At 32.5% G+C, this 55440-nt stretch overlaps 4 protein-coding genes across 6 annotated transcripts; 2 read left to right on the plus strand and 2 right to left on the minus strand.

Annotated features, from left to right (window-relative positions):
- Window positions 1-14259: 14259 nt before the first annotated feature.
- On the plus strand, window positions 14260-17212 carry LOC121228197 (inactive leucine-rich repeat receptor-like protein kinase CORYNE). 2 transcript variants are annotated; one of them, XM_041111471.1, is made up of 2 exons: window positions 14260-16222; window positions 16732-17212. In XM_041111471.1, exons 1-2 carry the CDS (start codon window positions 15354-15356, stop codon window positions 16976-16978), a joined length of 1116 nt encoding a protein of 371 aa, XP_040967405.1. In that variant the 5' UTR covers window positions 14260-15353; the 3' UTR covers window positions 16979-17212. The 2 variants fall into 2 exon arrangements, with proteins under 2 accessions (XP_040967405.1, XP_040967404.1); XM_041111470.1 differs by having other exon boundaries at window positions 14268-16222; window positions 16669-17212.
- Window positions 17213-22634: 5422 nt separating this feature from the next.
- Window positions 22635-24371, plus strand: LOC121228198 (light-regulated protein, chloroplastic). The gene is made up of 4 exons (XM_041111472.1): window positions 22635-22742; window positions 23029-23804; window positions 23904-24065; window positions 24157-24371. The coding sequence occupies exons 2-4, from the start codon at window positions 23503-23505 to the stop codon at window positions 24230-24232; spliced, it is 540 nt and encodes a 179-aa protein (XP_040967406.1). The 5' UTR covers window positions 22635-22742; window positions 23029-23502; the 3' UTR covers window positions 24233-24371.
- A 3565-nt stretch (window positions 24372-27936) lies between these two features.
- On the minus strand, window positions 27937-29181 carry LOC107898367 (protein NETWORKED 3A). Its single transcript, XM_016823871.2, has 2 exons — window positions 29050-29181; window positions 27937-28971 (listed from the first exon to the last, which is right to left on the minus strand). The coding sequence occupies exons 1-2, from the start codon at window positions 29078-29080 to the stop codon at window positions 28352-28354; spliced, it is 651 nt and encodes a 216-aa protein (XP_016679360.2). The 5' UTR covers window positions 29081-29181; the 3' UTR covers window positions 27937-28351.
- Window positions 29182-37011: 7830 nt separating this feature from the next.
- Window positions 37012-43295, minus strand: LOC121228199 (RNA polymerase II C-terminal domain phosphatase-like 3). 2 transcript variants are annotated; one of them, XR_005925734.1, is made up of 13 exons: window positions 42264-43295; window positions 42048-42171; window positions 41874-41929; window positions 41724-41784; window positions 40268-41629; window positions 39379-39996; window positions 39145-39291; window positions 38792-39060; window positions 38596-38707; window positions 38265-38522; window positions 37920-37966; window positions 37206-37822; window positions 37012-37168 (listed from the first exon to the last, which is right to left on the minus strand). XR_005925734.1 is itself a non-coding variant. In XM_041111473.1 (12 exons), the coding sequence occupies exons 1-12, from the start codon at window positions 42899-42901 to the stop codon at window positions 37759-37761; spliced, it is 3756 nt and encodes a 1251-aa protein (XP_040967407.1). In that variant the 5' UTR covers window positions 42902-43295; the 3' UTR covers window positions 37012-37758. The 2 variants fall into 2 exon arrangements, 1 of the variants encoding a protein (XP_040967407.1); XM_041111473.1 differs by having other exon boundaries at window positions 37012-37822.
- Between the last annotated feature and the right edge of the window lie 12145 nt (window positions 43296-55440).

The raw sequence follows: 55440 nt of genomic DNA on the forward strand, positions 1-55440 counted from the left end.
ACCTTTAGAAACTACTTCCAACACTCCTCACCTTAACCTATGCTCTTATTTCAAACAACTGCTCACTGACATTATCTAGGGCAGATACATATATATATATGGCGGATGCTTACGTAGAGTTTCATACCATTGGTTCACTATCCCTATTTATAATTCACAATATATAACATCCAGATGAGCTTCATATCATGCTATTACAGAATCTCATAATTCAAATAGCATTGTCTCAGATTTAAAATAAACTTAGAAGAAGATATGATACTCTTTATTTTTTATACTTATAGATCATCATAATAGATACCCTTCTTGACATACAAATACACATCTCTTTTTCATGGAAAACCCTTAAGACTTTATTCAACTCTTATTCTAGAGCTTATCAATACCTTATCTTGGTTACATTATTATAGAACTACTAGAACTTACTCATATCTTCCCATAGAGACAAATATTTAGATTCATAGCTTACTAGATGTTCTTGATAGTTCACGCCACATAAAATTATCAGAATACACTATACAGGCAATCAGATAGAACACACCACTAAGACGATCCATTCAAAATTTTCCACAAAGGTTATTCTTAACTGTCATGTGTACAATATGAATTTCCCTAAACTCACATTATGTGAGGTTTACCGACATCGTCCTGGGATATGCAGATAAACTCATTGGATAATCACCATTCCTTAGTTCTTATTCAAAGGATGCCACGGCCATGGACTTTTCCTTTAGTGTTATCATAATTTGTGTTTTTAGTCTCGATAGACTCCATTAATGTAATCCCCCAAAATTTTAAGAATTTAATTGTGAGAATATACAGTAATTAAATTTCTGTATCTGTAGTCCTGTACTCTGCTTTTGTGTTTAAAGTCTGGAGTTCAAGCTGTATCGTTAAAAGTTTTATCCTTTTAGAACAACCCTTATCCATGCGGTATATGGTTAAGTGTAATTCTATATGAATCTATGTCAAGAATGAGCTTACTGGTTCACTGGTTAAGCATCTGTCTGTATCTTGTTTGGCCTCGAGTTCGAATCCCACCGTATGGGTTAAGAGAATTTTTGCTTGTTTTCATAAGTACGTTGGTAGTTAAGACTAAAACATCATTAAAATTTTATCAACGTTCTGTACTCTTTCTTCTTCTTTTCCTTTTCTTTCTTTTTATTTTTCCTTTCTTTCTTCTTTTTACTTCTTTGATTTCTCCTTTTTGACTATGTTCAACAAGTGAATATTGGAAATTAGTGAGACCCTTAAGTTATTAGAAGACTTCTGTGTAAGTTCTGTCAGAATCTTTCAACTTTTGCGAAGTTTTGTTAGATTTCTGTTGCGTTGTTAAATTGGGAATTCTCTGATTGTTTTACTTAAACACTCTGATTACTAGTCGTTTTGTTCCATTAGGCGTGAGTATAGAGGGAAGTGATCCTTCGAGTGTTGTGCCGATTTAGCATGGCTGAATCATCAGTAAACGTTCATTGTTAAAAGTTTCATCGTGTCGATTTATTCGACATAATTGATTGAGTATTAATGTTGCATTATTTAGTTGTTTTAGTCAAATGATTGATTGTCGAATGGTTAATTAGGTTTCAAGTAGTCTCTGCATTGTTTTTTCCGTCAAAGCGAGACTAAGTGCGTACCAGAAACCTTAATTTTTGTAAGTTTCAGTCACCAAAAATGGTGGCTGTCGATGCCACATGACCGTGTGGGTGGCCGCGTAACTCACTATTCATCAATTTAGAGCTACACAGGCAAGGCACACGGGCGTGTGTCCAGGCCCTGTGTGACAATATTAGTGCAGGGTTCACACGGGCAAGGGACACGGGCGTGTGTCTAGGCAGTGTAACTCACTATTTGTTTCTTAGGACAACACGAGCTAGCACATGGGCGTGTGCCCAGGCCATGTGAGCCATATGGGTAAGGACACGGCCTTCTATCCAGGCCATGTGACTCTCTGATTTATGCTTTAAAACCACACGAGCAAGGACATGGGTGTGTACCCAAGTCGTGTGAGCCATACGGGCAAGGCCATGGGCCTGTGTGCCTAGGCCATGTGAGCCATACGGGTAAGGACACGGCCTTCTATCCAGGCCATGTGACTCTCTGATTTATGCTTTAAAACCACACGAGCAAGGACATGGGTGTGTACCCAAGTCGTGTGAGCCACACGGGCAAGGACATGGCCTGTGTCCAGGCCATGTGGCGTATATAAAAGGGCCCGAAAACTGTTTTTGAGGCCGTAAATATTACTTAAGATCGAGATTGACATCCTTATGGTATGAATGATCTAAATTTAACTAAATGAGAACTCTTTGATACCCTGTGACACATGCATAAATTCTATACTTGTATGTGCACTGTGATACTTAGTCTGATATTAAATTGTGCTATCTACTTGTGGAACAATTTAGAACAACTGAATACATATTATGGATATTGGTTCTCTACATATGCATGAGTTAGGATATTATGAAGAAGGAAGTGATATGTTCTAAATTAGTGGCTAAGCCACCATGTGTATTACTCTAATCCCGACGTTTCGTTGCATTACAATCTAGCAGCTAAGTTGCGTTTCTGTAAACGTGTCAGGTAGACATTCTATGGTGTGTAGGGTTGGTTGGGCATTGAATGCCCTTAACGGTGTGTTGGTGTAACACCCCTAACCCGTATCAGTCACCGGAATAGGTTACGAGGCATTACTGAACAATACACATCATTCACATACATAATACATACATTCATACATTCATAATCAAAGTCCATTGTACTCATTCACATTATCCCTTATAAGGCTCTATGAGACCTTAAAACATGCTTAAAAGGGGTTTGGGACTAAATTGATAACATATAAAAACTTAAGGGAACTTAGAAAATTTTCATGCATTCAAGGGTCACACGCCCGTATGAACAGGCAGTGTGCCTCACACGGCCACCAGACACGCCCGTGTCACAGGCCGTGTGAAAACAGGGTATACATACTGACTTGCACCATACGGCCGAAGACACGCTCGTATGCCATGGCCTTGGGAAAACTGGAAGGTATACTGACTTGGGTCGCACAGCCGGCCATATGTCCATGTGCCAGCCCGTGTGTCTCACACAGCCAGTAGACACGCCCGTGTGTCTAGCGTGCCAAACCTATAGGGTATACTGTCTTAATTCGAAGGGCTACCCAAGGGACACACGGCCGCATACTAAGGCCATGTGTCATACACGGTCAAGCCACACACCTGTGTGCTTGGCCGTGTGGACTGAAAATAGGCTTAGTTGAAGTCACATTTCTCACCCTTTCTCAAGCATACCTAAACCACAACATTTGTACCAATCCAATACATTAATAGGCAACCAAAACATGCTATTGCATACACATTTCATGCCATTTATAAATCATACTCTTAACTACTCAAATCCATAGCCAAAACATACTAAATCCAAATGTTACTTTACTAATATTCACATTTAGACATAACCCAAATCATCAAGCATTTACTAAACCAAAATGACATTCAAACATCATCTTAAATTATACCAAAGCTTACCATTTCTCAAACCATAACACATCATTAACAATTTACTAAATACTTATCCATCAACCCATCAAAATGACCATATCAAGCTTACCAAAACATAAGGCATCATAAATACATCACATATCAAATATTAACTCAGAACATAGGCCAAATTCAACTTCATTAACAACACCATTTACAAGCCAACTTACGTAGCTAAATTTAAAGTTCAAAATATGCTAAGATGACACTAGCCTATACATGCCATATACCATAAATATACATAGCTTTAAAAGTACCAACAAGATGCTCGATAGTGTGTTGGCGTTTCCTGACGATCTCCAAGTTTGATCTAGCTTCGATAATTTATAAAATCGGGAAATAACATACAAAGTAAGCTTTAAAAGCTTAGTAAGCTATATACAAATAAAGTCATTATATGAATATTTGCATATCAATTCAAATATGCTAAGCATAGCTAAATACATACAAGTTCACAAACCTTTCTCATTGTACACATATTCATTATCATAATTGAATTCATCAAATACTTCCCTTTTCAATACTCATATGAATCTCGTACGTACCTAAATCACTTAACTCATTCACACATTCTTTCTCAACTTGACTGTGCCCGTTAAACCATTCGAAATCGTTAAGGATACTCGAAAATCACAATAGCTCATACAATGCCATATCCTAGATATGGTCTTACATGTTATCACATATCGATTCCACTATCCTAGACAGGGTCTTATACGAAATCATATAATGATGCCAATGTCCCAATAACAGCCCGATTTTAGCTAAATTAGAACAGTGATTTCGGAACCATAAATATGAAGTCGTAAAATTATTTTAATATTATTTTTGGTGTTTACAGTGTGTTAATTGATATGTGTGAAAGTTTCTTGTGAAAATTTTATTGTTTGAGTGGTTAATTTGATTAAAGGACTTAATTGAATGGACCATTATGGACTTTTATTAGTTAATATTCATGTTTTATAATAAAGGTTAAATTTGGAAATTTATTATTAATGTTAATAAAAATAAAACAAAGTAAAAAATTAGCTTGAATATCATCATCTTTTCTGAAATTTAAGAGCAAAGAAAAGCATTCATGGCTATTTAGGGTTCGACTACTATCAAGCTCAATTGTAAGTTCATTTTTGATCGGTTTTTGATGATTTCTATGTTTTTGTGATCGTTGCTTCGTGTACTAGCTATCCTGTACCCTAATTTGTGAAATTGTTGATGATTTTTGGAAGTGCCATTGATGAGTGCTTGAGATTTTGAATGTTTGATGATGGAAAATGAGTAATTGTTGATAGTTTCACATGTTTTGTAAAGTGATTTTGAGTAAAAATGTCAATTAGGAATTAAATTGAGAAAAATGTAAATTGAGGGGTCAAAATGTAAAATAAATGAAATATATAGGCTTAAATGAACTAAGGGAATATTTTTGTGTTTTGTGAAATAAGGACTAAAATGTCAAAGTGTGAAATTATAAAGGCCAAAGTGTAAAAAGGCCTAATTGTGTATTTGTGGATTGAATTGATTAAATGTGTGATTAAATTAGTGAAATTTGTATTAATTTAGATTAAGAAAAGAGGAAATCGGATTAGGATCGGGGGAAATCAAAAGTTGTCGAATAGTTGTTCCATCCGTTTATTTCGACTACGAGGTAAGTTCATATGCAAATGCATGCTTTTAAATTGAATTAGATATGTATTATTTGTCACTGAATTGCAATAAGTATGAACGAGCAACTACGAACAAGAATCGACGAAGTTACGACATCTGAAAGTCCCGTACGAACCTTAGGAATAGTATAGGATACGAATGTCATGACATTAGGTTATCGAGATGTGATTACATGTAAGACAATGTCTGGGACATTGGAATTGTATTGAGATTACGTGTAAGACCATGTGTAGGACATTGGCATCATTAATTGATTTCATGTAAGACCTTATCTGGGACAGCGGCATCGATATGTGTTAACATGTAAAGACCATATCTGGGATATGGCATTGTACGAGTTATATGTAAATGCCAAGTATCCTTAACGATTCCGAACGGGTCAATGGGAAAGATAAGTTGATAAAGCATATGTGAATGAGCTAAACAACTCAGGTATGTACGAAATTTATACGAGTATCTAAAAGTGAAGTAAGTGATGAGTTACATGATAGAATGAATATGTATTCAAAGAGAAAGGTTTGTGTATGTATATGTATGATTACTTGTACTTGGCCTGGTGATGGAAATGTGGTGATTTATAAGATAGCTTTATTTGTATATGGCTTACTAAGCTTTTAAAGCTTACATTGTGTGTTCTTTCCATGTTTTATAGATTATCGAAGCTAGCTCAGACTCGGGAATCGTCGAGAAACATCATCGCACTATTCGTTGGTATTTTTGGAAGCTTTGTATATATGGTATATGGCATGTATAGACTAGTGTCATTTTGATATGTTTTGAGTTTTGATTATAGCCATGTGATTTGGCTTGTAATTGTTGTTGTGAATTTGGCATTTAAGTTGTCTTAAGTTATGTGTTTGATAAGATAATCATATGATGTATATAATACCTTATATGTTGGCTTATTTGTTATGATTATGTGTTGGTTATTTTGACTAGTTGTTAATTGATGTGCTTATGCTTGGAGGCTAGTGTATTGTGGTTTGATTTGGGTTGACCATATGGTATATGTTGAAGTATGAAATAGGTATTAAGTTGATGGGTAAATGTATTTAGTAGTTATATATGTTTGATGTTTTTGGCATAGTGAAATGGTATGTTTTGGTTGTGGAATTGAGTAGTAGAAATGGTTGTAAATAAATGGCATAATATGTGCATGACTTGGTAGGTTTTTGGTTGTTCAAAGATGTATTGAAATGGTGTTACATTGGTTGCTATATGTGCTTGTGATTAGGTGGCAAATTGGCTTTGCAAATAGCCTATTTTTGTCCACATGGGCAGAGACACGGGCGTGTGTCTCAATCGTGTGCGACACACGGTCATGTTACACGGCCGTGTGTCCCCTGGGGTACCCTACATTTAAAGTCAGTATACCTTACAATTTTTACACGATCTAGACACACGGGCGTGTCTACTAGCCTTGTGTGGCATACGGGCTAGCACATGGGCGTGTGGTCGGTCGTCTGACCGAAATCAGTAACCCCCTTAGATTTCACATGGCCTGGCAGATGGGCGTGTCCTTAGTCGTGTGGTACAAGTCAGTATGTATGCCCTGTTTTTACACTGCCTGTGACACAGGCATGTCTGGTAGCCGTGTGACGCACACGATCTGTTCACACAGGCATGTGACTTATGATTTTATGAAAATTTTCTAAGTATTTAGAAATTTTTATATGTGATGATTTAGTCCCGAACCACTTCTAAGCATGATTTAAGGTCTCGTAGATCTTTTTAAAGGACAATGTGAATGTTTGTGAACGGTTTATAATAATGAATGTATAAAAGTATGAGAATGTGATATATTGTCTGGTAATGCCCTGTAACCCAATTCCGGTGTCGGATACGGGTTAGGGGTGTTATAGTCCCAGACATGGTCTTACATGTAATCACATCTCAGTAACCTAATGTCATGACATTTGTATCCTATACTATTCTTAAGGTTCGTACAGGACTTTCGGATATCAAAACTTCGTCGATTCTTGCTCGTATTTTCTCGTTCAACATTCATAGCAATTCAATGACAATTAAACATTTATAAATCAATTCAAAGGTATTTATTTACATATGAACTTACCTCATATTAGGGATTGACGTATCGGGTCAACTATTTAATAACCTTTGATTTCCCCCGATCTAAATTCAATTTCTTCCTTTCAGGATCTAAATGAAATCAAATTTAGCTCATTTATTCAACAAATCATTTAATTCAATCCACAAACACATATTTGGGAATTTTTACACTTTAGCCCCTAAAGTTCCACATTTTTACAATCAATTCATAAAAACACAAATTACACAATTTCTTTTTAATTTCATGCTAGCCAAATTCTTCATAGACTCCTAGTAGCCTATTATTTTCATTTATTTCACATTTCAACCCCTAAATTTACACATTTCTCAGTTGAATCCCTAATATGCATTTTTACCAAAAATAACTTTACAAAACATGTTAATCTATCATTTATCTTCCATTTTTCATCATCAACCATCACAAAACTCATGGTTTCATCAATGGCATTTTACAAAATCATTAACAATTTCACAAATTAGGGCATGGGCTAGTTAGAACACAAAGCAACGATCACAAAAGCATAGAAATCATTAAAAATTGAGCTCAATACATACCTTAATCAAGCTATATGATAGCCGAACCCTAATTGTAACATCCTAAATTAGGGCCTATTTAGAACAATGGTTTCGAGACCACAAATTTGACACAGTAAAATTTGTTTTTATTACATTTTTATGGTCTGAAATTTCACGGGATGATTTTATGAAAATTTCGTTCGAAAATTTTGACGTTTGGGCACTCAATTTGGTCAAAAGGACTAAATTGTAAAAAGCACAAAACTTGAGTTCTAGAAGCTAGAGGTGTCTAATTGCTATGAAATTTTAAATTGGAAGTCCTCAAATGATAATTATACCATTGGTTAATTTTTTTGACAAAAATGGACATGAAATAGGTGAAATAGAATATTTTTAAGTTAAGGGCATTTTGGTCATTTAGTAATTAAAATGAATTAAAAACAAAATTAAAAGTCAATTTTTGTCCATCTTCTACCCCATGGCCGAAACTTGCATAGAGAAGACATAGTTAGGGTTTTTCAAGCTTTCAAGCTTGATTGTAAGTCTGTTCTAGCCCCGTTTTTAATGATTTTTACGTTTTTGAAATCCTCGTAACAAGATCTATCTATTTCTACCATTTATTTGAGCTAGGGTTGATATTTAAAAATTTACCCATGTATTACATGCATGTATTTTGATATCTAATGGTAGAAAATGAATGTTGGGTGTTAAATAAACAACTTTTGCTAAGTGATTTTAGGTGAAAATGCTTAAAAGGACTAAATCATAAAAGGTATAAAATTTTTCATAAAAGTGTGTTTTAGTGGAAATTGGGGACTTCTATAGTTATGAAAATGATTCGAATAGGCTTAAAGTATAAAGAAATTGAATGAAAATCATTTTACGAGTATTGGGGCAAAAGTGCAAATATGTGAAAGTTAGTGGTCAAAATTTAAAAGTATGATTTTTGGACCCATATGAATAATGTGACTAATTAGTAAGCTAAATGTGATATTATAGATTAAGAAAAATGAGATTCGGGCATAGATTGGAAATAAATGAGATTATGGACTAAATCGAAATAAATAGCCGTGCTCGCTTTTAAGGTAAGTTTGTATGTCAATAATAATGAAATAATATCCTTTTTTATGCTTGAACTTAAATTGATGTGTCAACATTATGGGGTGAATATTTCTATAGTTGGTATGATGATTGTATTATGTGACAAATGTCTAAATGTTATTATGAACAATGTTATGATTGTTTCATGAATATGAGAATGGTGAATTTGTAAGCATGAATGATATTACGGTCGTTATCCATGACGATACGAAAAAGTACGATGAAGATGCTATGTGCAATGAGGAAAATCCTGTTTGAACCTTAAGAATAGTTTTGGATACAAGTGACATGTCACTAAGAATTAAGAAATCCGAGCTCGTTGAGTGGTCCGAGTTCGTGATATATGTGAGAATCTGAACTTGTTGAGTGGCCCAATTTCGTGATATATGTAGCACCTGAGCACATTGAGTGGTCCGAGTTCATTATGGATACAAGCATCCGAGCTCGTTGAGTGGTCCGAGTTCATAATGGATGTGATACACGTAACATCCGAGCTCGTTGAGAGGTCCGAATTCATTATGGATGTGTTACATGTTATAAGGTAGCTTTGGCTATGTATGTTTATGTGGCACTTATGTGCAATTTTCTATGTATCCAATAGTATTGTAAGTGTTCAACAGGTATTATAATGAATGATGCAATGAAAGTCCTGAGATGGGCATGGTAATGAAGGTAAAGTTATTCGATATGCTACGGATATGTGCAGGTACGTATGCTATACTCATGAGTAATGCTTTGTTACAGGATGATATATGACGAAAAGGTATATTTACGTATATGTATATGAATATTTGATTAATGAGCTAGAATGCTTGAATGATGAATAATCTTGGTGATTATGTTATTATGCCATCATATGATAGTTATCATGCCATCATATGATAGTTATCATGATATTGCACTAAAATAGTTTTGGACATCAGTAGTTGTTTGATTTCGAAAATCCACTAAAAATTTTGGAAATTTAATTATAGACTAAATAAGATATGAGATTAAAGCTTATTGAATCTAGTTTCACATAGAAGAAATGATGTAAGTAAAAGAGTTTCATATCATGAGATATTTGAACTTTTGTGAGACAGAGTCAGAGTGCTTTTGGGCTCCCCTGTCTCAACTTTGGAAAATCACTAAAAATTGTACAAAAATGGTTATGGGTTAGAATTTATATTACTAAATCCTTAATGAGTCTATTTTCAAGAGAAACATACAAGAACATTAATCAAATCCTATACTAAAAGATAATCAATTTTTAGTAAAGAAGAGTTGAAGCTATCAAACAGTAGAACAGGGGTAAATTTAAAGAATAAATTGTACTTATTGGCTATACCAAAAATTTTGAAAATTTTATGGTAAGAATATATATGAGTATAGTTTTAGATAAAATTAACGGATCTTAATTTGGAGTTTTGTAGCTCAAGATATTAATAATTTAGTGACTATGAATCGAGTTGACAACTTGATTGGAATTTGAGCAAATAGTGGAATTGTGTGCAATTTCAATTGTGTTACCATGAGAACATGTTGATAAAATTTCTTATTATTTTCATATAGACTTACTAAGCTATAAAGCTTACTCTCTTTCCATTTATTTAGTGTTGACAGGTTAGCTCGGGGTTGGAGATCGTCGGAGGCAGTATCACACTATCAAGCTATCACTTTCGGGGTATTGGTGAATCTTAAGCGTCTTTAAGTGAGTGGCATGTATAGGGACTTAGTTATTGATATGTGTTCATATGATTTGGCCAAGATGTTAGCTTATATTAGTATATTGTATATAGCCATGAGATGTGACTTATGATGGTCATGGCTTGTAAGCCTATTTATCCAAGTTATGTATTGATGCCTTATGATGTGGTCATATGATTATATTTGTTTGATATGCATGGTTAGTATTACGGTATGTATGATAGATAAATGTCTTATGACCAAACGAAGTGGTCATAATCAGAGAATAAAAGTGTGATATGGCAATAAGTCAATAATGCTTGAACATGAAATTGATGTGGAATGACTTAGGCAAACATGGTATAAGTCTATAAGTGATGATTAAAATAACATGTTCAATTGATAAACCGTAATTTATACATGTTTTTATCCCATGCTTAGCACATTTATGGATGGTTTCTCCTTATATTTGGTGAATTCGATGCTCCTAATTCTTTAATTTCTTGTTTTATACTTAGGTGAGCATAGGAGAGTAAAAAGAGCGAGAAACGGGCCGAAAACGGAGAAAATAGACCCACATAGGAAATCAACATGGCCTGGACTTCCTCACACGGGCGTGTCACACGGCCGTGTCCCTTTGGCAGGATCAAAGCACGACTTACATCGGTAGACTACACGCCCGTGCCTATTCAACAGCCTTGACCACGGGCTGGAGTAATCGCACACGGGCGTGTTACACTGGCGTGTCCCTGCCGAGCCCAAGTATAAACCTATTTGGAAAAGGCCTATTTAAACACTTGAGGAGGCACTTAGGAAGGGGGACGCAGAGGAGGAGGCAAGGAATTACTCAAGGGAAGCCGATTGGTCCATCTCAGAAGCCAGATTCATCATTAAGACTGAAGATCTCCCTTCACTTTCCATTCAGGGTTTTTGGGTTTTCTTTATGTTTTGTATTCATTATTCTTCTGAGATGTTTTCTTTTATAATTATGAACTAAACCCCCTAAATACCTAAGGGGAATGAAACCTAAGATGGATCTTGTTATTATTATCTGAATTGTATGATAAATATTTGACTTGTTCTTAATTATGTGTTCTTAATTATCGTTTTAATATTCCAGGATATTGATTCGAGTTAATGCTCTTATTCAGAGGAGGAATAGACTTTGTCTAAGAGTAAATTTTTCATAATTAAGCGGAGTTGATTGCATGCCTAGAGATAGGGTGATAAGATTTTGTCGGATTAGGGTGAAACTTAATAAGGGGATCCATAGATCGAGTTAATGCAACACTAGGTGTTAATTAGAAAGAGATTTCAATTAATCAACCTAGGGTTAGACGTTATTAGTATCAAGAGAGATAATAATATAACTTAGGGATTTCTACGGATCAAGTCAAATGAATAAATCGTCTGATTCAGAGTCAAATAACAAGTGAAGTCTAGGTAGATTTTTCCTTGGGTATTGTCTTAATCAATCGAATTTTCCCAAAAGCTGTTCCCCAATTTCTCTCTGTGCACTCTTAGTTTAGTTAATTAATTTAGATAAACAAATCCCTTAATTTTTAGGCTAGATAATAAAAAGAAAGTAATTACTAGTACTCTTGGTTCCTTTGGGTTCGACAATCCAGTCTTGCTAAATCTATACTACTGTTCATAGGCATACTTACCTTTATCGTGATAATAGTTAGTTTCAAGAATGCTTAATTATAAATTTTTAAAACCTATCGCGAATATCACGTACCAGTCATCGAGTTCCTAAGATGGTGGCAGAATATGTTACGTACACCCAAACTATTGTATCACTCGGTTTGATCCGTGCATCTCAATCATTGCAAAAAAAATCAATAGCACTTTGGCATGCCAAATGTTGCGATTGGCAAAAAATTAGGTTGAGACGCATTTTTGAATTCTAAAATCTACATATGGCATCCATACAAACTGTAGTACGAATTTATAAATTTTAGTATATGTCTAATATTTAATTTCAAATGTTGGAATAAATATGATATAACTTTAAATTTCATAAACCAACCTCCTATTCGGATTGTTGACCTAAAGCTAGCCGGATATCCTCGAGCTTGGTTGGTATACTTGTGTGTCTTACACGATTGTTCCACCTATTCAAATAATATGTTATTTCAAAATTAAAATAATGAAAAAAATCTTATGATAATGATATTATCAAACGAATTTTATCATATTACGGGTGGGAATTCATAAGAGAGTCCACTCGAGGTCGTAAAAATGGTAGTCGATACCATGCCCACTTTTGTAGAAGGAACATGCAATCCCTGATTTTAACTTTTTTTGGTTTTGTCACTCGTCACATTTCTTGGTATAATGTTACCAGCACCGTTGATCCCCAACTAAGTCATCTTGCTTCTTTCAAGTCGACTATTAGTAGTAGCCACATTAAATGTACTAGATTTTGATATTTATCTGGCAAAAGCAGATCCCCGATCAACCTCAAGATAAATGCGTGTGCGAATTGTTCTTTTTCAACGTTAGTCACAAAAGCCTCGATATATTTGAAGTTGTCCTCCAACCACCCCATCTCGATCCAACTACCTCTAAACTTGTTCGGCACTTTCCTTAGTAGTTGCTCACATGTTGCATTTTAATCTGCACTCACCACTGGCCCCGTAACGACTTCCTCATTGACCGGTAGACTGAGTTGTAAACCAACGTCATTGAGTATAATTATACACTCATAATAAGTAAGATGAAATGTGTGCGTCCCTGGTCTCTATCTTTCTACCAAAGCACTAATAAGTAAGGGATCCAATTTAGTCCCCCCTCCCCCGAGCATGCGAGCCACATATAAGAATCATGTATCTCGCAAGTGTCCATGAATGGCAACCGATGCACTCATACTTAAATTGTGTATGTATGTCTCCAAAATCCGATCTTCGAATTGAGTATATAAACATAAAAAATTAATAATTTTAACAACATAATAATTAACTAATTAAAATTAAATAATTTAACAATATTTTCTTACCATTTGTAATTGAACGTAAGAGATATGCTTGTCATCCAAACGAATAAGTTGATTTGTCATTTTACAAATATGGTTGGTGAGGTATAGCCATTGGAATTGTGACCGTTGGGGAAATGCTATTGTTGCCTTAAAAATGCGTCTTACAGGGCGCATTTTCATTTCTCTCTCCTAAAACAACGTACCTCGGTAAATATAAAAAAACATTATTTACTTAACTATTAAAAAATTCAGCATATTTCATTAATTTTCCCGCATAATAATATTATTAATATATTATAGTTCTTTAATTTGAAATTTTATAAAAAATAAAAAATAATCTAAATCTCAAATGTTGTTATAGGTAAATAATAACCACATCTCTATTACATCAAAGATTTTAGCAGACAAATGTAAATGTTATTGAAAGGATTGATTGTATATTTTTAAGAGAGTTAAAATAAAATTTTATCATTTTGATAACTTGTCTTTTTAAAATTTTAAAGGACTAAATTAAAATTTTATAATAATCGGAGTTTAAAGTGTAATTTACTATATACTCATTTAAAATAATATAAAATTTAACATTTTAGGGGTGGAGCCCCACGACCCGCGGTGACCATAATTACCAATTTTAAAGGAGGTGACAAGTTCAGGGGCCAAATGTGAAATTAAGCTAAAACAATATTACATTCCATAAGAAAAAAAAAACTGTAAAAAGAAAAAGGAAAAAGCAAACCATAATGCACAAATTCCCAGCCACTGCTAAAGCCACTGATCCATTGCCTGCCAGCTAATCTCCCAACCCAACCAACGCTCACGATCCTCCCTTGTACTTTGTCCCTCACTCACTCACACACTTCGATGTCTTGCTTTTGTTTTAGCCTCGTGATACCGATGCTTCCGCCTGCGTGGCACCCGTCCCCACCCCCACGCTTTGCCTTTGCTCTTTCTTTCTCTAAGGCGGGAAGGCAATGCCAAACCTTGCCCCCTAATTTAGTATTACAGTGAAAACAAACAAAACCAAAAGGTGTTTTTTTTCTTACACAGATTTTGTTTACAATTATACTATTCATGAATGGAAACAGTTAGTGCTTGATTTGTTTTCTTATGATGTTTTGAAACCTAACAATTATTGATCAACAAAATCGAAAAAAAAAAAAGAAAAAGAAAACGAAAGCTTGCTTACGCTGTCACTGGGAATTAGAAAAAGAAAAGCTTTGTAGTTATGTTTTCAGAGGGAAAATAAAATCTGGGTTTTCATTTTTTTTCCTGTAAAATTCAATATCTGAAAGTTTTACTTTTCTCTGTCAAATGTGTGAGACATCTCTTGTTATCTTATCTGTTGCTTAAGTTGGGAGCATATTTTTTTTGAAAAGAAAATTTTTGTTTGAAATTTGAAGATTCGATTCGTTTGAAGTTTCAGGTGAAGGAACAAAAATAAAAACGCAGTGACGAATTTATTCTTTGCGTCTTTCTTTATAAGATTTGCTCGCCAAATTTGAAGTCCTCTGGAGGGTTTTCTTGTCATTTTCGTCCAAAAAAGTTGGACACTAAAGAGAGTCCTCCAGTTTTTGAATTAGAAAAATTGAAGCTTTTTTCTTTGGTATTAGTGCAGGGTAAGTAAATTTAAGTTCCTTTGAGTTCCGTCCTGTTTTTGTAAGATGCTGAAGAAACGTGGAGCATCATTATGGGGTTTTGGATATTGGGTTATGGTGGTGGCTCTGAAGCTTTAAGATAAGCAGCAAGAACGATCCTTGTATGTGCATTTGTCTCATATTCTCTGCTTTTCTTTCTTTTTTTTTTTTTTTGCTTCCATGGCGAAAATGAGGGGTTGCATAGTCACTGTGGCTTTACTCTTGCTGCTACTTCTTTGCTTACACCAAACACCTGTAGAGTGCAAAGAAAGACTCATTAGACAACTGTCTTCTCGGCCTTCTTCAGCTACAAAGCCTCAAGAATTCAAGATTGGGTTCAAAAGGGTAATTCTCAGCATTGTGCTGGGAATTTTAACTGGATTGATTGGAGCTATTCTTTTTGCTTTATTGATCAAAATTGCTGTTCAGTACATCAATCAAACCCCATTCCTTAAAGGTCCTGTTATATTTTCTCCCAAAATATCTTCCAAGACTCTCCAATCAGCCCTTGCAAATGAAAACCAGTTGCTAGGTTCAAGCTCCAACGGGAAGTACTATAAGACGGTTCTTGATAACGGGCTCACTGTTGCAGCCAAAGTGCTTGAACCCTTTGACAGTGGTTCCCCGGAGATGCAGAGCAAGTCGGTGAAGAGAAGGATACAACAAGAACTGGAGGTTCTTGCTAGTTTGAGGCACAGGCATTTGAGGAGTTTAAGAGCTTATGTTCGTGAATCTGATAGGTTTTCTTTGGTTTATGATTATATGCCCATGGGGAGCCTTGAGGATGCAATGAATGGAGTTAGGGAAAATCACCTGGAGCTTAGATGGGATGTTAGGCTTAGGATTGCTGTTGGGGTGATTAAGGGTCTTCAATATCTTCACTTCACTTGCGTCCCTCAGATTTTGCACTACAACTTGAAGCCCACAAATGTGATGTTAGATGCTGAATTTGAACCAAGGTTGGCTGATTGTGGATTGGCTAAGCTCATGCCTAATATAGATAGGGCAACTTCTGGTTACTGTGCTCCTGAGTGTTTACAGAACTGCAGGTACTCAAAAGTATTCCGCCATTAATTAAAGCTTACTGCATCTTTTCTTCTATAAGGATTATATTTAACAGGCATCTGGTAATAGTATCTTTAGGCTTTATTAATAACCCGGAGTTCATTGCAGATGATTTTTCACTTTGGCACTAAATTTTAAACAACTGAGAGTAGAGATATATTGGTCTCATTCATAGATCTTATGGTTTTCTAGTCTTCTCCTGGAACCAGTGCTCTTTTGTTTTTTTCTGGCAAACATGTTGCAGTAAATTGGAAGCAAGATATCCCAATTGGGATTGGACTATGCTGTTGGTTTTCTATTTTTACCACGCTTCAATGTGCTTCAATGTTTTGTTACCTGAACATCATTAATTACTGATACTATTTCTAATGACGCATATTGGATTAAACCTCATGGTGGTTCTAACAAAGATGGATAATTTCACCAACAGGTATACAGATAAGAGTGATATCTTTAGCTTTGGGATGATATTGGGTGTCCTGTTGACTGGCAGATATCCCACTGATTCATTTTTCCGGGAAGCAGTGAGTGGAGGGAGTTTAGGACAGTGGCTCCGACATTTACAGCAGGCAGGGGAAGCACACGAAGCTTTAGATAAAAGTATTCTTGGGGAAGAAGTAGAGGAAGATGAGATGCTGATGGCAGTGAGAATTGCTGTTGTCTGTCTATCGGATTTGCCTGATGATAGGCCTTCCAGTGATGAGCTTGTAACCATGTTAACCCAGCTGCATAGTTTCTAATGGAAATGTAAGTATGTTGATACTTGATATATATGTTCAAGCCTTTGCATATTCTAGGAATTGGATATTTTTGGTCTATAAGTTACTTTCACTCTAACCTTTTTGCAATTTGTCAAGGACCAAACACTTTGCTCTTTGTGCAGCATTGGTTCCTTGTGTTCTGTTCAAGTCTTAGTGATTATTTTTCCATCACAAACTTGGCTTGCAGCATAGTATGCAAAGAAATTTCTGGTACATGCATTGACTATTTGATCTGATAACCATGGGAGACATCTTCATTATTGTGTTCTTAAACAACTAATCATGGTGGGGTTTTCTCAGTTGTCATTTTGTTGGGAAAACCTTTTCGAAAATCACGGATGCTTTTGCTATATCAATCAACATGTTATAGTAGTTTTTTTCATGGGTTTTTAGAGGATAGGATTGAGATTCAGCTTTTCATCACAAAGACCTCATATCTATTGTTGGTTGAAAATGTTTCCTAAGTAAACAGTATGGTCTAGTACTCAACTAATCAACTTGTTCATCATCCTGCTAAGGAATTGAACTTGTAGTTAACAAAGAAGTCTTTCGAGTTTTGCCTTCATTTTGGATTTCAAGCATATGGTTGAATAGCATTTTGGGGAAAGTACAATGAAAGGGTTTGGAGGTTAGGTAGGATATTGACTTTTCTTTGCAGTGATGAGAGCTCTAGTTGACAGATTTGCATGGCGACAGCAGTTGAAGTAGGGGAAAATAAAGTTAAAACAAACTTTTTCTATGGTTTCAGCTTCTAAATGAATCATATTTTATCTGTAATAATACTTTATGGTTTGGACTTTTGGAGGGGATGATAGCAGGCATTGGATTAGACTAGAGATTAGATGAGTGTGGAAATAGTTAGGGAAATCATTCAAAAGGGTAATATCATGCACAGGGAACTTGAAAAAAAAGCAAAAGAATGTGGTGGGGGGAAGTTAGAGACAAGGAGGTCATGCACAGGCACCTGCATGCTTCAATTGGATGATTGATATATTTACTTTTAACAGATATAAGGGATGGGATGGTATAGTGAGGCAAATCACACAGTCAAGATGTATCCCCTTACAGCTGTGTATTATATATTACTTTACACACACATACATACATATATGGATATATATGGATATATATATCCTAGTCCTTGCAGAATGCACATCTGTACACTGCCCTTCTTTTCCAAGATTAAAAAGTTTCTTAAGAGAATATTAGGCCAACAATGTGGCTCGCCTTATAGCTTTTGTAAAAGTAATTTCTTTAAAGAAAAGTAGCAAAGCTTTAATCTGCATAATTTAGAGCAATTAATTAATTGTTGTTGACGGTGCTTTTAAAAGCATAATTGATGTGCAAGTATCAAATAAGCTTTTCAATTTGTTTTGCAAAAAATTTTTGACTGGTTTGTTTTGTAAAAAAATAGTTTAACTCAATAGAAAATGTCTTTTTTTAAAATAAAAAAAAATCATTTTCAAAAAGCATAAATTAAATTTTTAAAAAAATTTATCTTTGACGTGATTTTTATATAAAAATTAATTTAAATCAGTTAAGTATTATTATATTTATAATACTTTTTTTATATTTTAATTTTTTAAAATACCTTGAAATATTTATCCAAAATATTATAAATTTTAATATTATTAAAATACATATTTGTATTTAATAATTATAATAAATAATTAATGTAATTTATTATTTTAACAAAATTGTTTAATATTACAATTTTATTTTAATTATAAAATTTAATATTAATAATATTTTTAATTTTTAAATAATATTCTTAATATTTTTATTTAAAATGTTTTATTTTAATCATAGAAATATAGTTATTAATTTATAAATATTTTAACAATAAATTTGTATATTTATTCAAATCCTTTTTAACTTGATTCATCCCTTTCAATTTCAATGTACTATATGCTTCGCTAAATTAGCATAATGTACTAAATTTCTTTTAATTAGGCCTTTAGGTTGTTTTTAGGAGAGAGAAAGTAAAAGAGTTAGGGTTTTTTTTTACTTTTTAAGGTTAAGATTTTTTTAGAGTTTTAGATTTTTTAGGGTTTAGAGTATTTTAAAAGTGTTCAGGGTTTTTGATTGAAACGGTAGAAATTTTTAGATAGTTTTTAGGTGTTGAAAATTTGATAACGCGCTTCAACATATATATATTTCATATGTCGTGACGGGATAGGGCCATCACCTGAGGAACCCATCGTGGGGAAATCTAATTTCCGGGTAATTATGTTTGACATGATTAGGGGTGGAAGTCTCACTCGGCGGCCATGATGCGGTCACAGGTTGGACTATAACCGGGGCCCAGGTGACAGTTGTTACACGGTCAAGAGGTCAAGCATTTTGGATACCCGCAAATGATACCTTATAAATACCATATATAAAATTGATGTCATAATCATACGGAAAAACTTTGGGGATTTCCATCGTAATCAACGTAAATTTTTTTCTCTATTTCCAAGTAGCTAGTATCTTTAACCTTTCATTCTTGTCCAAAGGTTGACACCGAGGTGACACAAAATGGCTCTCAGGTGGAGAGCGGATATTCCAGCACAATATAGTTCAAACTTTGGTCCACGTGGCAGTGGCTGTAGTTATTACTAGGTTGTTTAATAATGACAGTCGTTGTCGCACCGAAATAAGCATCACTTTTACTACACCACAACAACCGCTCCCTGTCTAAGAGTCCCTTTGCGTCCATCACGGTGTTGGTTTTCGAATAAGAATGAAGATTAAAGGTATCGACTGTTTGGAAACAGAGAAAAAAATTACGCCAATTCTAACGGGAAGCCTTAGAGTTTTTTCGTATGATTATGCCCTCAGACTTTTGTTTGGTATTTTTAGGGCAACATTTTCGAGTATCCGAAAAGTTTGAGCTCATTGCTGCGTAATGACGGTCAATTGGCTCCCCTGTTATACCCCGACCCATGACCGCATAACAGTCGTCAATTGAAACCTTCACGTCGACTTCCATCCTTAGCCGTAGAAAGAAAAATCAACCCATAACTGATTTTCCTAGGATAGGCTTCAGAGACAATGATCCCATCTAGGTATAATATATGAAATGTGTGTGGCTCGGAGCGATATCGCATCATCGAAGACTTTTTATTTCAGCTTCAGTACCTGTATTCGCTGCAACGGTAATCAAAGATGAGTCAGATCCATCAACATTGGTGAACTCGACGTATAACTCAATAACAACATTTTCACTTGAGATATGTGATAAAATAACCGTCTTGAGATGCATTTCACTAATCACATCGAATAGCTCATACTTATAGGGGTCACTAGAAGCAAGAAATCTACATTGCAACCTCATAATTCTTCCCTAGGTCGATCCTCTGATTTCCCTCCTAATTTTGGTCTGTAGCTCACTCATTTGAATGATACTATTGAACGCAACTCCATGGACTTTGCTCCTAAAAACACCTCCCCGACCACTGTATTACAGATTTACTGTCGTAGTATATAATGGATTTCACTCGTCGACTCATTTCAATATCGATCACGAATTGGATGAACAAACGTAAAAAAAATAAGTAGAAAGTTATCCAAATGAGTACACACAACTCTCACAACACAAGGTTCTTCTGTTTGATATTTACTTGATACGTATCTATGTTATGAAAATTACCCCCTTTTTATAAGAGAATTATGTAGGGAGAAAGAGAATACGTGCTTTGAATTTCGTTTGCGAATGTACACATTCGTTGCATATTGTATTGTGCAAATAATTTCTAGAACGCATTCAGAAGTCATATAATTTCATCACGTCTGTGCTCCTAAGAGATTTTGCGTTGTATAACGTGCTCTACAGGTATATGAAAAGGTACTTTCACTCTTAGAAGAAAGGAAATTTGGTAGAGAAAGCTCATCCAACTGGGCATTCTAAAGAGATTTTGTGAAAAGCCTGATGTTTCGAATAATTCGGACACTTTAAACACGTTTAGAATATGTTCATCACTCCTGTAGCACGCTTTCAAGGTTTTTCTTTGCAAACAGACTCTTCCCTACGGCTATAAAAGGGCTCACACATATCAAGCTTTATCATCCCTTAATCATATAATTTCTCCCCAGTCATCCCCATTCTTCCACTATAAACCATTTCTCAGTTTTAAAAATTTCGGTTGCTAAAATTATTTGGTTTACGTCCGAGGTATACTTAAGTCGTTGGTGATGCGATATAGCTTCAAGCCGCATACATTTTATATATCATGTCGAGATGGGATCATTGCCTCTGAAGCCTATCTTAGGGAAGTCAGTTATGAGTTGATTTTGCTTTCTATGGTCAAGGGTGAAAGTCGACGTGGATGTATTAATCAATAGTCGTTATGCAGTTATGGATCAAGGTATAACGGGGGAGTTAGTTGACGGCCATTACGCGATAACGAGTTCAAACTTTTTGGGTACACAAAAATGTTACCCTAAAAATACCATACAGAAGCTTGATGGCATAATCATACGAAAAAACTCTAGGGTTTCCCGTTATAATTGGCGTAATTTTTTTCTCCGTTTCCAGACAGTCGATACTTAAACCTTCCTTCTTATTTGCAGGCTAGCACCATGATGGATGCAAGAGGACTTTCAGACAGGGAGCGATTGTTGCAGTGCAGTAAAGGTGTTGCTCTTTTCGGGGCGACGACAATTTTCGTTATTAAATAACTCATTAATAACTACAACCGCTGCTGCACCGACCCAAGTTTGACCTCTACTGTGCCAGAACATTCGCTCTCCACCTGATAGCCTTTTGTGTCCACCTTGGTGTTAGCCTTCGGACAAGAATGAAAGGTTAAAGATCTTGGAAATAGAGAAAAAAATTATGTTGATTACAATGAAAATCTCTAGAGTTTTTCTGTGTGATTATAGCCTTAATCTTATGTATGGTATTTATAAGGCATCATTTGCGGTATGCAAAATGCTTGACCTCCTGACTGCGTAATAACTGTCATCAACACCCTCAGTTATACTCGAACCCGTGACCGCATCACGGCCACCGATTGGGACCTCCATCTAGTCTTCCACCGCTGGTTGTATCAAGCATTATTACCCTAAAATCAGATTTCCTCACGATGGGTTCCTCAGGTGATGATCCTATCCCGCCATGACATATGAAATGCATGTGTGCTGAGACACGTTATCACATCCCCAACCCCTCAAAACTACCTAAGGACTTACACCATTTCAGTCGAAAACCTTGAATACTATCAAAATACCCAAAAACCCTAATTCTTATCATCTGTGTAGAAAGTGCGCCCAGCTAGATACACTTTCATTTTCTCTCTCCTAAAAACGATCTATTTCAGTAATTAAATTTTAAAACGGCTCAAATGCCAAATTTAAAAAATTAGCATATTCAGCTAATTTAGCCACAAATGGACCTAAATTTTTAAATTTAAAAAGTAGAGAGATCAAACTCCTAAAAATAAAAATATAAAAATTAAATTTCAAATATACAAAAATTATAAAAATTTTGAGCAAATTATAACTTTTAAATTTATACACTATAATTTAGTCAAAAAATAAATTATTAACTCAACCAAGCATGAGTAAAAACCATACTATTTATATAAAAAAAATTGAAAAATTCAAGTAATATGGTATTTAATTATTTGACAGGGAAAAAACAAGAAGTTCCCACAGCAAGAATTCCAAAGTCTTACCATGCACCGGGAGTAGAGAAACATTCAGATTCTACATCCGAAGGCAGGGTTTTTCTAGACTCAGCTGTCAACATCGGATATGGGTATGTATTTGACATTTGTGTGTCAGTTTTTATAAGGTTTTTATTTTATTTTATTTTATGTATTTGGATGATTTTTGGAAGTTAAATTCGTATATTTGAGTGCAAGATATGAATTCTTCAAGAAAATTTTATTATATGCATTTCCCAATTCATCTAATTTTGATGTTATTTATCCGTTCTTCGATTCTCTATTATTCTTTTGTATTTTCGGGAGATATCTTTATTATTTAAATATGTATCGGATACGAATATTTTATCTTTAATCGAGTATAATATAATTTTGCAGAAGCAGAGCAAAGCAAGAGAAAAGCTGAAGAGGAGGAAACTAGACCGAGCATTAGAGTCAGTTCAACTCCACGTCCTCGGGCAGTCATATCTAGTATGGTGATTCTAAATGAAACTTACAAGACTACAAGTAAATAAAATGGAAAGAATTATTCTGTTCTTAAAACTCCAATTGCAGACAACAAACCAATCCACAAGCTAAGATCAGCAAAGATTTTGAGCCGAGGGTCAGTGTTGGGCTAACCCCTTAACCCATTTTTGAGGGTTTAAATCTATACCAACAACCGTGAGCCATTAAATTTTCCTGCTTAAACGGGTTTAAATTTGAAGCATAAGTTGCTATCTGTCGAGTTCTAAGCTGGGGTTGTTTTCACTAATCAATGACAAAATACTTGGGCGTTTTTATAGTAAAAGAAAATCTAAGCAAATGAGCTGATTGGAGAACTCTAGAGACACCACCACCTCAAACTAGATAATGTTCACCTTATCCACTCCATTTTTAAAATATCTTCCCATCAACCTTATCTACTATTCATATGCCATTAATAAATTCAGCTGGTTTTTACACTTCATTTTCGTACTTGCAGCGTCACACACGATCCCGTACCAAAAAATGCAGGCAGCCTTGAGCTTGGCACCTTCACCTCTCTCCATAGTTACAACTACAAAACCCTTTCCGCCATGTAAATCCATGCTAAAATTGCAGACTCCAAGAGGTTTCAAAGCAACACCTGTTGGACAGGATAACTCAACAGTTGATTACAGCTCCACGGCCTCGTAAGTATAACTTTACACTGACTCAACCGGCTTTTTTATTAACCAGGGTGATCATCTGTGTCCTGCATCGACTTGCTTTTTTTGTTGTTGTTGTTGCAGAGTATTTCCAGCTGAGGCATGCGATACACTTGGAGGAGAAGCCTGTGATGTTGAGATGTTCCCTGAAGTGAAGCTAAAGCCAGATCAAACACAAAGCAATAAGGGTAAGACAGGTTCAGAGCAGGTTGACAGAGAATACTTGGAGTACAACAGTCCCAAGACGTAAGATGATGATGATCTCGAATTTTGCACTTTCATTTCATTTATTTCCATTAATAATATATATATATATGATACTTGATGAATATTTCAGGGTGTTCATAGGAGAGGCTTGTGATGATCTTGGAGGAGAATTCTGTGAGCCTGAGTATCAGAAAGGAGTTCAATGATTTTACCAGATAAACCTCAAAACAGTAACTGCAAATAAATAATGGGGTGGTCACCTTCTTTGTAACCTGCATACTGCCTTGTGTTTCTTGTGTAATAGTCTAAATTTTAAGCTATTTATCAACTTTTATTTTTCCAGCAGATCAAAATGGTATTAGTCTATATATCACTAAAGGATATCTATATGGTAAAGACTATTAGTTGAGGTCCCTCGTTAGATTTTGAAGTATGTTGTTAGCTTTGAAACGGTCATAGAATCATTTGAACTTGATTTGTAGATTCATAAAAATGAATTTATTGCCTTTCCTAAATTAATCATATAACATTTTGAAAATTTGAAGATTTTCAAATTGAAATTTTAGAATTTCAAGTACCTGGAATAGGATATATGTAACTTGTATTTTTTTATATCCTTTAAAATTCAATACTCTATGAAGTCTTAGCATGTGGAGGGGTTGTACCCTCCACACCCTGTTAGGATTTTTTAGTGGAAGCTTGTTGGGTATTTTTCTTAAGAGTAAGCTCCTCTGAATTGAGCTCCCTCTCCCTCTGCTAGTTTGATCTTCTAGTTTGTCAAGATCGTTAATCAGCATCTCTGAGTTTATCACTATGGCATTAATGTTTCCACAAATGTCTTTGTTTCATGATTTAAGGAGTTTTTTTTTCCTGACAACTTCAAAGTGATTATCAACTAATCTCATTTAACTTAAACAAATGGAGATAAGCGTATATAATTTTAAATAAACGAATACGAATAAAATTTTAAAATTCTTAACAAATATAAATTGAGTATGAATAAGTTTAAAAATAAACAAAGGAACATAAATAGAAGTTCATTCATTTAAACTCGGTTCATTTATCATCCTAATTTCATAATGTCTAGATGAGTGAAACCATAATAAACTGAAGAGTTTGTATATGGTCTAATTTGGTCTCATGAACTATGATGTTCATTTATGCAAAACATTCATATCATCATTTGAATTAGACGTGTTTGAAAGTATGATTTTCAATGTATTTTAATTTGAAATTTAAATAAATAAACTTGTGCTATTTCATTGGAGCATCTATCCAATAATTGTATACTTAATTTTTTAAATTATTCAATATTTATGGAATATTGTTCCTTTTAGTATATACAGTTAACCCTCTCTATAACAACTTCATTTGCTTGTCAAGATTTTACTTGTTGTAGAGAGTTTATTGTTACACACTTATAACAACATACTATTATAGAGAGATAATTGTTGCAAGCCTATAACAGAATCTATATCGTGAATTTTTATCAAATGAAAAACTGAAAATTATGCTTTAAAGAAGAAAGGGGAATCAAATCAACAAAATTAAAATACGTATAGCAAGTGCATGCATTATTAGTTTCATGCATATTTTATTTTGCATTCCTTCATATGATTAACTATGATGTTAATAAATTTAACAAATTCAATTAATCAATACGGTTTATCAAATTAAATTAATTAATTTATAATGAGCTAATAAAATTCAAATAATCAATTTACTAACTTATGAGGTTCCAAATTCATAGTCGAATATTTAAGTAGAGAACTTAATAGTTTATTAAGTTGATATCTTTAATTCCACTCATTGAAGATTATTTTATTTAATAAAATAATATTAATAGAATTTTCTTTTGAAATTTAAACATTTTATTTAATTAATATTTTAATTAAGATCTTTTTATTTAATAAATTATAATTAATAGGCTTGATAACTATAAATTTAATTAAAATTTTAAACAATATATTATTATAGAGAACTAATTTAATAAATAATGTACTTCATAATTATGGTTAACGCTTTTATAAGTGAAAAAATGTTATAAAGGGTTAAAAATAAAATATAAAAATTGATTCTACTAGAAACTTGGTTGTTATAACGAAATATTGTTATAGCAGGTGACTATTATAAAGAAGGTTGATTGTATCTAATACATAATTTATGCCTAAACCAGTAAATTTTTGAGTGAATAAAAATTAATTAAAAATAAACAAAATTATAAACCGGCTAAAAGAGAAATGATTAGTGAAATAAATTCCCAAATTTTTCCAAACCAAAATAAAAATAAAAATAAAAAAATTCAATTTTCCTAATTATTACCAAGTAAAAGAATGTGTTTTTCTTTTTTTTTTTTTTTAACTAAAGGAGTGCATCAAGAAACATGTAAGTGATTGTCGTCCCGAAAGATTGAAATAAAAAAAAATATTAAAGTTATCTTCTTAAACCTGCAGTTGATTAATCACCCCCTAGCTTTATTTTGGATAGGAATTTCTGAGGCATCATGATGACACTAGTTATAAATTTGGAGACTTGTTCTCCCTTTGAGATAAATTTAGTTAAACAATTTATAACACGATTATCTTTTTCGGAAACATGTTAGGATTAGCTAACACCTTCCGTACTCAAACTTTTTATTCTGACTGTTGATGGAGCTATAAAGATAATGACTTAAAAATGTTATTCTCTATAAATGAAGTGAAAAAAGTGAAACAAAAATGATGTTATGTCTTTATTTAATTGGTAGGGACCATAAATAATACAGTAAGAAGGGTTTAGAAAATAATTTTTTTCGTATTTGATTCTTAATTCATATATGATATTTTTAATAATAACAAAATCATAACTCAATATAGAGTCATGCATAAAATATTGTTTTTTTTTAATTAAATAGACTTCAAAATTTGTGAGATATTTCTGTATGATTCAAATATAAGTTGAAGAGTTGGTATTTCTTCTTATGATTTTTGAATGATTTAAAAAATTTTGAGGATATTTTTTCAAATTTTACATTCTGTTTGTACGAAAATTCTTAAAATATTAAAGAAATTTAAAATTAAAGTAATTCAAAATGCATCATTCTAGGATATTAGCATTTGTGATTATTTTATTTAAGTCAATAGGTTTTTTTTTAAATAAAACTTAGCTTATTAGAATTTCATGAGTTATAAAAATTATAAAAAAAACAATAATATTAAAAATAAATAATATAAAAACTATGCAATATGACTAATATTAGATTTAAATAAAATATTAAAAATGCATATTATAATTAAATAAAAAATATTTTTAAAGTTTGTTTTCTATGGTAGTAGCAAGTGTATTAAACAAAATAGGTTCATGAAAAATTTTCCATTATATTTACTAAAAAAATTGAATTTAAAATCTTGAACTTTTGGGAATGTTAGGGTTGGTTTTAGGGTTGAGGAACCTTAAATTTCAGGGAGAGAGTTCATAAATTCCAGTGTATCATTGCTTATGTTAACAAATGATAATATTACATTTCGTACGTACACTTTTATAAAATATTTGATGTGATATTTTTACTTTGAAATATTAAATGTGGTACCTGAACTATTAATATATATTTTAGTATAGTCATAAAATGTCCAACGTGATATTTGTATTTTGAAAATATCTAATGTGATACCTAAACTATCAATATGTGTTTTATTATGATACTTGGTGTAAACAACATTAGTGAATTGTTAAACCAACCAGTAAAAATTCGATACATAATTTGATTTTCCAAATCATTAAGTCCGCATGGATTATATAACATTACGTGAAGAACTAAATAAAACAAAAAAATTTTAAATTAAAAACAAATTACTAAACATATGGTTTAATAAAAAAAATAAATATCATAATAAAACATGTTGATAATTCAAATACCACATTGAATAATATAGAAATATAAATACGGGATTAAAGGTTTTATGAAATTACACATATCAAATATTACATTATCTTCTTAAAAGTATCATATAAATCATACAATAATATCCTCACTGATTCCCTCTCCATATATAAAGGAAAAATTGTTGACTAGTTGATGGATATATCAGAAAACACATTTAACCAGCAACTTTCTTATTGGGACAATTGTACTCGTATTTCAATCCTACCATATAGTTAGCAACCCTACAAACAAACGCTGAGCACCAAAAGAATTATAGCACAATATATAGTCGTAGCAGTCTTAGTCTTAAACACACCCCAAGAAAATAAAAATAAAACCCACAGAAAAGTTTCAATTAACAATCATAAACTGGAACTGATCAAATGCATGCAAGAGAAAGCAATTAACCTATATATATATATAGCTAGGTAAACCTTCCAAGGAATAATCTCTTCAGCCTTGATAATAGAGACTTTGTTTTCTTAGGAACTTTATGGCTTGGCACTGTAGTCTTCTCGTTGTCATCATCCACCACGTTCATTTTGGTACCAAGTAGTTCTCTAATCTTTCCTCTCTTCTCATCATTTCTCCTTATCAACTCAGCCTGCTGGCTTAAATTATCCTCTACCACCAGTTCTGAAACCTTGAACCTCAGTTCATTCCACAGCTTCTCATTCTCCATTAACTGAGAACCATCACTTATATTGCGCTGGAATGTAACACCATTCACGTTCTTCGAGGTCTTGGTCGGGTCTGCTGGCCCTTTAGAGGGATCATGATGGAATTCAATCTCATGTTCAGGATCTTCAGCACTGGCTTCTTCATGTTCTTCACCTTCAACCTGGTTTTGCAGTCCTTGGTTGTTCAGTTGGGATCTCAGCTGATCATACTTCTCGGCTAACGAGCGGTATGATTTCTGCAAGTCTTCCACCATTTCGATGAGCTCGGGTCTCTTTTGATAGTACATTTCAGCCCGCTTAGCGAATGTATCCCCAGCATCTTGCACGATAATGCTAAGTATGGCATTTATCTTCATATCCAACTCTGCATAAAGGATTAATAAATCCGTGAATGAAACTATCTACAGCAACATAACTTTACAATACGAAATTTAAATATTACCATTTGAGGCAGTGAGATTAGAGTATTCCATTGAATCTAATATCTATCGCCACTAAGAACTGAACACTAATAAAAAACATGCAGAAGAAGAAGAAACTTTAAATGGGACAAATGGGTATTGAGATGCGTATGGTTGAAGAAAAAGTTTAGTTTCCTTCCTGTGTGAGCCAAGGAATGTGATGGGAGCTTGTGTCTCATTGAAGCAAAAGCAAATGCAACAACAACAGCTCAAAGGGACCAGACCAGGAAGCCACTAGACCAGTTAACATGCATGGGATGGGCCCAAACCAAGAGTAACCGTATATCCCTATCAACTTTGTCAATGATTACTACCCTTTAACAAATAACGAACACACCACTTAATTAATTAGTACATCAATCCTCATACATCTGATTATTGTGGAAGATTATAAGCATAGATTCCCATCAACATCAACTAACAAGAAAAAGATTACCAGAAAGAATAGTTTGAAGCCATTGAGATTGCTGGCGGAGAACTTGGCTGTCCACCCGAGATAAAACTGCAGTCTGATGTTGTTGCTCTTCTTTATCCATAAAGGTAGCGGCGTCTCAACAATTGCTTGAGACTTGCGAAACAGTAATTGTTGGATTACTTAGACTACTGAATCTCTATTAGGGAGTCAAAGTTAATTAATTCGACTTTTTTTTTTCTTTTAACCAAATTATTTGGTTTAAGAGAAATTCGATTTTTTAGTTTTTATATTTATATTCAACCATCTAAAGTTATCTGTTTAGGAAGCTCTAGAATCTTGAATTCCAGATTTGAAACGTTAGGATGTTAAATTTTAATTAATATTTTTTATTGAAGACTGATAATAGAATTTTTTTTATAAATATGAATTTCCCAAGTCTAATGTTTAATTTTATACACCAACTTTAATTTTTTACAAATTTATACATGAAATTTTAATTTTTATAAATTTTTATTAATTATTAATACAATTAATAATATAACATCATCTTATGTTTATATATTACATACACAAATAATTATATTCATCCAATATATAAATAAATTAATGTATTTATTTCTTTAAATGTGCATGATTAAATCAAAATGAAAGTTTTATATATACATTCGAACCACAATCAAAGTTCATATATCAAATTATACATTGAATCAAAATTCATGTGTAATTTGAAAATTTATCCCTGTTAATAATTACACTTTGCAATGAGCATTGCACACACATAATTATCATATAAAGGTAGACCACCATTGATCCTTTGTGTTAGATACAAGGAGATACCTACATTTACAGGTTCCAAAACCCTTTTTGTAAAATATTATCATTTAATTTTTTTTGAATAATCTCATTATAAATAAAAGGTTAATACATTTCAGCACACTCGAATTCATATCATCTTGCATTGACAACAATACCCATATAAATTGACCTAAATCTCAATCGGCTATTATCATTTAAAGTTGAATTCACTTGTTAAATGGGGTTTTAAAGGTAAACACTTTTTTTTTAGAAAACTCTATCTTTTATGTTCTAATTTTATTGCGAACCATGTCATTAATTTAGTGATAAATTTGCGTGAATTTCAAATTTATTTATATGAGATTCAATGATTGTATTTATAAATTTTTTTGCCCTTTTTCTTTATATTGTACTTATTCCCTCTGTATTAAAAAGTTATTATAAATTTATCCTTCGTTTGTATAAATCATAAATTATAAATATTCACTCAAAAAGATATAAACGGTAGATACAATATTAATAATTTAATTTGAATACAGTAAATGTATGTATTAAAAAAATGAAAGAAAACTGGATTATTATGACTGGAGTCATTTTAGGCCCCATTAACTTTGAAGAGAGGCACTAGAATATCATTAGTGGGTCTCTGAAATGCCCCATTTATAGGTCATTACCACTCACAAGCTCAAAATTCCAATCATATTCAAATTGGGACAAAGAAGACATTTTTCTAAAAGGAGTTTTTTCTATAATTAATGGGTTAGAATTAGAATTAGAATTAACATAACATAACCATAATAAATTATAAACCTAAACTGAAATAAATATAAGCATATCCCATACATTGTAAAATTGAAGTCTAGAATAATTTGAAAGACAACCACTACATGTAGAAATGGAAGAAATCAGAAAGATTTAAACATGTTTCTTTGCTAAAGGAACACATTACAAACATACTTTTAATGAATTAATTAATATTAGTTATTCTTTATAGTGTGTACCTTGCATTTATCGAACTATTTGTAGGCATTTAGAAAGACGATTGATGAGCAATCGAAGAAGGCCAAAAATAGGCTCAATGTCATGACGAGGAACGTCGAGATGACGCGATGGATGATGTTACGACATAGCGATGTGTTCTCCTATAAATTGGGTCTTTTCTCCAAGTTAAGCTCTGTTATCTTTTCCAAGTTGAACTTTGATTAATTTAGGAATATTTTAGTCGTGTTAGGACTTTAATATTAACCTATTCAAAAGGTCTTTGTAACCCTATTTTAGAGAGTTGATAGAATATCTCTTCTGTGAGATTTGATGAAGAGTTTTGAAGAGAGTTTTTGACAAAGCTTTGTATTTGGGTTTTGGATTTTTGCTCTTTTGGATTATTTTCTCCATCTTGTACTCTTTGTTGGTTTGCCGAATTAGTGAAGTCTTCTTTGTCCATAGTTTTTTATCCTCTTAATTGAGGATTTTCTACGTAAACATTTGTATATATTCAATCTTCTCCACATTTTCTATTTCATTGTTTATAGGGTCGATCCCAACATTCTTCAATTTAAGTTACCTTTTAGAATCCCAAAATAAAAAGATTTACCCTGTCACTTCAAAATAAAATGATACAAGATTTGTCTTCAAATATTAATCTAGATCAATTTAAATTGTTAATGTATAATATAAATTTTGCTTCTAATGTTTACCTATTTCTTCTTCTTTTTTTTCATTTTTGTTCTAATTATTTTCTTTATCATTTTAGCTATCAACCTTCAAATTTTAATCAAATTGCTTTGCTTTAGATGTAAAAGTTGAGTGAAATATTAAAATTTTAATGGCACTTACATAGATAATTTTTTGAAAACTTTTATTATTTTTTTTTAAATTTTTATTAAGTATATGTGAACTGTCGCATGAGTAGTCACGTCAGTGTCTTCAAAATTTTTGTAGTCCAATCAATTTTTCTATCTAAAAGAAACAAATTAACTAAAATTTAAAGGTTAAAGGACTAAAATGATCAAATAAGTGTTAAAAACTAATTTTTTCACTATACCGATGAAATACACGGAACATGTAAAGGCTTTGAAAAGTAACTATAACAAGCTATAATTATGATATTTTTTTGTATCAAAGTAAATATTGTTAGAAGCTTTCCTAGTTGAAGTATTGTGGAGATGGGACATAGACAATGCTTGGAGGCTACTACATGTTGGCCTTCTTACTTGTCAAGTAAACGACTGGTGTTATAGGTCGAAATATATGCAATAAGTGGGATGGTATGTAGATGCTTGTTTAGGGAAAACAAGTTGGTCAAATATGGTTAGTATTATAACTTCATTTGGAAACATGACTTAAGTGTCAGAGAAAATTTTTTAAATTGGAATCGTGTAACTAGTTTTTTTGAATTTCATTTGAATGGGTTTTAGATGAAAAGTATATTTAGATAAAGAGATTTACGGTTAAATGATCCAAAACAAAAAGATCCATAGCTCGAAATTATTTAAGAAATATATCTTAAACCTTCGAGAATATTTTTATCGAAACAGATAGTATTGAAGCTATTAACACAATCATGGAAGGTATTTCGGGGAACTCTAATTTTGCCATAGGCAAGAGAATTCATCAGACTCTAAAAAGGGTGAAGCAATGGGAAGTTCAGCATATTCCCAAAAGAGACAACTTAATTGCTGATAGTCTGGCCAAAACAATTCGTATTAGAAAATTAGGTTTAAGACAATTTAAAGACTCTATTTTAAGGGTCTAGTTTATTTATTTTGTATCTTTCTTTGTTTAAAAAAAAACAGTTCATGCAACAGGCTCATTGTCAAGTGAAAGGATCACTTATGCAAATAGAGCAGTAATTAAAAGATTGTTTTGAGGTCTCTCTTGATTTTACAAAATTTTGGGTGACCCTTAGATCTCATTTATAACATGTATGCTTAAGGTCACTAAGCTTAAATTAAATCTTTGCCATCAAGGCCTTGAGATTCGATTAACTATAACTTTATTCATCAAATGATCAAATTCAAAGAAAGCTAAACCTAAATTCTTCACTTCTTGCCCAAATAGTTAGCATTTGGCTTAACTCTAGTTCCTGTGAAGTGAAAAGAGTATCACATAAGCTCAAATATCATTTTTATTAAGCTTATAGTGCAAATCTATCACTTTAGTAGAGTGAATATTGAAATTTATCATTATATTTTACTTTTATTGGTAATTTGCTATTATATTTTAAAAATATAAGTAAATTTACAGCTCAACTTTAAATATTTTTAAAATAAAATTTGCCATTTGATTTCGATGGTTTGAAAACAAAATATAACGAAAAAAATCATTTAAATATTTTATTTTAATAGTTAACAATAAATTAATTCATAAAAAAATTATAAATTAATAAATTAACTTTGAATTTTCATTTAATGGAAGAGTTGAAAAATTAAAATATAAAAAGGAAAACTAATGTTATTTTTATAAATGAGAGTTTTTATTCATATTTAACATTATATTAATTAAATTATCATTTTTCATTATTAAAAAATATTTAAAATATTTTTATTGAGTTTGTCCTCAAGTTATTTAAAATTAAAAATTGAATGGTAAAATTTAATAAAGAATCAAACTTAAGTTTCAAATTTCAATGAAGCAGGTAAAATTCAATATAGAGTCAAAGAGAGGTAAATTTAAGTTTAATTCAAAAGTAGAATGGAAAATATCAATAAAACTAAATTATAGTGAAATTTTTTAATTTTTACTTAAATATATAGAAAAATTTACGCATTAGCTCTTTTAATTATTTTATATTTTATATAAATATTTTTTTAATTTATTGTACAAATATATACATTCATTATATTCAAATAAATAATTTGTAAAACTTAAAAAGAAGCTAATAAAACTAAATATTTTAAAAAGAAAAATGTTTACTGAATAGGCGAAATGAAATTTTTACCCTTGGTCTAGTAAAACTCACTTAACCTTCTTCTTAATAAGGTGTTGGAAATTATAGGTAGAAATTTAAGTAACAAAGAGATGAATAGACATCATATTCATATAACATAATATTTAATGTGATTCATCTTTTGCCTACACTCATGATCTTAAAAAGGATAAACATCACTATCTCCTAACTTTTCTACACATAAATCACTAACCCTCCTAATAAAAACATTTTGTAAGCATTCCATCTTTCCTTTCTTTCTTAATTCTAAATGCTAAATCTTAGTCTGCATATTACTTAATCACCACTAAATTTTATTCACTAAGATTTCCTACCTATTAAAAATATCTATTTTATTAAATAAATTTAACTTTCTAGTAAACTTGGGGTAATAGAACTACACGAGAATCATGCTCCAATACTAGCAATTAAAATTTGGGTCAATATCTAACCATCTCCACTTGGACTCAAATTCCATCACACCATTGGCCTTCCTTCTTTAACATCAATTCACTTATATAGATATTAATAAAAAAAATTCATTAAAGCACCACTAGATCAATTAAGATTTGCAACAAATCTTCTCTTACAATGTCCACAACGTTACACCCACATTAACTTTTGTAATTTTCGCACAACTAAAACTATACACCTTCCCCACAACCATGCGTGAGTTTTGCACTGATAAAGTTACAAACTTCCTTACACAGAGACTCTTTAAGAATTACATCTATCATCTTCTTCTTCTTCTTCTTCTTCTTCTTTTTTAATTCTAAAAGCTAAACTCTAATCTCTATTTATGAGAACTATCATTTGATCACTGATAAATCTTTTTTTATTATGATTTCATCGTTATCAATATCAGCTAAACTTAACTATAAAAGTAATCCTAATTACACTAGAACCTTAATTAATATTATCAATTATAATTCAAGTCAATATCTAACATAGGTGCCCCATTAGAAAAGCAGTTTGAAATCAAATGTGCTAAGTAGATTCCCAACTAGGAATAGCAATGAGGTGTAACAGGACTGGAATCCTCAACCAATAAAATTAGACTAAAATCCTAATTAACTATTACCATTTAGAATTTTGATCAATATCTAAATATAAGTGTCCATTGAAAAAGTAGTTTGACTGGAATATGCTAAGTACATTCCCAACTAGGAACGGCAATTGAGTGTCGCATGGCGAGGATTACCTCGTCCACCCCTACCTGTTTGTATGAATGTTAAAACATCAACATCCGTGGATATCAAATATACTCATAATCCCTCTACACTGCTCCACATCGCTCCACCACTTTTCTTTCACTAATGATTTTTCAATTTAATATTATAAAATTAAATATAAAAAATGTATTCATGAACATTATTTTAATATGTATATATAATTTTTTAGTACATGTATAACATAAACGTATAGAATATCATATTCATATATATGATTTTAGTATATATATATTAGAATATAAAAAAGATACATAAAATATTATAAAAAATAAAAATAGTAATTCTAAAAGTCAAAGTGGGACGAAACGGAGCAAACATTTCAAGTAACAACCAGCTTAACCATGCACATCCATGTTTTTTTAAAATGAATACAGTCAGAAATGACTGGAGTAAAATCCCGGAAGTGGCATAAATTTTGCCATCCCTAATAGAGTGGAGTAAGGTTGACGGGCGGTGATGACAAGGATTGCTTCATCCACCTCTATCCCACATTCCCGCATTGCATGGATGTTGAAAACACCCACTTCCATAAATGTCGACTCTACGCTATTGACGGAAACTTATTTCACTGATTTTTTTTATTTAATATTGTAAAAATATATATTTATAATTTATTTGCAAACAAACTTTCAATATATATATTCCTTTAATAGATGTATAATATATATTATTTAAAAGGTTCAAAAGGGACCAAACCAAGAAAAACCTCTCCATTAACGTAATATCCGCAAAAAAATTAAAAAAAATAAAAAATAAAAAAGGGATGGGGTCGGGCTTAAATGCCACCGCGAAATCTTAAAACATTTCACTTATTTGATTTTAAACCATTTTTATTTTTTTATCTTAATCATTTCTACTTCTATTTTTTAGGCTACTAAATTGATAGTAACTTATAATAAATATTAAAATATTTCTAACTTTTACTTTATTTATTTGATGTTTAAAAATATTGAATGTTAAAGATTTACAATTTTAAATTTTCTATATAAATATAAAAACATATTTGTACGTGTATATAATATAGATTTTACTAAAATCCTTTTTTTTTTAAAAAAGCTTTCTATATAAAAATATATATCTGAAAATTAGTAAAAAATACAGAATCAAAATCTCCCATACAGTAAAACCTTGATTTAATGGGTGTGTGTTTTACTCTGAAATGTGTTCTATCGTTTTCCAATTTTGAAGAAGCAAACACGTTGTAAAACCATGCAAAAAGTAAGACGGACAAGCCAAAAACACAAGAATCTCTTGCAATTTACGTAGTTGACCAGTTTAGTAGTGGTCCTAGAGATTATTTTTGTGCGGAATCTCTCCTACGGCATAGCCACACGTTATGTGGCAGGGCCGTAGACAAGGCAAAATCTTAATTATCAAGCATAGGCCCTGAGAAGCACATTTGACTTCCACTACTTGGTCCTTTCCTTCATTCCTTCTTTTCGTATTGTCAGTTTTTATTCTATTTGTAGTTATATCTTCCACACCTTCAAAACCATAACCTTCTCCAACTAATTCGGAACTACACAATTATAGCCTTTTCCGAATCCCAAAACCATGACTTCACGGTCCACCAAAATTAACAACCACAAAACAAATAATAATGAATAATAATAAATAATATATTACATTAGAATTAAAAACACTATCTGTTGAGATTCTTATGTTTCAATGCTAGACAGTACAGCCCCTAAATCCCACGCCGTACCTACTCCGATTTGCTCAATCACCCCAACCTATTTGGTTGGCTCCCATCTGCTCAATCACCCCAACCTATTTGGTTGGCGACCATCAAGCTCTCCTCTCTTGACATTCCTTTCATTTCTAATCATCTTTGATTTCATTTTACTTCTTAACACTCACTCCTTTCAACTATTTTTTTTCCCTTCAATTAATTGCATTCCATTTTTACAAAATTAGGCATTTGGCAGTTTATTAGTACCGCAAGAGAGTTGAGCATTAATGAAAGCTGCCCTTTTAACCATGCTCAACCAGGTCATCTTTTCAAATCCTAAAAAGCCATCATTAAGGGGAATTTGCAGCTCTAAGGGCAGAAAAAAATTTCTATGCACTCTGTCAATATCAAACCGGTTCATGTAACTCCTTTCATCAGGTTGGCAATCGAAGGGGAAGTCTGCAATTGCCAACCAAAGAGAGTGGACAATGTGTTAAAAAGTGAAAATCACGGGGGGTGCTCTCCATCCCAACGTCAACCAACCCCAAAAAATACCTGACGGTTTTCCATCTCCCACTTTCATGTATTTGACTCTTGATTTTTATCAGGTATTAGTTTTATCAGGAAAATGATTAGGGAGGTGGTGATTATTTATGGTTTAATGGCAAAGTCATGCTCATTTGCCCTCCGGTAGAGCAGTGCTGATGCTTCCACCCTGTATTTTTTTTAAAGGGGAAAAAAAAGGTGTCAAGTCTAAAAATGCTAATAATTTGCCATTATACAAGTAAATTAACAAGTATAAACAATCTCACCAGCCCGGGTGAACAACAAATTTTCCAGTAGATAGAGCCCAATTCACCTGTTAAAAACAAAATCATGAATTAGATTTGCTTCAAGCTACATGATCACAACTGAAACAAAGAGCTCAGATTTCCCATGCTATAATCAATGAATCCAACAAGAAAAAAGTTTGTTTGCAGAAAAACCTCAAGGCAAGAAGCATTTACAAATAATTGTCTAGCAGAAAATACACATGAAAATTAAGCAACTCGGATTCTGATCAGGTTGACCAAAATTGTCTTGAACAATGCCACCACGAAAAACTACTATATCTCAGCAATTAAACTTAAAAAAACAGAATACACAAGTGCCAGTACCTTGTCTGTTCCGAGAGAGTTAGCCACCACATGTGTAACATGCTCATCTATCTGATTTGTGCACACAGCCCCAAATTGCTCCGCTGTCTGCCACAGTGGATGTAGGTGAGGATTGGCTTCACCTACAGGAAACACCCTGCTAAATACTATACGACAACCAGACAAAATCTTCCTTTGTTCTGTTGCTAGGATATTTCTAACATCCAGATCATCTAAATTCTGATGTGAAAAGAAATTCTGGTGTATTCTCTCAATAACCTATTTCGACAAAAATAGCAGTCAGACATTAATTTTTCATAAATGACTATATCAAGCAAAACAGTCTTCTCACCGCCAAAGAAGAAGCCAAAGTCCCATCTTCAGGTCGCTCATCATGGTCTATCTCAAGAAGAGATGGACCTAAAAGACCAAATTGGCGCCTACTACAAGGAAAATAAGTATACCTGTGCAAATCATGATAGAAGGGCACAAGATCAAAACAGTGGCATGGATCAAAGTACTTGTAAGTTTAAGCAAGACATGCATACCTCTCTACAACAATCAAGTTAAGTTTATTATGAGGCCAGACTCTCATAGAGTCATCAATGATAACCACAGATGATTCCATACCCAGAACCCCTTCAAGATCCTTACTCCGGGGAACCCTCTCATCACCATCAAAGGGATCACCATCATCACCCCTAGAAATAACTCGTCCAGCAAACAAAACCCCTTTCGGGTCAAGCACTTTTGCCATCTCCGTAGCATAAAGTTTGTTTCCCATCGTATAAAGATGCAGCTCATACAACTTACTAGCCTGAAATAGTAAGAGAGAATCGGTGTCAATTAAAAATCAAGTCCCAGGGAGTAGTAGAGCGAAGGAAGAACTCAATTGACTTGCCTTCTCTAAGAAATTCCAGATTCCAGGTCGCAATTTGGTCCACATTCCCATATGGTGAAAGCGGAAAAGATGTCTCTGTGGCTTTTCACGATCCTGTTCCTCTTTCTTTCTTAAGATTTCTTCATGCACTGGGTCTACTTCAATAAACTGAGAAGACAAAAGTTAAATGGCTTGGATAAGAAAACCAGAATTTTTTTTGAGAGAACTGCTAAGACTTCATTTACAACAACTCACTTTGGCTGAATTAAGAAGTGTATGATCCAGATCCAGGACAAGACAGAGTTTGCGAGCAGCAAACATTTTCTTTTGCTCTTCTATCCTCCTTGCCCTTTCTCTCTGGATAGCTGCCTTTTGCCGATCATCATATTTTTCAAAGAGATGTTCGACATCTCCCCATGCATTCTGTGAAGGAGGAGGACATGTTACACCTACTTCAGGCGCTGTACCAGTCCCAGTCTGCTGATCCTCACAATTAGAACCTTTCGTGTTCTTATCCGTGGTTTCAGACTTCACTTGTATTGGTTGGGAGACTAAATTCTGGGACACTGCTGGCAGACTGGCAAATGATTGCGGACCAGACATCATACCAGCAATATTTTTCAGACTTTGGGTAAATTGCTGGGTAATATCTGGGGGTGGAACAAGCTGACATTGTATTGGCTTAGCTTCTATCTGATTCTCAAGCTGTTTTTGGGCATTCATATTGTCCTTGCTTCCCTGGGTACTTGATGCAGGGGAGGTCCCATTTGTTTTTAATTGATCAGGTCCTACGCTACTGGTCTTTTGAAGCACGTTGCCATGGAGAACACGGCGGGGATCACGAGGTTTCATGCGAATTTTTCCAGACTCGTCCTGGAAGGTCATCAATTGAACATCAGGACCAAAAATGAGATATGTGAATAAATATTATTTTTCATGCGTTCAACTAAAGGCAAGTTAATTCTATTTATCTTCATCTGCTTGAAACCCAGAAATGGTATGAAGAGAGACTTGCCAAAGAGGCCAATGCTTAAAACAGGTACGACTTTGCACATTTTTAGCATTTCATTTTATGTGTGTATGTATGTATACTTAAAAAGATGTATATATATGTATATGTGTAAATATAAAATGAGGTACTCACCAAAGGAGGACCCTGAAGATTTCCTGCAGGTTTTGACAAAGTACCAGATGAGGTTGAGGGAACAACGTTAACAGAGGGCGAGGGAATAACATTTCCTGGGGGAACGACTCCCAGAACTGGATTTGAGCTTGGCTGATACAATGTATTTTTTAGAGCATCAGGAGTTTTATGCTGGGATTCAGATGGTAATCTCTGCTGTTGTCCCATCTTAAGTATATTTATCAGCATGGTAGGATTTACTGCAATATCTTTCAACAAAGCAGGCAAAGAAGGGTTACTCATGCCTGTCAGTGGCACCTGCTCATTTTTATTGACAGTCGTATTGGTTTTCCCACTTAGAGTACTTGAACAAGTTACTCCATGTTCCATTTTCTGGGAATTGGAATCCAAAGTCTCCATGGTTTGGTTTCTGTTTGTTATCTGAGACCCAAAATTATCAGTGTCCTCTAACCACCCACCATTTCCAGACACAGCTTGAACATCCCTAACCCCAAAATTTTCCAACTCGTTCTTCTGTCTTTTGGGTGCAGGACCATCTAGAACAGGTTCTTCCGTGCTCTTTTTCTTTCTTGGATCCATTATTACACTAACAGGTGGCACTTTAGATGCATTATGCAAGGGCCGTTGGTTTAGATCCAAAGCACTCACATTAGAGTTGGCAAACCGAAGTCTAGGGTCTCTGCTTTTTGCTGAAGCTTTTGACAGTATACTAGATGCAGAACTCACGGTCACAGGTGTGGCATTTTGAGTTGTAAACTGTCCCTGCATGCTGGAAGTCAAACTGGCACTATCAATATGAGGTGGCGAGGAAACAATTGGATGCCCCATAACAGGCAGATTTGGTTTAAAATTACCAATGCTGGAGGAACTAGAAACCTCCCCACCAGTATCACAACCCTCATCACCGGATTCTTCAGAAGGGGTTGGGCTAGGAAGTCTATCACTTGAAAAGAAAGAACCTCGACCAAATTTTCTTTGATAGCTGGAAAAGGCTTTGAGGGCATCCGTTTCATAAGGATGCATTTTATTACGTTCTTCATCAGGCAAACCCTTAGCCATCATAGATCCAGATCTAACCATACCATCTCCAGTAGTCAATGGCCTGAGTACAGGTAAACATGGTGTTGTTTCTCGAGTAGGCGAAGGAAGGCTGTCTGCATCATGATCCTTGTGAAGGTCTAGCAGGGGTAGTGAAAGACCTTTGTTCCTAAAATTAGGTACTCCAGGCGTCAAAGCTTCTGTCAAATCATGACCAACATTTACAGCTAAAGCATCAGGATCCTTCTTATTAACAATCTTAATCTCTTTCTCCGAGTCAATTGCTCTAACAGGGGAATTCAGCGATAGCAGCATCACCTCTATCTGTAAAAACAGACAACTGTGTTTAAGCTTGCCATAAACACAACAATCTTACAAAGCTAATAGTTTATAAACTAGTAAGTCATCAACAACACACCTCTTTCATCTTGTCAAGAGGAAACAGAGGAGGATCAAAACCCTTTACGATAGAAAGTAGCCTGTTCCCAAAATGCAAAACAAGGAGATAACTAAGCAATTTGGTTTGATAAAAGAACAACAGAGAAAAGCTATTAAAACCAATAAATACCTTGATAAAATGGACACATTCTGCTCCTTCAAATTACTATTCAGAGCAACGAATGCCTGTAATGAAAATAAATCAGACTCCACAACATTTGCAATCAGCATTTCATGAATTAACAAAAGTTTTTATACAACCGTCAGAGAAGAACTATTAGAAAATAACTCCTGGATGTCTTACAGAATTAACTGCTCCAAATGCCAGTTCAATAAGGGTGTCCTTTGTGGGAACACCATATTCAAATACCAATCCTCGCAAGCTCTCCAAAGCATTCTGCAGTCTAGAACAAACTACTTCGAACGATCTACAAAAAGAAAAAATGCAATCATTCAACATGAGTCATCTTACTCGCTAAGATTAAGTAAAAAGGTAGTCCTTTCAATGCAGTATTCATACTTCTCTGCTTCAATCACAGTAATCCCTTCTAGTACTCCCCGAATCAGGTTAACTCGCTTTTCCAACTCATCCGAGATACCAACATTACCATCCTCACTACTCAAAACCCTTTCTTTCACTGGTTCTGAATCCAAATCAATCTCCCCTTCCTCCAACTCCCCTTCTTCTTTGTCAAGATTCACAATCTTGTCTTCCTCCATCTCGTCCCCAGTATCATCGTCAATCACAACTCTATCAGCTGAATTTCCGCTATAGCCCTTCTCCTCTTTGCTATTTACAGAAGCCACCGAAGACGAGGGTGACGATCGCTTGGAGTTGTTGTTCTCGTCTTGTTGTGGTTGTTGTTCAAGCTCCTTAACAAAAATATCATTGAGAGGTTTGTTCTGAACTGCTTGTGCCCAAGCAAAATTATACAAACCCGAAGCATACCCTCGAATAACCGAAGGGTATTTGCACAGATCCTGCATTGTCCAAACTCTAGAATTCGAATTCGCTTCCCCTCCTTTCGACGATTTCGATTCCTTCAAAATCTTAACCTCTTGCTTGTTAAAATCTTCTTCACTGATCTCCTCTATCGAAGCCGAATCCGAAATTTCACCTTCTTCAACATCCTCCAATTTGATTTCATCTTTTCCCATCTGACCTAGGGTTTCCCTTTTTCTTTTCTTTTAATTTACTCCAATCAATCCGATTAGACCCAAAACCAAACATATATTTATAAAACCAGTTCCTTTTTTCCAATAAAAAAAGAAATAAATCGATGCCAAATCCCTAGCTCGTCAAACGAAAACCAAAAATCGACGAAATTTTCTTCACTAGATCTAGCGCAATTTCTGGCTAGAAACAGAAAATCAAAAAGAAAATATCGCACGCAATTGGTTTAGAGTAAATGCTTTAACGCCGATAGATTAAGGTCAGGTTCCCAGACCAAATTAAATTGAAATTTTCTCTTAATTTTCTCAAAGATTTGAACTCAGATCTGGCGATGATCATTTTGAGGGTTTTAAGATGGTGGCGACAAATGTTATAAGGAAGATGGGGAATCTAGGACACGCAAGAAGTTTAAATCTGGGCCACACACGTCAGCATCTATAAAACCTAAAAAAAAGGTTGTTCCTTGGTGAGCGCTAGTATGATGTAACTTGGAATAGTTAAGCGTAGTGGAGAACGGCTATGACTAATGGGTCTTTCTACTCAATTCAGTTGAGATAAAAATATTAAATTTGACAGGTTAAGTCCCTATATTTTTTATAAATTTAGAATTTAGTTCTTATATTTTAATTTTTAATAATTTAGTTCTTTTACTCCTCGTATTTCAAAATTTAAGTTCAATTGTTCATACTGTTAAAATTATTTTATTAAATTTAGGTTCATTATAACGTAATATTTTTAGTTATATTGCTACCAAGTGAATATGTATTTATATTTCAAATTGTCATGCGAACGAATTTAACAGTCTTAATAATTTGATCTAAATTTTGAAATTTAAAAAGTAAATAGACTAAGTTCCTAAAAATAAAAGTACATGGACTAAATTCTAAAATTTGTAAAGAGTACAGGGACTTATGGCATATTTTAACCAATTTGAACTTTAAAATAGGTTGAAAACAATATTTTTTTCAAATCTTTACTAACTTTAAACTCTTGATTAAATTGGTGTTGCAAATTAATCAAACACTAATTTGGTTAAAGAAACTAGAGAATAAGTTATATTATTATGTGAGTATTTTTATCTTTTTATATTTTTTTATAAAATTCAATAAAAAAAACTTACATTAGTGAAATTTGAATTCATGACAAGCACATTTATAAATTCTAAACTTTATACAAAAACTTTTTCACCCGCGTCATTATATCTTTACTAGCTTTAAACCCTTGATAGAGTTGGAGGTTATTTATACAAGTACACATGTATGTTATATTTATGTCTATATTATTAAAAGTTTAACTGATATATTAACTAATATATGCACATATAGAGTGAAATTTATTAAATTCAATTCATCGAAGCTATTAGTTTCCAATTCTAGAAAAATCAATTGACTTGCAATAGATTTTTGGATGGGATCCATGTATTTTTGGGTTGAGATTTCTTCTGACCGATGTTATTACAGTTTAAGTGAAGACTGCGTGAGCAGAAAATTTTGGACAAGATTATCGGAATTACGAATTTGGGTGTTTGATTTATATTTAAATCGTATTGGGTTCGATTTTAAGGCATAATTTTGACTATATATAAGCATAATAATGAATTTATTAGGTTTTATATTTTTTGTATTTATTTATTCCAAAATTTAGGATATTTTTAAGTATTTTTAGTTGTTTAAAAGTGTGCTTTTTAGTCAACAAAAAAAATTAATTAAACTAGATTTACTTCTTGTTTGGATTTATTAGAGTTTAATTGTACTTAGAAGTTTTATTTTGATATAATTAACTAGCCTATATAAAGTCATCTTTATTATACATTAAGTATGACGTTTTTTTTTATTATTTGATTAATAAAAGTGCTCTTTAGAGTATTTTATTTTGCAATATTAAATTCTTTTTTTTTTTCAGAAGAATCTTTTTGTTTAATATTGTTCAATATTTTAGGACAAGTTCTTAAAACGTCGGGTTGCCAACTATTCATTCTTGAAGGGTCAATCAAAACCATTGGTTGAGTTTTTCAGGAAATCTTTCTTGAACGGTTTAATCATACATTTATCCTTCTATTCATATCTACTGGTTTATCTATTCCATCTTCCACCTTTTACTTTTCGATTTCTTCATTATCTTTACTATTTAAATTCATTTAATTCACATTGTTTGTTGTTTTCGTGTTCTTAGCATTAGATCTGCTACCCTAAGTGTAGTATTTTCGTCTTAATACACTTCTAATTTTTTTCGAATAAATTGGTTAATAAAACAAATTAATTGATTACATTAATATACTTTGTATAATTATCCTCATATGGTTTTTGCACACCAACCAAAATATAAGTAAATGTTGCTCACCGATTGTCTAATGTTTAAACTAATACTAAGCAATATTACGTGGTCAGATCGTAATACGGAAAGATAACTTAGTAGACGAGCCTAACCATGTCCTTAGTCTAATAAAAAATGAGTAAACTGATTGAAAGATTAATATGTCGTCTATTAAGTCCAATTTGGGAGATGTTTTATCTTGGGCATTAGAGCGGATAACTCCTAGAAGATAAAAACATAGATGTGACTAACTAAACTGACAGTATATTAGACTGGACCCAAGAAGAATAGATCCTGAATTTGTTTATGGATTTATTCACTTGTGACGTTCATAGTTTGTCATACCTAAATCCTAAGTATATGACAGACTATGTATGTGTGACTTGTATATTTTGGCGTAAGTAAAAACTTGAGTTCAAAGAGATAAGGAACTGAAAGCCAATGCATTGGTATACGACTTCGACAGTATGTAATGTCATTCACAACAGTGGAATTCTTAGCCTAAGACATGGGTAAATGATATCTTCTCATTGGCATGACATGGTTGATGAAAAGTAAACATGGCTAGGGGTCGTTTGTCTTTATGATGAATGACTTGATTACTATTTGATAGTAATTGACTTTTCATGAAGGAAGATGTAATAATTACCATGAGATAAAATAGGATCAAATTGAGAGAACGAATATTATCCCAAAGAGATTAAGGATATCCTATGAGGGTAACACACTTATGGCAAGGTTATTAGATGAGCACTGATCGAGTTTCTTTCGTAATGCTATGTCGTTAGAGAGAGCTCAGTCACGATACTATAGTTGAATGATTTTGTAACTAAATGAGTTTATAATTAATAGGCAAAAATCTGGAACTTAATTATAAATATTCAAGCCTCAATTGCATATGTCCAATCGGTCCCTTTGTTAGCTTGTTGAAACTAGAAATGAATTATATGTTAGATCAAATGAGAAATGAATAGAAATATAGAAATGAGAAACATTTGGAAACGAAATGTGGTTTTCTCCCAAATGGAAATGAAAATGGAGAAGTGTAAACATTTGGAAATGAATGTGTTTTCTCCAAAATGAAAATGAAAATGAATTTATGTTTTTCAAATTAAATAAAGCTTAAAAATGGAAATAAATCATTTAGTCATAGTGAACTGTTGAATGTAGAAATATTTAATATATTTTATCATAAATTCTTTTATGGTAAAGTCGACATGATTTTAATGAAATTATAATTGGGTTGAGAAGATTATTTAATTGGAAAAATATTAATGTGTTTTTGGGAAATAGAAAAACAAATATCGGGTTGGATTGAATTATAAAGTATTGCGTTAAAAGTTCATGGAGTACTTATAATTGGACCCAATATGAATAAACCCAAAAGCCTTTCATGTCAATGAAGGGGACGACAAACTACCCCTATACTTCTAAACAGACTAGGAGTTCATTTTTCTACTTAAAATAAACTTCTACAACTCAACAAGAGGTAGAATGGTTCTACCTCCTCTCCCTAAAAATAGATGGCACCGGTAGGATTATTTACAAAACTTTAAGATATTGTTACTCTGCCCAGAAATAGAGAGAATTAATTCTCAACTATTGAATCTATTTTCTAGAATAATAATTCTATCAGTTTCTATTTGAGAATAGATTTTTTGTTTTCACACTTAAACAAAGAAAATTATTTCTAGTTCTATGTTTTGATTTGAATCTGTCGAGCTCACGCTCGAAGCAGTTCATGGTACGAGAATATCAAATAAGATCGTTTGGTTGAAAGCCGAGAATAACAAGGATCCGTCTATCCAAAAACATATGTGCGAATTTGGATTTGGGTTTGTTGCTATAAATATCACAAATCGGCTCGGTTTTCAAAATTTTTATTTTTAACTATGCAAAAAAATTGTTTTCGAACTGGATTTTTTCTAACATTTAGGTATCAAGAAAACATCTTCCTAAGCTTAAAAACTCGCCTTACTTGTAGTCCAAGACACTAGGATTCAGTTTAGAGCCATTGAATAGAATCAAGTCTTGTCATCTGAAACAACTTCGAATCATCTTAGGACTTTTGAGACCTTATGTAGATGTTGCCTTCATATTATTGACTAAGTTGATGTCACCCATCAATCAAGTTCTAACTGGATTTTACCATTTCTTTTACCCAAATCTTATTTTGCATCAATTTTCTATAAATTTGCTACATAAACTTTTCATTAATTAGACCAATTTGACATATATAATTAGGAATCAAATAATTTATAATTAAGTTCTGATTCTTCGTCTAGTAATTACAACATTCTTTAATCATGGAGTCATTCCATTAAAGTAACATGATTAAATTCTCCTTTATTATATATAGTTACGAAAGTAACTTTATAGATGATTGTCTAATGACCTTGTCATAAGTATGTTACCTACATAAGATATCTCTTATCTCTTTGGGTTAAAGTTGTTCGCCCAATATGATCCAATTTTATCTCATGGCAACCATTACGTCTTTCTTCATGAAAGATTAAATTACTCACAATTAGTAATTAAATCATTCATCTTAGACCAATGACTTGTAGTTGCGTTATTTTTTCATCTATCATGAATGTCAATAAGAGGATATCATTAACCCTTAATTAAGCTAAAAATTCCATTATTGTAAATGAAGTTATGCCGTACAGAAGTCGTATACCAAACATACCAGCTTTCAGCTATTTAGTTATTTGAACTTAGACTTTTAATGCATCAAAGTATACGAGTCACACACACATAGTCAATCATTTACTCAAGATTAAGGTAAGTCGCATTATGGACATCACAAATGAATTGTCCATAAACAAATCTAAGATGAATTAAACTTGAGATCCTGTTCAATGTACTATCAATCCAAAAAGTCACATATATGTCTTTATCTTTTGAGAGTCAATCGCTCTGATACCTAAGATAAGACATCTTCTCAATTGGACTTGATAGACGATATAATAATCCTTTAACTAATTTGCTTAATTTTGACTTATCATACTACAGACCTTTTAGATTACCTACTAATACAAGTTGGCTTCTCGCATTATGTTTCAACCACATAATGCAACTTAGTATTGGTTAAACATTATGTAATATGTAAGACAACATTTGTTTACATTTTGCTTTCTGTGCAAAAACCATTGAGGACAAATACAAATGCTATTAATATGAATAATTGAATTTTATTAAATAAATTTGTTCGAAAATTTACAAGTACAAATGACGAATAAACTACACTTAGGGCACTAGATCCTAACAAAGAGCTAAAAAATATAACATATGACATACCAATTATACCCAAGAACTATCCAAAGTCGTTTATGGGCCACTATCATCTTAATCATTCATTCGTACCAAAATTCAAATGTGCAGCAATATATACCTTAAGATACTTAACAACAAACAATAACCAATTAACACATACCACCACTATATTTATGTTTCATCATCAATTCAAATTCACATAACATTCTTACAAACAAAAATTTAGAATAATAATAGCAAGAAATCAATTTAAAACAATTCAATTTAATGTATAATATAAGATAATCTAAAATTTGAGTTGCACAAATGAAAAAAAAAACTATTCAAGCTTTCGGAACCTTTTCCTTGCCATTTTCATTCAAGCAATCACTACACAAATTTAAGGTTTTAGCAGGATATTAGGGCATTATAGCACAAAATGCCAATCTGTTGCCTATCAACTATGAGTCATGGCATCATATGCTTGATAGTAATAAAAATCAAGCTCTCGATTGTAATAGATCCAATTTGCCCGGGCTTATATCAGAACCAAAACCAAAATAAAACAAAAAAAAAACCCCAAAAACAATAAAAGTCCATTAGTCCAAAATAGCCCATGACCCAATTACATAAAACAACCCAAATAATATCTGACCCAAACATTAAACCCAAATCAACCCAATACCCGAATGAATTAATACCCTAATAGGCCCAATCCCCAAACCCCTAATTTAATTCCTAACCCAATTTATAAATGGCCAAAATGAGCCCAATAGTGTGAAAGCGCAAGAAACCCTAGAGGTTTCTGGAATATGCTAGCATCGCAGCTAGCCAGGATCGATCACCCACGAGTGGTTCCCACGCACAGCCTCCACGTCACCAGGGCCTCTTCCTCCGTACAACACTCCATGTGTTCATAAAACCTACGAGAAGAACAAATAAACGGAGAAAGCAAAAACAGAAAAAGAAATTTGGATTTACATTTTTTTATTTTTTTTATTTTTTTCCTTTTTCTTTTGGTTCAGCTATAAAAAGGCCGATTGTACACTGTAAATTGAGGACGGATACAAATCGAATACAAAGAATTCAATCAAAATTTCTAAAAGGTGATTTATGATTTAAGCTTCTTTAATTTTTTTCGTTTTCATTCGGTTTATTTCTTGAGGAATTTCGTTATCGCATTTGAAAACAAAAAAAGCCTTACCTTACGAAGGTGCCATGGATTCCGTTCTACTTCGTTGAAATCGAGGCCGAAAGGGAATCTTGGGGCTAAAAAACATCCCTCAAAGCTTGAAGGCACTGGTTGCCGTTTAGGGAGGTGGATCGGTGTTTGAAAGAGGGGATTTAGGGTTTGCTAGTTGATAGGAAAGGAGGTTAGGATTGGTTCGGCCGAATGTGGTCTGGTTTTAGCCTTTTTAAAGGACTAAAAACGGTGCCATTTTGAGCCTGTTTCAGTGGCTTCAAAACAGTGTCTTATAGACTATACCCGATCCAACTTGATTCGGTTACCCGCGAGGATCCACGCGTTTTGCTTAAAGGGGATATTTGCGCCATAAATCCTTCCCTTTTGCGCAGTTGTTCAATTGAGCTTTATTTGTTTTTTTTCCTGTTTTTTAATTTATCTATGTAATCTGCGCGTAGATCCAATTTGGTCCTTGCCTAAGTGTTGTGTTTTGGGATCTGGAATATTTCCAGCTTTGGTCCCTATGCATTCTCACGCATTACACTTTGGTCCCTATTTTAATTTCAATAGTTTATTTTATTTATGAATTATTCCTTTCATTTTAATTTTATTTTAATTGAGTTTTCTATTTGTATAATTCATTATATTTTTAAAAAATTCACTTAATATTTTTTATATGTTTTGAGTTACTTTAATAATTTTACTTTGTTTTTATAAAATCATTATTTTGAAGTTTTTTATATTATATTATTTTAACATTTTGTATAATATTTCGTTTAAATGTTTTTATATATATTTGTACATATGTAGTTCATGGTAAAATTAATTTGATCCTATATACATTATTAATTCCATGTTATTTTGTACATAGAATTTCTTCTAAATCTATTTAAGTGTATATATATATTTAAAATCTATTATGTATATAATTCATTCCCTAAGATTATATTTTATTATGTACTTTTGCTATCCTTTTCATATTTTATGTATTATTTAAGTTATATTTTATTGTATGTATATTATCAACTTCAAATAAATTTATTATTTAGTTAAAACATTTTACATATTATTTGATTCAAATGTCTTATTTTTTATAACATCTATTTTAATGATCATATATATATTCCTAGTTTTTTATGTAAATTATTTCAAATTCCAGTATGTGTTATTTGTTCATCAATTCATCATTTTTAAAATTGTTTTGTATCATATTGGCTCCTAGTTTTATTTTGTTTGGTACACTATGTGTTAATTGTTTTCATATTATTTCATATATCATTGTTGCATATTATTTATTCGTTTTTTGTATTATTATATCAATTGTTATTCATCCATGTTTGAAAATTTGGTTATATTTTTCTTTGATTAGTTATATTTTATTATTTGTCTTGTTAATTTGTTTCTTAAGTTTATATTATCTTCATTCACCAAGTATAATACGTTATTCATGCATATTGTCCCATGTTTATAATTTCGCCTTTTGTTTGCAAGTGTTGCTTTGTAATTTTCAACTTTTTGCTTTAAAATTGATTGTTCCATTTTATTTCAAGGCAAATCAATGCGTTTTGAGCTGGTTTTACAATTGTTTAATTGAAAATTTACTAAAACAAAGGTAATGATTGATGTTTGGGAATTCGAAGAATCGTACCCTACCGTGCTGGGTTTCGATTTTCCGTTTGTCCAAAATAATCAAATATTCATTTGAAATTTCATCCGTATTTTCTAATTTCTAAAACAAGGTAATGTTCAATGTTTGGAAATTCGAGAAATCATGCCTTACTGTGCTGGGTTTCGGCTTTTCGTTGGACTAAATAATTGGGCATCCTTTTGTAATTTTTAGCGTATGAGCTTTTGGAAGTCAAGAATTAATCGCGATTTCGAAAGTATAAAGGATCGTGTCCTATCATGCTGGATGTGATGCTGTATTCCTTTGAAACAAGAGAATTTTGACGACCAACTTGAGCCATTCGAATGTTTCAAAAGAAATCATACTTCAAAGTATTTTTTAAAAAATCTTAGACATAAGGATAGTACTTAATCAATTTGGTACCAATTTTGGGCGTAGTGAGGGTACTAATCCTTTCTCGCACGTAATCGGCTCCCGAACCTGTTTTCTCAAATTTCGTAGGCCAAAGTTGATTTAAATAGAGTAAACTGTTTTATCAGGTGATCCAATCACACCTAAACAAAAGGATTGGTGACGACTCCACTCGTTTTAAGGTCGATTCCCATTTTTTCTAAAATAAAAAGTCGTTTCGACATCGATAATATTAAGGTAATAACGTGAATGTAATTTATAATACATTGGTTTAAGTTTCATTTATATTTACTTTCTAAACTTGTGTTATTTGCAGGAGAGATTTGCTTTAGAGGTCTTAGATAATTATGTAAAGAAGACATTAGGGAAAAATAGAAAGACCATAAAAGTGCTTTAAATAAGGAATATTTTAAGAAAAATATAAGCCTCGAAGTGAAATTGTGAAATGTCCCGCCGAGAATGTTGAGGTACCAATGGGAAAATGCAATTAGATTTTGGAATTCAAAGAAAGAAGAGGTATTACGTACTTCCAAACTCTTATAATTACTTTGGTTTATAGTATTTACTATATACATAATAATAATTTCATAATGTAGGATTGTGAGCGAGTTGGAACTACAAGTAGGCAAAAACAAAAATTCACTCACACAGCTAGGTCGAAAAGTTTTGCTTGTGTAGCTGATGACGAGGTATTTTGAATTTATTAATTATGTCAAATATTAATTACTTTTTACTAAATAATATTTTTCCTACTATATTGTAGGAATTGTCATTTGGCCAAAAGTTGGACGCCTTCAGCTTTTTGACATTATATATAGAAAGAAAGATGGATCTTCTATGACTATTGAAGCTGCAGAACTTATGGTATATTTACTTAATAAAATTTGAATTATTTTAAATATTTATCATGTTTAATTATAATGGTTTAATTCGTCGTTTGTAATGTAAATAATGTTAAGTTATGTTGCATTTGTTTGGATTATATATATTTCGTTTCTAACTCTTTGATTGATCTATTACAAGAAACTAAAGGATAAAAGAGCGGAGTACGAAGCGATTGCTTCAAGTGATAGTTCTGTTAATTTTGACGACATTGATAACCGAATTATTACTGAAGTTTTAGATCCTAAAAGCTATGGTCGGGTTTGATTTCAAGGATCTTTTGTTAACCCAACCCAATATTTTGGATCCAGCTCACAGCAATACATGCCTTCAGGGAATCAAGCTCAAGCTGAACTTCAGAGGTTAATAGACCAGATGGCTTAGATGCAAGCGAGCACATTTAAGCAAATTGCTCAACTTAAAGCGGAGGCAGCATCCTGAAAAGTAGAGGCTCAAAGAAAATATGAAGAACTCTAGCTACAACTTAAAGCTGAGGCAGCAACGAGGGAAGTAGATGCAAGCAGAAAATATGACGAACTCCAACTACAGTTTCAGAATATGATGAAGATCTTTCAACAGTCGCAGAATCCATCATCTTAGACGTTTGTTTTCTTATTGTGAGAATATTTTAACAATATAACTTTTGAATATAATATATTTTGTTATTTCATTTATTAATTTAGATCATATATATATTTCTTTTGTTGGATTTGAATTATCATTTAGATTTGCAGTTTTTGGTTGGATTTGATATTACAAGAAATTATGTTTATATGAATGAAAATGGATTGGTAAAACTCTGCTAAAACTAGTGGCGTTTTTCTACAAATGCCGCCAAAGAACATGACTTTTAGCGGCACTTTTACTAAAAATGCAACTAAAAAACATAACCTTTAAAGGCGTTTGTTTGGGAAAGCGCAGCTAAAGGTCATGTTCTTTAGTGGCTTTTGTGGGGGAAAATGCCGCTAAAGGTCATGTTCTTTAGCGGTGTTTGTGGGAAAAGCACCGCTAAAAGTCATGTTCTATAGTCATGTTTGTGGGGAAAACGCGGCTAAAGGTCATGTTCTATAACGGTGTTTTTTAAGAAACGCCGCAAAATTTAGCAGCATTATCTATAACAGCATTTTTTATAGCCTTATTAAAACGCCGCAAACTGTTTCAGCGACACTTATAGGCCCAAAATAAGGCCACTAAAAGTCTGTTTTGCTGTAGTGAATTGCCAACCTTTTTCACTTCAAAAACAATATTAACATTATAAATCAAGCTAGTACAACAAGAATAAAAAATTAGAATATCTAAAATTCATCAAAATTAACATTATAAATCAATTACTTAAGTGTGTCACGAAAGTATGATGTGTTATTTTTTATTATGAATTGTTAAGATTATGGTGAAATAATGTATAATGTCACTTAGTAGTTACATCACCAAATTATATAGGATTCCATCAATAATCATTTGTACCATCATCAATAATGAATCACATTCAATGTATAAATAACGAAAGCAACATTGCCAAGATGTTAATAACATACTATATCGTCACTTCATATAGTAAAATAAAAACATGAATGACGATAATGTAAAATGTCACACCCTAATAAGTATTTGGTGACAAATAACTTTGTCAGCAAATTATATACAAATTTGTCATTTATTATTCGAATTTTCAATTTGAAGTTATAGAGACAAAATCAATATCGTCATATATTTAATGACGTAAATATATTGTCAGTGGATATGCTAAAATATGTAATGCAATTTTTATTTAAAGTCAATTTGAAATTGTTATGCATTATTAATAGTATAATAATAGTAAAAGAAAATATTATCTTATAATTAATATTATGTCTGACAATCATTTTGTCACCAAATTATAAATGCATTTCTCATTAATTAGATTAAGATCATCATCAATAATAAAATGAAATTATTAATAATAGAAACAAAATTTTCAAATTAATTATTACATAATTACTATCACCTAGTATCATAAAAAAAACAAACAAATGATTAAGCAAAAATTACACTATAATCTTAAAATATAATAATTATTTATGTTGTAGAATTTACTTCTTACAAAATAATAAAAGTAAAAAAAAATCGAAATTGTTAAGAACTTATATAATTTTTATTTCTAGTAAAACAAAACTTGAATATTCAAGGAAAAAAATGAATATGACCAACTAAAAAGGTATTGATATTTTTTTTTTGTTATAAATGTTAAATTTAGTGACTGTTGGAGTTGAAATATCGATAGTAGGAAGCTTTTATCGATACTACATAAAAGGTATCGATATCGGATTGATGCTTAGCTGAATTTGTGAAAGTTAAAGTATCAATATAGTATTGTTTGTTTCAAGGGGTATTGATATTTTGAAAATATTGATACTTTGCCAAAAAGATATCGATACTTTTTGGCCTAGAGCAATTTTGACTTGTTTAAAAAATAATTTGTCTAGTTGAAAAAGTTCATACTTACTTAAAATCATTTTAACTTGATTTTGAGATTGATTTACAAATTTTCTAAGTAAGAATTAAAAATTTTATCTCTTAGACTTCTTTTGAAAAATCATTTAATCAATTTTGTTTAATTTTAACTTTGATTCAAAAACTCTTTAATTTGTTATTTCAAAATATATTTTCAAATAAAGCTTGGCTTAACACCAACTTTACAAAAAAAAATCATTTTAACACTTCATTTATTTTTTTGCCTCTTTTAGCCCTTCAACTCACGTTGTTTGTCAAATAACCCCAAATTGATGGAAAAATTAACTCATTTTAACTTTGCTGAGGTGGCATACACATGCACTACAGGAGAACAGACTCTTAGCTGCGTTAAAGCGCCGCTA

Source organism: Gossypium hirsutum, chromosome A04, assembly GCF_007990345.1.
Source record: "Gossypium hirsutum isolate 1008001.06 chromosome A04, Gossypium_hirsutum_v2.1, whole genome shotgun sequence".
NCBI classification, from domain to species: domain Eukaryota; kingdom Viridiplantae; phylum Streptophyta; class Magnoliopsida; order Malvales; family Malvaceae; genus Gossypium; species Gossypium hirsutum.

Excerpts from the sequence above, each read along its gene's own strand:
- LOC121228197 (XM_041111470.1), top strand. The coding sequence starts at position 15,354 with ATGGCGAAAATGAGGGGTTGCATAGTCACTGTGGCTTTACTCTTGCTG. Across the intron at positions 16,223-16,668 it reads GAGTGTTTACAGAACTGCAG|GTATACAGATAAGAGTGATA; the intron begins GTACTCAAAAGT and ends TTTCACCAACAG.
- LOC121228198 (XM_041111472.1), top strand. The coding sequence starts at position 23,503 with ATGTTCACCTTATCCACTCCATTTTTAAAATATCTTCCCATCAACCTT. Across the intron at positions 23,805-23,903 it reads GATTACAGCTCCACGGCCTC|AGTATTTCCAGCTGAGGCAT; the intron begins GTAAGTATAACT and ends TTGTTGTTGCAG. Across the intron at positions 24,066-24,156 it reads GAGTACAACAGTCCCAAGAC|GGTGTTCATAGGAGAGGCTT; the intron begins GTAAGATGATGA and ends TGAATATTTCAG.
- LOC107898367 (XM_016823871.2), bottom strand. The coding sequence starts at position 29,080 with ATGGAATACTCTAATCTCACTGCCTCAAATG. Across the intron at positions 28,972-29,049 it reads TAATCTCACTGCCTCAAATG|AGTTGGATATGAAGATAAAT; the intron begins GTAATATTTAAA and ends TCCTTTATGCAG.
- LOC121228199 (XM_041111473.1), bottom strand. The coding sequence starts at position 42,901 with ATGGGAAAAGATGAAATCAAATTGGAGGATGTTGAAGAAGGTGAAATT. Across the intron at positions 41,930-42,047 it reads CATTTGGAGCAGTTAATTCT|GCATTCGTTGCTCTGAATAG; the intron begins GTAAGACATCCA and ends TTTTCATTACAG. Across the intron at positions 38,708-38,791 it reads AACTTGATTGTTGTAGAGAG|GTATACTTATTTTCCTTGTA; the intron begins GTATGCATGTCT and ends TGATTTGCACAG.